At 41.7% G+C, this 72,089-nt stretch overlaps 1 protein-coding gene across 1 annotated transcript; it reads left to right on the top strand.

Moving 5' to 3' along the window:
• The first annotated feature begins 28,603 nt into the window (after positions 1–28,603).
• LOC126251516 (uncharacterized) lies at positions 28,604–53,471 on the top strand. Its single transcript, XM_049951997.1, has 3 exons — positions 28,604–29,005; positions 31,727–31,981; positions 53,296–53,471. The coding sequence occupies exons 1-3, from the start codon at positions 28,658–28,660 to the stop codon at positions 53,308–53,310; spliced, it is 618 nt and encodes a 205-aa protein (XP_049807954.1). The 5' UTR covers positions 28,604–28,657; the 3' UTR covers positions 53,311–53,471.
• The last annotated feature ends 18,618 nt before the right edge of the window (positions 53,472–72,089 follow it).

Raw genomic sequence — 72,089 nt, 5'->3', positions numbered from 1 at the left:
ATGCCATTGCCGGCAACGATAGTTCAGGTATACTTTCCGACATCGAAATGAAGAAAATATTTGAGGCTATTGAACGGATAATTCAGTATGTAAAAGGAGATTAAAATCTAATATCACTGGTGACTTGAATGAGGTTGTTGGGGAAGAAGTAGAAGAAAGTGTTACGGTAGTAAGAGTGAGAGAGGAGGAAGACTAGCTGAGTTCTGCAATAAGTTTCAGCTAGCAGTAGTAAATACTAAGTTGAAAAATCACAAGAGCAGGAGCTATACATGCAAAAGGCCCGGAGACCGGAAACATATCAGCCTGATAACACTATGGTCAGACAGAGATACCGAATTCAGATAAGGAGTGTAAGGCAGACACACGATCAAATATTCATACAGATCACAGTTCAGTAATTATGAGGAATAGACTGAGGTTTAAGAGAATCGTACGGAATAATCAGTGAGGTAAGAAATACTGTCAAGGGAAACTCCCAGTTGCGTCCATTGTAAGATGGCCCAGTAAGTAACCCATCAAGAACTGAACACAGGTCAAGCTTGAAAACAGGAAGAAGGCGTGCTGAACTGTGAAAAAGAAAGCAAAATAGAAACAGTGAACGGTGCAAGAACAAGAAGTGCAATAGAGACCTGTGACATCTTGGTTAACTGGTCACGGTGTTGAACTGTAAAACGATCCACGCGGGATTAGCCGAGCGATCTAAGGGCTGCAGTCATAGACTGTGCGGCTGGTCCCGGCGGAGGTTCGAGTCCTCCCTCGGGCATGGGTGTGTGTGTTTGTCCTTAGGATAATTTAGGTTAAGTAGTGTGTAAGCTTAGGGACTGATGACCTTAGCAGTTAAGTCCTATAAGATTTCACACACATTTGAAAATTTGTAAAACGAATGAGCCGAATTCAAAACTCTCTCGTGCTGTTTATTTTAAATTTTTTCGCAACGTTATGAGCTGTCCGTCCGGTCTTGAAATGTCTGTTTTCTTTCTGTAGTCTTGGCAGTTGTACTATACACTGGTTGTAGAATATGAGTCATGTGATAAGAATACGTCGCAAGTAAACGTGATGAATAGCGAGTTCAGGTGGGATTCCACATAGACGTCTCACAGAAGTGAAAACAACAAATAAACGGGTGTGAACTGTGTTACAATAAAGGAATTTAAGAGTCAAAGTTTCCAAAACAGAACGCAACTTCAAAAACGTTAAAAACGTATGTTTTGTCTGAGCACATAGAATCTGTGTGATTGCGAAACTGTTGCGATCATTTGTTGGAGCTTATGTGATAAACTATTATGTTTTCATCATTTCCTTCGGAGTGATGACATTCACATATGAACACCTAAATCGGGCAAGGGGGCATATCTCACTCACCTAACAGGCGTACAAGACTAGGTGCGTCCGTAAGATATTCCTGTCAGATGACACACGTACAGTCACTAAAGCCATGTATAACACACCAGACGTGTTTCCTGGTGGAGGATTGGCTTGACCTGTCGCCTTGTCACCAAACGTTTGCTCTTCGCATTCGAAAGCCACTTACTATCGGCTGCTAATAGAGCAGTTGCGCGGAATCAACTGTCATGATAAGTCCCCTCCTTACACCTCGCTGTTGCAAACGGACGTTACACCACAACACAGACACAAATTTGAATACAGCGAATAGAGGAAAAAAGGTATTTAGCACTAGAAAAATTTGAACGCAGCGTGCTCACTTCATAGTCCAACACCATGACCACTTACTTACCCACGACGCAGCCGCTCCGTGAGACTACTCTATTTTGCGCTTCCTCTTCTGAGACCGTTCACTGTTTCTATTTAGGCTTTTATTTACAGTTCAGTACACCTTCGTCCTGTTTTTTTTTGTTTTTTTTTTTTTTTTTTTTTTTCATGCTCGATCTGTGGTCAGTTTTTGACGGGCTGTCCACAGGACCATTTTACCATATTACCACTGAGGGGGAGAGGGGGGGAGGGGGTGCGATGAGAAGTTTCCCTTTGGAAGGAATGAAGAATATACTTGAAGCTCTCTGAGGCTATACATACTGCAATAATGAATAGCTCAATAATCAGTTTTTTTTTCAGAGCAATGGGCATATCTAAAAAGGGCAGTCACAGGTGTTGGACAGATAAATTTAGTTAACTGTGAAGAAACCTTGGGTAACAGTCGAAATGCTTCAGTTGATCGACGAAAGAGGGAAGCGCAAAAATGTTCAGGGAATGAAAGGAATACGGGAATATAAATCACTTAGAAATGAAACAAACTGGAAGTATAGCGAAGCGAAGGCGAAAAGTCTGCAGGAGAAATCGAAAAAGAAATTAGTGTCGGAATGACTGACTCAGCACAGAGAAAATCAACTACTTAAACCTAACTAACCTAAGGACATAACACACCTATGCCCGAGGCAGGATTCGGACCTGCGACCGTAGCGGTCACGCGGTTCCAGACTGAAGCACCTACAGCCACTCGGTCACAGCGGCCGGCTTAACAGCTCAAGCATACAAGTAACTAACAAGGATAATATTCAGAAGAATGAGAAAGAAAATTGACGATGACGATCAGTTTATCTTGAGGAAATGCAAATTCACCAGAGAGGCAGTCCTGACGTTGCGTTTGATAATAGAAACAAAACTGAAGCAAAATCAAGAGTCGTTCATAGGATTTGACGAGTTGGAAAAAGCGTTCAACGGTGTAAAACGGTGCAAAATGTGTGAAATTCTAAGAAAGATAAGAGTAGGCTCTAGGGAAAGACACTATGTAAAAGAAATTATAGGAAACGGGAAGATGAAAAGGCCAAGAAAAACATGTCCGGACTGAAAATGGTGGTAGACGGGGATGCAGTGTTTTGCCCCTACTGTTGAGTCTATACATCCAAAAAAGCAATGACAGGAATAAGGGATGGGATAGAAATGCAGGTTTGAAGACTATTAATGATAATATTTGCTGGTGGCATTGTTATCCTTACACACGGGTAAGAAGAACTATTGGATCTGTTGAATGGAATGAACAGTCTAATGAGTGCAGAGTATGGGTTGAGAGTAAACCGAAGAATGACCAAAATTACGAGAAGTAGCAAAAACGAAAATAACAAGTAACTTAAAATGAAAATAGTTGGTCAGGAAGTAGACAAAAATAAGGAGTTCTACTTCCTTTGAACCAAATTGATACATGACGGACTAGGCAAGGAGATCATAAAAAGCATATTACCACAGGCAGAAAAGGCATCCGTGGCCCAAGGAAGTCTACTAGTATGAAACCTAAACCTAAACGTGAGGAAGATATTCATGAGATTGTCCATTTGGAGCACACGATTGTATGGTTGTGAATCATAGACTGTAGGGTAACTGGAACAGTAGAGAATCCAGGTAGTTCAAAACGTGACGCTGCTGAAGAATGTTGAAAATTAGGTGGAATGATAAGGTAACGAACATAGAATTCTCCGCAAAATCGGCAAAGAAAGGAACAAGAGGAAAATACTCACAAGAAGAAGGAACAGGATGATATGGATTATAAGCTATGTGTTAAGACGTAAGGAAATAACTTCCACGGTGCTAGAGAGAACTGTAGAAGGTAGACTCTGTAGAGGAAGACAGAGATTGGAATAGCTTAAGACACCACGGCACTGCCAGTAATGTGTACATCCTTGACTGGCCTGTCTCATACCCTACTTTTTTGCCCATTAGCATGTCTGGCTTACGAGGTGAAGATGTACACATACGAACCTTGTAACATTACGCGTATTTAGGCAAGCTAATAGGCTGCCTAGAATTCCTGTGAGGTAAGCTTTTGTTGAAGTTTCGACAACATACCTTCACCGAGGAGTCAAGCAGTATATTGTTCCCTCCTACGTTTATCTCGCGAAGAGACCATGAGGATAAAATCAGAGAGATTAGAGCCCACACAGAGGCATACTGACAATCCTTCTTTTCACGAACAATACGAGACTGGAATAGAAGGGAGAACCGATAGAGGTACTCAAGGTACCCTCCGCCACATACAGTCAGGTGGCTTGCGGAGTATGGATGTAGATGTAGATGTAGACGTAGATGTAGAATTTGATGCGTGGCTGAACGCTATGGTGGGCCCAGGGCTCAGGAAGCGCCGCGGCCAGCCCCGCTAGTTGAACGAAAACGGTTAAATGCCAGAGCTGGGAATTTCGACGATTGATGCTCGCATTGCTGTTGTGTAGAGTACGCTCCTGGAATCGACGGAGTGTCAGATGACCAAGTTACGGCTCTTCGAGATTCGACAATAATGCACATTAAATATTAATGTAAATTTGAACACATTTGCCCGGAAAAATGAGGCGCTGCCAGAGGCACAATAATAAAAAAATGGCTCTGAGCACTATGGGACTTCACTTCTGAGGTCATCAGTCCCCTAGAACTTAGAACTACTTAAACCTAACTACCCTAAGGCATCACACACATCCATGCCCGAGGCAGGATTCGAACCTGCGACCTTAGCGGTCGAGCAGCTCCAGACTGTAGCGCCTAGAACCGCTCGGCCACTCCGGCCGGCGCACAATAATATCTCAGTATCTTTAGAACTACAGAAGTTAATATCTATATCTCACGGCGAGTAAACACATTCACAATGATCCTCCGAATTAAACTGAAGAGCCATAGAAACGGGTACACTTGCATAATATCGTGTAGGGCCCCTGCGAGCACGCGGAAGTGCCACAACACGACGTGGCATGGACTCCACTAAACTCAGCAGGGCTATCCATAAATCCATTAGAGTACGAAGGGGTGGAGATCGCTTCTGAACAGCACGTTGCAAGGGATCCCAGATATGCTCAATAATGTTCATGTCTGCGGAGTTCGGTGGCTAGCGGAAGTGTTTAAACGGAGAAGGGTGTTCCTGGAGTCACTCTGTAGCATGGGGGTGTGGGGTGTCGCGTTGTCCTGCTGGAATGGCCCAAGTCCGTTGGGATGCACAATGGACATGAATGGGTGCAAGTATTCAGACAGGATGCTTACATACGTGTCACCTATCAGAATATAATATAGGCGTATCACTTCAACTGCACACACCCTGCACACCCCCACACTATTATAGAGCCTCCACCAGTTTGGACTGTCCCCTGTTCACATGCAGCATCCATGGACTGAGGAGTGTGTGTCCATACCCGTACACGACCGCCGCCCGATACAATTTGAAACGAGACTCGTCCGAAAAAAAATGTTCAAATGTGTCTGAAATCTTACGGAACTTAACTGCTAAGGTCAGCTTACACACTACTTAACCTAAATTATCCTAAGGACAAACACACACACCCATGCCCGAGGGAGGACTCGAACCTCCGCCGGGATGAGCCGCACAGTCCATGACTGCAGCACCCCGTCCGCTCTGTTAATCCCGCGCGACTCGTCCGACCAGGCAACATGTTTCCAGTCATCAACAGTCCAGTGTCGGAGATGACGGGCTCAGGCGAGGCGTAAAGCTCGGTGACGAGCATTCATCAAGGGTACGCGAGTGGGCCTTCGGCTCCGAAAACCCGGTTCGCACGCTGACACTTGATGATGGCCCAGCATTGATATCTGCAGCAATTTTCGGAAGGGTTGCACTTCTGTCGCATTAAACGAATCTCTTCAGTCGACGTTCGTCCCGTTCGTACTGGATCTTTATCTGGCCGCAGCGATGTCGGAGAACTGATGATGTACCAGATTCCTAATATTCACGGTACACTCGTGAAATGGTCGTACGGTAAATTCCCCACTTCATCGCTATCTCAGAGATGCTGTGTCCCATCGCTCGTGCGCCGACTATAACACCACGTTCAAACTCACTTAGATCTCGATAACCTGCCCTTGTAGCAACAGTAACCGATAGAACAACTGAGCCAGACACTTGTTGTCTTATATAGGCGTTGCCGACCGCAGCGCTATATTCTGTAATTGGCAACTTGTGGTAAGTTCTGTGGTACCAAACTGCTGAGGTCATTGGGTTCCTAGGCTTACACACTACTTAATTATTAAACTTAAACCAACTTAAGCTAAGGACAGACAATACACACACCCATGCCAAAGGGAGGTCTTGAACCTCCGCTGGGCGGGGGGGTTGAACCACGCGCAAACCGTGCAAGGCGCCCTAAACCGCACGGCACGACCATCCCGCGCGTGGCCGTTTTCTACCTATTTACGTAACTCTGTATTTCAATAGACATTTCAATTCTATAGCATTGTACTATAGTTAAGTGTCATCTCTTTTATTTATAGCTTTACGATGTCCTATACACCTTCTTCATTATGCAAATGTTCCTCAGAACGTCATATTCTCCAAATTTACTCAGCAAATGAATACAGCATGAATATATCATATTTTGTCGAACTTGTGTTTTTATTTAATGAATAGTTTACTATTCTGCCGGTAACGTTATTTAGATGTTGATTACAAGCGCTATTGAAAGCTGTGATCATTTTAATAGTGGTCGATCTCATGTTTTAGGAGACACCAGCATCGGAAAGGGAAACAAAGGACGCTTCTGTCAATAAGGCATTAATGATAGCTTAAAAATATTTAACGACAATCTGTTATCATTTATCGTGAGGGAACTTGCGCAGGAATGCTACCTCATTTATTTATGAACCAACTGATACTGATATTTATTGCAATTGATCCGAATGTAACCGATTGTTTACTCAAACAATCCTGTTGGAAGAACAGCCGCAATTGAGCATTTTAGCAGAGGTTGAAAATACCACTTCTGCCCTCGTAGGCAGCACACCGCGCCTGGTACACGCTGCGCTCGCGGACCACAGGACACCTGAAGATGAGCTTATAACAGTCCGAAACCGGTAGTGTGAAGATAAAGAAATTTACAACTGACGCGGTATTATCAACCTGCGAATATTTATAACATTTCTTTTATTTAAATATTGTTTTAATATTTTAGTTTAGAGCAGGAAAGTGGTCATGTTGAGTGAGATCTCGTCTTTAGAGGTTAAGAACGATCTATTTTTGGTGGGGACCGCCTTCAACCAACGAGAATTGGACAGCGATGGAACACTGCTGTGCTTAAGTGCGGTCTGGGACTTTCCGAGTGAAGCGCTCAAGGCAGTGATTCAGGACACCTGATGTCGATTTCTTGAACAAGGCATAACTGCCTGCAGGAACGCGCGTAATTCGGTTGTATAAGTGACTGATTCTTGGCGGTGAACGGTCGCTATCATACCTTAACTTCTCTAGGGACGTTATATTTCGAGACATCTGAATGTGCTCCAGAGTAGTACTCTAACGCATTCCGTTTGATTTACGGAACTGATAACAGGCAGAGTATCAGTTACTATTTTTATCGCGTGTGTTAATTTGTGAAACATCGTACTGAAGTCTGAACGGTTTTGAGCTAGGGAATCTTTCTTGTACTGTGATCACGAAATGGACTTAGTCTTCGCGAGTCTTCGATGACTATTTAGTTTGGGGATTTTGCTACCATTATCGAATCGCTCTCAGCGTATCTTCACTGAATTTGATGATTGTATTTTTTGTCTGGATTTTTACTGAACAACGTAGGACCACTTCCCGTTTATTTGAGATGTTCTTTCTCGAACAAAAATTATTCAACACATTTCTATGTCGTCTTCGTCAGTTACAGAAGTTGGGGCAGAACGCTCGATATTAAATTAATCATTTAACTTTTACTTTGTATTTCTGTGTATTTTATTATTTCGCAACTCTAGTATTGCATAGACTATTTTACTGCAGGATCACAGCTACAGGTTATAATTTACAGCGAATTAGTTACGTGGCATGAAAGCAGACATGCGTGGCCTGACCCTATGACTACATCGAGCTTTACTTTTTAAACAGAGCAATGCCTAGCACAGGTGCCTAAGGCACGAGCAATATAAGGCAAAGCCGCAACTGCTTTGCTCGTAGGACTCTTGTTTAAAAGAACAACTCTGCAGTAACCGTTAGGTACCATTGCAACCTGCAGCCTAACATGAACTGACACAGAAAGTGTTTCGGGCACGGCAAGAAACTCCTCAAAATGGCTTACGGACTTTGTCTGCTCGCATGTCGCATCGAATATACGTGTTCGTGGCTGTGGCGCTCACACCTCATACTGGCGTTCGTGATGGGCATCAGTTCGAAACGCAATGAAAGCGTATTTATTTGATACATGTTATACGACGAATATCTCCACAAAGCTTGATAACTAGCTCTTCACGGGTTAGCACTTTCCGTACTCGTAAATTTATAGACATCTTTGTTCTTGAAGCACTTAACATGCGACTACTGAATAAATATACAGGGTTGTCAGAAACAGTGCGGGTGTTTCAGGGTGAGTTGTGCTGAAAAATAACAGTTAAGAAAAAAATTCCATACGTTTCCCCGTTTCCGAGTTAATTAGCGTTGAAGTTAGCCCATTAGCGCAAGTTCAAGCGGCCCGCCTGATATAGTTACTGTCAGTTGTCCTCATACGACAGATGATAGCGCACTAGACTGCTCAGAGTTTGGCTGGGGTTCGATCCTTACTATCTTCCCGTCTCTAATTTTTGAACTGCTCTCTTGTTCGTTTTTAGGAAAGAAAACGAACAACATGTTTGGCGACGCTCTCTCTGGCGAACTAATTGAATTTGCGCGTGCAACGACCTCATTGAACAACTTTAATGCTAATTCACACGTAAACAGCGTAATGTATCGACTTTTTTTTTCTGAACAATTATTTCAAAGAAAAACCTACCCTGCAACGCTCTGTTTCCGATTACTCTGTATAGCAACTGAACAAGGTGATCTGATGTAGCGATTGTGAACTTTTTGTCTGCCAAATCAGCAACGAGGGAATACACGTTCCGATCGATATTAACTTCTGTCTCTAGCGAATTAGTTGTTGAAGAACAGGAAAGTGGTTGTTCCCTGCCATTACTAATGCATCGCGCTGGTGAAAATGTTCTCCATCTGAACATTCTCTGTAGATGATCTTCGTTTGAGATGTTAGCTGGACTCCAGTACCAATAATTCATAAGTTGGGCATGGAAATGAGCTTATCTCAACACTGTGGTAACTCGTAAAATGATTAGTTTTAACGCCCCTCAATACTGACTGATTTTGAAGTAAGGGTGGAGCTTAATTTCTGTCTTTATCTTTATTCTTAGGAACGGGGCAATAAGTTTTTCTGATCAATAATGGTGAACAGAGATTGTGGTGCAAATATTGAAGAAAACGGTTTTCATCGGGGATGATTTGTCTGATTCACCTAAAACGTGTGTAGGCTATAGTACAGTGTCCGGATTGATATTTTACTGTCGCCTCTCTTGAATGAAATTTTGTATTTTACATAGTATTCCATCTATCATAGTATACATTAATGTTAGATGATATGGGATTTGAAAGATTACAGTACTGGCCACGGTAGAGAGCTTATAAAATCGTGCACGTTAGCACAATAGCACCTCGATCCAACGTAGGTGTTACGAAACGCGTGAGGAAACCGGTACGGCGGTAATGGTTGACGGAGGTAATTTCGGAATCTCACGGTCAGTCCGTGCGAGACAGTCATGGCGAGCAGTCGCTGTCTGCTGGTCGTCAGCCTCGCAATAGTCGCTGTCATATTCTGTTTATGTCAGACCACAGCTGAAATACCACCCGATACGACGCCTGGATCCTCCTCCATTGATTTGCCGGAACGCTGTAGGGATGGCTGGACGTTGGTCAATAATGTTTGTTCACCGGTGCTCAACGTAACTGGTAAGTGATATACTTCAATAGGTAACGATGATTAAAACAAACCCCATAACAATTGACTATGTTGTTTTCTGTTCGCTTGCCAACTACGTTACGTATTTTTGTTTAACTACTGCTTCCAATAACGACTAACGTTTTAATCATAAATTCATATCTACACCTTTTCTGCTATTATTTCTACCCACTTTCCCTTCAAATAAAGTTTTCAGCAACGACTCATATCGTAACACGTTTATGTTTCCAAAAATTGTATCTATTTCTTTGAGGAGTCTTAATTCCTTACTCAACAAATTCATCTGATCTTCAATAGCCCCATGTAACGCCACATTTCAGATACTTCGAAATCTTACATTTATGTCTCTCCCATCGTTCACGTTCTGCATCCAAGCTAACCTGTACCCCATGAGTAGCTTTATTGAGTCGTTTTTCTTGTCCCGCGGTTTATCATTTTAGACACTTGAAGGTGTCTCTTATAATAAAAAGTGCAATTATCATGTTTTCCTTCTGCCTTCCTTCTGTACCAACCTTAGTCTGAAATAGAAAATCATCCACATCTTCAGCGGTTTCTTGTCTAAATTGAACATTTTGCAATTGAACATTTGCACTTGTTACGTATACCATTATCCTACTAAATGTTATAAACATCAATCAGAAGGTTCAATTTCATTAAGCAGTGACCACTGACAAGTTATCATGGATGCGTACAGTGCTGGTTTCCCGGTAAATAACAAATTGAACTGCATCTTTAACACTTTAACACCATGTTGTTGAAAAATCGACGTGATGAGAACGTGAATTCGTGAAAATACAGGTTGATTCTTACATTACACTGCATACAGGAAACAGCTAATTCTACTTTTTATTAAGAACATATACTTCCATTACAGCCTTCGAGCGCGTTAACCATCAAACAGCTATTAACTGTGTAAAGTACAGTATTGCTCAAAAGTATTCCAACGACCTGAATTGCATTTCGCCTGATACGCATGCAACCCAGATAACGCAGCTGTCTAGCACGTCCTCTAATCGCTCCTTGGTACAGTCGTTTGACTATTGAAAATGGTTCCAACAAGTCACCGCTAGAAAACTCTGCTCTGTATCGCAATAACTCAAGATGTAGAGTAATACCACGATACTACAAATATCAGGGAACACCTTATCACAGATAAGACTATCCTTCAGGCTTGTAAGCTCACATTTATTGTAGTAAATGACATACCTGAAATGTTACCACTCTCATTAAGTTCGTCGTATTCATGATTTCCTCTTCAAAGTAACATACCGTACTTGTTATTTAACACAAAATAACATTAAAAATTTAAGTTATTCACGAGCAGCTAGTTGAGAAGATGTATGAACTTCAAATGTCACAACGAACCGTCTCGTTCTGCATATGGATTCAAACCCAGGTCATGCAGACTAAGATTTCGTGACTGACGGAAACTAACAGTCATTCCTGACTAGGCATACAGAGAGTGCTATAGTGCTATACCTCGATTTTAGACAGTACCAGCGAATATCAACTTTAAATTACATAACGTAAACATTTTTAACGGACGCGAATTCCTACCCAGCATCTATTGTCTCTGTTAACGAACTATGAGAGATATTAAATATTGCTTCTTCACAAGCAACTTACTTGAAATGCCGTGAGGTAAAGCTTTGTGTTGGACAGGGATTCGAACCCAGAACCTAATCGGATTGTTATCGAAGCATAATCAACTGTGACATATCGGACTTTCTCGGCAGTAGCTAGATGTTTTAACTGAAATGACGAGACTAAACATTAATTTTTTCCTTCCCACGACTCCAACCCGGCAACTATCGCTCTTATATTCTAGAGAAAACGAACGTTAAATATGGGTTTGCTACACCAGCAGCGACATGTGAGCATGTTTAAACTACAAATAATATGACGACAGTTCAGTGCTGACTGGGTTGACATGGTTGAAATGGCTCTGAGCACTATGCGACTCAACTTCTAAGGTCATCAGTCGCCTAGAACTTAGAACTAATTAAACCTAACTAACCTATGGACATCATACACATCCATGCCCGAGGCGGGATTCGAACCTGCTGACTGGGAACCGAACCCCACACATATCGTTGATGAGTACACACAAAGAGACGTCAGCTACCAAATTTTTCTCCACCAGGAGCTCGGAATAACATCCTTGAACTTACAGTGATCTCTCAAATAGTTCTGTGTTTCACTGGGAGTCAAAAACATCAGATATCGTTAGTGTTGACAACGAATGAAAATGCATTAAAGATCAAAATTATTATCCACCAGCAGATAGGTGCTCTCATGCTAGAGCCTGATGATACATAATGAAAACTTTAGTGCCGGGCCAGGATTCGAACTCATTCAGCGCAATATGTGGACATGTTGAGGAATCTGCAGTTTTGAACAAACAACGAACTGTAGTCGAGCTCTATTGTAGCGAAGGGATCAAATTCCGCGTTAAGGGCGGTCTGAGTTGCATTCCAAGCTCTGAACCAATTTTATCGACATACAGAAGCTCAAATAAAAGGTGGAATAAGTGTCCTGTGACCCTACATAGCGTTTGTTTCGTCACTACAAATAAATAACTAATATAAGAAAGGATACTTGTGATAGAGTTGCCACATTTCGCCACTCCTGACTGTATTGTGGTTCAGCGAACGTCTACTTGGTAGAGAAGGAACATCATGTTTAATGTGAGTTTCATACCACAATGCCATTATACTTCCTTCACTTGACGTAGCCAGAAGAGAAAATAATCTGTCTCTCCCTATTAAAAATCAGCGGCAGAAGCTGGACTCGAACCCAGACCACCATCATAGGAGCCTATCACCAATCCAACAGACCACCAAATGTTGTTCTCTCAGACGCATTTTTCTATCATAACACGGTTGTGGCACACTCGATGAGAATTCTGACACACAGGCTCCCCGTGGTGGTTTGCAGCATGTTCAGTATATTCATTTACTCGGTTGACCGAATCGCCATGAACTAGCTGATCCGGCGACCCAGTGCATACATTCGACTCTATTTTGTAATCACCGAAATAAAATCACGTAACTGCCACCTACACAGAACTGCCAACAGTTTAGAATGCAGAAATTTAAGTAGGAAGAGTTCCTTTCCATTTGTTGGAAACGTCGTGCAGTGCAAAAGAAAAGCTGTAACTGACTGTCTCTCAGAAGTCTACATCCGGCCATATGCATTATCTCACAGCGCTGTGGAATGCAGAAGTTCTGGAGGAAATGTTCTTGACTTCTGGATACGCTGTAGCTACATGACAGGTACTAACGTAACGGTAAGAGTCGCGCACTGTAGATAAGACTTCGCGAGTTTTATTACATTCGCTGCTACATTTTTAAAACGCAATTCTGCTGTCTTCTGAAGTTATCAATTTAATGGAACTTTGAACATAATTCCCTTCACTTCTCAACCCAAAATAGCCGCATGAGGAAAGAGGGCTAACGTCTGCAACATTTTGTTCTTTTCAGGTTTAATAGACGGCCAGGTAGCAGATGCATCTCGAAGATTTTGTATTATCTATGGGGCGAGCGCATAGTGCCAAAATAGTCAGAAAAGTATTTTCTAAATTAGCTGTCGTCTGGTAGTGGCATTTTATTCTTCTTCAAACCTTGTTTGACTGCTTTAACTCAGAACAAGTTTGCTACATGCATGTAATCAATAACCTGCATGTGCATTGTCAGACTGTTATAGATAACATCAGAGAATTCGCATATATCGTTGATAATTAATTTCCCTCTCATGTTTAGTATTGTTTTAACAACACTAAAAGAAGCCTTACAAAAATTGTGCACTTTATTATAAGAAATGAAATGAAACTACCCACGATAACCTTACGACGAAAGTCTTTCTTTAATAAAACTGAGTATCTGTACACAAGCGTGCTTCTAGCGGCACGAATTTGTAAACTACTTCTCACTTAGATTTCGATTGGGTCTGTGTTTAATTGGTATGCTGCGTCATACTCAACAGGTATGCAAATGTGGCATTTCATAAATAAAGTTATGTATTCCTAGAAATCCAAAACTTGCTTGTCAGCAGCGGAAAGAAGCGTTACCTGTTGTGCAGCACTGTAAGTTTTTCACCATTGCACTATGAGCTGAAATTATTTTCTTGCGATTTCCTTATCGATGTTTGATCTGACTTCATATAGCTCTTTCACAGAAGGGATAAAAAAGTGATAGTCAGCGAGACTGGAACCGCGAACCATAACAGATGCTATTTCACAGGTCAGCACGTCCCCAGAGACCTAGCGAAGAGGTCTGCGTTCTGCCTTCCTCTTTCAAGGCCAATAGTGACTAGAACTCGTAAACCGCTGTTTAAAGAACGAATTGGTTGCCATTTCCACGTGCAACGGCTTTCCTGGTCTGAAAACCGTAAATTTACAATCTTTTGTTACACCTCAAGCGACAATAACTCAGATTATTCAATGGATATGACAGGAAAAATCAAGTGAACTTTGAGGCTTAATTCCGTGCACACGAGGAAGTAACCTGTCGATCACAGTGTTGCCAAACATACCTTGCGTTGTTGCCAAATCTCAGTTACAGTACCAGCAGGAAGAAGACTAACTGATGTGATCCTACAGCGGGCTGGGAATCACTTCCCAGCCCATAGCTGGCGTCTCAAAGACGCGGCTGCCACGGCCTGGAATACGTAATGCGTCTGATTCGCATTTCTGTAACTAGGCTTAGCGACTGGAGCGTAGTTACTAATAATACTCAGAACTAACTGCAAACTAAGCATCATAAATCAGTAGCTCTCGTAGTTGTTTTTATATTTCTTTCGTAGCTGTACTCAATACTAAGAAACTCATTCACGGATGTTTTCGTGCCTCGCTGATATTCGAGCACACCAAACAAATAAAAATAAAAAAAGAAAGTGTGTGCGTGCGCGTGTGTGTGTGTGTGTGTGTGTGTGTGTGTGTGTGAGAGAGAGAGAGAGAGAGAGAGAAAGAGAGAGAGAGAGAGAAGAGAGAGAGAGAGAAAGGGAGAGAGATAAAAATAAAAAAGAGTGAGTGACAGAGAGAGAGAGGAAAATTGTAAAGAAATTGAATACCGGTATGTAAGCTAATCTTTCATTAAAATGACACATTCCACATTATTACGAAATGTCGTGTTCATGATATATGTAACAAGTATTAATCTAATCTAATCATATTGCTGACTAGCTGTGAAGAGTCATGAATTACCGAAATTTTCGCCAATGTCAGTAACCAAATCTAAACTTGAAAATAAAAGACGACAGTTTTTGTAATAAACCGGGACTCCTATCAAGACCCTTTCATCACTGTTAACTAACTACGAAAGATGTCTGATATACCTCCATTCACCAGTAACAAAGTGTGTATGCATTTAAAGATGAAGTGAATGATGTGAAGTATTGTGACGGAAATACGAACCCAACACGTAATCGTTAACTAAGTAAAATCAAATGTTACGTATCGGTTTTTCTTACCAGCTGCTAGGTGTTTGAATCTAAAATAAGGATACAAATTTTTGTACCTGAGCGACAATCCTACAGCACTCCTATCGTTCTTCTTTATCGTCCACGAATATAGCTTAAGTATCAGTTGTTTACCCACCAACAGTAAGATGTATGCGTGTTTGAGAAGAAATTGTTTCAACACATGAACAGACATTAAAAATGCACGTTAATTTTCACTAGCAGGCCGGTGTGCACGTGATAGGGCTTGAAATGAAATTATGAAATTTTTTTTACTGGAAGAGGAATCGGACCCACATACTTACCTTTGGAGGAGACCTAGAGAATATTGCAGTCTTGGAAAAACGAACGAAATGATCGAACTACACTGTTCCGAGGGATTCAGATCCTTGAAAGGGAAGATTCGAATTCGAATCACATTCCAGCACCAAATTTTTCAACGTCTCTAGTTCAATCAAGTACAAGTAAAATAAGAGCCCTGTTCCTTTAAATGGCTATCGGTTCATCAAATAAAATAAAATTTATTAATGTAAGTAAGTTTACTGGCGACAGTATTTCTGTTTACCATGACCTCCACCTGTCATTTCGCAATGTAAACCGGCTCTGCCCAGTTGGGAATGAAGGAACGTGATGTTTAATGCGGATTCTGGATTATAACATCTTTCTCTTGAGGTTACGAGAGGTAAAGTAAATCTGTTTCTGCCTCTGAAAAGTAAATGTCTGAATCCACGCGTTGCACTTGTGATAGTTCGTTCCACAAGACAATTGTGGCCACATTTCCCAGCCCCAGTAGTGTGCTGTAACAAATGACGTGCTTAGCTTACAAAATTAGTCACGGTGGAAAAAATGCGGGTCTATTAAATGGTTAAGAAGAAGCAAGCTTCTGAAGCGGAGATTATGCTATTCTCATGTCAGCAGGATGTAAAGACTCTTCTAGGCAACGTAGCTTCGATGTGAAGACATTTTGAAATTTTCACTAATTCAGGAAATTCCTTAGTTCTAGAAAATCCACTGTAAAGTATAAAGTTACCGGATAATTCGATTATTACTATCATTTCCTTCATACCGCTGCTGCAACACATGTGCTTGAAGATCATTTAAGGCCTGTTGGGCATTATAGAAGTAGCTGCCCACAAAAAGGTTCTTTCCCTGTCTACAGACTCCTTTTCATGTTAATATCAAACATCAGCAATTACTCGTAGATTACATTAAAACTAAAGTAATTGATGAAGAAGTTACTTGATAACAAAAACGCGCTGTCTTTCTTCATTTACTTGCGCCTAGAAATGGCTGTCGAAAATTGCAAAACCAAAAGCCAAGGGATCCTATTGCCTTCTGATATACGTCGCTGTCAGTTCTTCCATATGATTTGGTCGACGTGACCTGTTACAAGTTGAGTATGACAGAGAATGTTTTAGAAAATCAATTGTTTTCCTTTGCAATGGACAGAAAGATTTTCATTCTAAGCTACCCAAATTCAAAATTTTCGGAATATTAGTTCAAATTTAATATTCGCTTATGTTGTTGTTTTTGTTGTGGTCTTCAGTCCTGAGACTGGTTTGATGCAGCTCTCCATGTTACTCTATCCTGTGCAAGCTTCTTCATCTCCCAGAACCTACTGCAACCTACATCCTTTTGAATCTGCTTAGTGTATTCATCTCTTGGTCTCCCTCTACGATTTTTACCCTCCACGCTGCCCTCCAATACTAAACTGGTGATCCCTTGATGACTCAGAACATGTCGTACCAACCGATCTCTTCTTATGGTCAAGTTGTGCCACAAACTTCTCTTCTCCCCAATCCTATTCAATACGTCCTCATTAGTTATGTGATCTATCCATCTAATCTTCAGCATTCTTCTGTAGAACCACATTTCAAAGGCTTCTATTCTCTTCTTGTCCAAACTATTTATTGTCCATGTTTCACTTCCATACATGGCTACACTCCATACAAATACTTTCAGAAATGACTTCCTGACACTTAAATCTATACTCGATGTTAACAAATTTCTCTTCTTCAGAAACGCTTTCCTTGCCATTGCCAGTCTACATTTTATATCCTCTCTACTTCGACCATCATCAGTTATTTTGCTCCCCAAATAGCAAAACTCCTTTACTACTTTAAGTGTCTCATTTCCTAATCTAATTCCCTCAGCATCACCCGACTTATTTCGACTACATTCCATTATCCTCGTTTTGCTTTTGTTGATGTTCATCTTATATCCTCCTTTCAAGACACTGTCCATTCCATTCAACTGCTCTTCCAAGTCCTTTGCTGTCTCCGACATAATTACAATGTCATCGGCGAACCTCAAAGTTTTTATATCTTCTCCATGGATTTTAATACCTACTCCGAATTTTTCTTTTGTTTCCTTCACTGCTTGCTCAATATACAGATTGAATAACACCGGGGAGAGACTATAACCCTGTCTCACTCCCCTCCAAACCACTGCTTCCCTTTCATGCCCCTCCACTCTTATAACTGCCATCTGGTTTCTGTACAAATTGTAGATAGCCTTTCGCTCGCTGTATTTTACCCCTGCCACCTTCAGAATTTGAAAGAGCTTATTCCAGTCAACATTGTAAAAAGCTTTCTATAAGCCTACAAATGATAGAAACGTTGGTTTGCCTTTCCTTAATCTAGCTTCTAAGATAAGTCGTAGGGTCAGTATTGCCTCACGTGTCTCAACATTTCTATGGAATCCAAACTGATCCTCCCCGAGGTCGGCTTCTACTAGTTTTTCCATTCGTCTGTAAAGAATCCGCGTTAGTATTCTACAGCCGTGACTTATTAAACTGATAGTTCGGTAATTTTCACATTTTTCAACACCTGCTTTCTTTGGGATTGGAATTATTATATTCTTCTTGAAGTCTCAGGGTATTTTGCCTGTTTCGTACATCCTGCTCACCAGAAGGTAGAGTTTCGTCAGGACTGGCTCTCCCAGGGCTGTCAGTAGTTCTAATGGAATGTTGTCTACTCCTGGGGCCTTGTTAGACTCAGGTCTAATTTTCCTGTAGGCTGTATCTATCTTACCCCTAGTGAGATAAGCCTCTACATCCTTACATTTGTCCTCTAGCCAACCCTGCTTAGCCATTTTGCACTTCCTGTCGATCTCATTTCTGAGACGTTTGTATTCCTTTTTGCCTGCTTCATTTACTGGATTTTTATATTTTCTCCTTTCATCAATTAAATTCAGTATTTCTTCTGTCACCCAGGGATTTCTACTAGCCCTCGTCTTTTTACCAACGTGATCCTCTGCTGCCTTCACTACTTCATCCCTCAAAGCTACCCATTCTTCTTCTACTGTATTTCTTTCCCCCATTCCTGTCAATTGTTCCCTTATGCTCTCCCTGAAACTCTGTACAACCTCTGGTTTAGTCAGTTTATCCAGGTCCCATCTCCTTAAATTCCCACCTTTTTGCAGTTTCTTCAGTTTTAATCTACAGGTCATAACCAATAGATTGAGGTCAGAATCCACATCTGCCCCTGGAAGTGTCTTACAATTTAAAACCTGGTTCCTAAGTCTCTGTCTTATCATTATATAATCTATCTGAAACCTGTCAGTATCTCCAGGCTTCTTCCATGTATACAACCTTCTTTCATGATTCTTGAACCAAATGTTAGCTATGATTAAGTTGTGCTCTGTGCAAAATTCTACCAGGCGGCTTCCTCTTTCATTTCTTACCCCCAATCCATATTCACCTACTGTGTTTCCTTCTCTCCCTTTTCCTACTGCCGAATTCCAGTCACCCATGACTATTAAATTTTCTTCTCCCTTCACTATCTGAATAATTTCTTTTATTTCATCATACATTTCTTCAATTTCTTCGTCATCTGCAAAGCAAGTTGGCTTATAAACTTGTACTACTGTAGTAGGTGTCATCTTCGTATCTATCTTGGCCACAATAATGCGTTCACTATGCTGATTGTAGTAGCTTACCCGCATTCCTATTTTCCTATTCATTATTAAACCTACTCCTGCATTACCCCTATTTGATTTTGTGTTTATGACCCTGTAGTCACCTGACCAGAAGTCTTGTTCCTCCTTCCACTTCACTAATTCCCTCTATATCTATCTTTGACTTACCCATTTCCCTTTTTAAATTCTCTAACCTACCTGCCCGATTAAGGGATTTGACATTCCATGCTCCGATCCGTAGAACGCCAGCTTTCTTTCTCCGGATAACGACATCCTCTTGAGTAGGCCCCGCCCGGAGATCCGAATGGGGGACTATTTTACCTCCAGAATATTTTACCCAAGAGGACGCCATCATCATTTAACCATACAGTAAAGCTGCATGCCCTCGGGAAAAAATTACGGCCGTAGTTTCACCTTGCTTTCAGCCATTCGCAGTACCTGCACAGCAAGACCGTTTTGGTTAGTGTTACAAGGCCAGATCAGTCAACCATCCAGACTGTTGCCCCTGCAACTACTGAAAAGGCTGCTGCCCCTCTTCAGGAAGCACACGATTGTCTGGCCTCCTAACAGATACCCCTTCGTTGTGGTTGCACCTGCGGTACGGCCACCTGTATCGCTGAGGCACGCAAGCCTCCCCACCAACGGCAATTTCTTTGTGAACTATGTTACAACAAAGAAATTGAAGAGTCAAAACTCCCAAAACGGAACGCTGACTATCACTTTTTTATCCCTTCTGTGAAAGAGCTATATGAAGTCAGATCAAACATCGATAAGGAAATCGCAAGAAAATAATTTCAGCTCATAGTGCAATGGTGAAAAACTTACAGTGCTGCACAACAGGTAACGCTTCTTTCCGCTGCTGACAAGCAAGTTTTGGATTTCTAGGAATACATAACTTTATTTATGAAATGCCACATTTGCATACCTGTTGAGTATGACGCAGCATACCAATTAAACACAGACCCAATCGAAATCTAAGTGAGAAGTAGTTTACAAATTCGTGCCGCTAGAAGCACGCTTGTGTACAGATACTCAGTTTTATTAAAGAAAGACTTTCGTCGTAAGGTTATCGTGGGTAGTTTCATTTCATTTCTTATAATAAAGTGCACAATTTTTGTAAGGCTTCTTTTAGTGTTGTTAAAACAATACTAAACATGAGAGGGAAATTAATTATCAACGATATATGCGAATTCTCTGATGTTATCTATAACAGTCTGACAATGCACATGCAGGTTATTGATTACATGCATGTAGCAAACTTGTTCTGAGTTAAAGCAGTCAAACAAGGTTTGAAGAAGAATAAAATGCCACTACCAGACGACAGCTAATTTAGAAAATACTTTTCTGACTATTTTGGCACTATGCGCTCGCCCCATAGATAATACAAAATCTTCGAGATGCATCTGCTACCTGGCCGTCTATTAAACCTGAAAAGAACAAAATGTTGCAGACGTTAGCCCTCTTTCCTCATGCGGCTATTTTGGGTTGAGAAGTGAAGGGAATTATGTTCAAAGTTCCATTAAATTGATAACTTCAGAAGACAGCAGAATTGCGTTTTAAAAATGTAGCAGCGAATGTAATAAAACTCGCGAAGTCTTATCTACAGTGCGCGACTCTTACCGTTACGTTAGTACCTGTCATGTAGCTACAGCGTATCCAGAAGTCAAGAACATTTCCTCCAGAACTTCTGCATTCCACAGCGCTTTGAGATAATGCATATGGCCGGATGTAGACTTCTGAGAGACAGTCAGTTACAGCTTTTCTTTTGCACTGCACGACGTTTCCAACAAATGGAAAGGAACTCTTCCTACTTAAATTTCTGCATTCTAAACTGTTGGCAGTTCTGTGTAGGTGGCAGTTACGTGATTTTATTTCGGTGATTACAAAATAGAGTCGAATGTATGCACAGGGTCGCCGGGGCAGCTAGTTCATGGCGATTCGGTCAACCAAGTAAATGAATGTACTGAACATGCTGCAAACCACCACGGGGAGCCTGTGTGTCAGAATTCTCATTGAGTGTGCCACAACGGTGTTATGATAGAAAATAAGTCTGAGAGAACAACATTTGGTTGTCTGTTGGATTGATGATAGGCTCCTATGATGGTGGTCTGTGCTCGATTCCAGCTTCTGCCGATTATTCTTAATAGGGAGAGACAGATTAATTTCTCTTCTGGCTACGCCAAGTGATGAAAGTATAATGGCATTGTGGGATGAAATTCACATTAAACATGATATTCTTTCTCTACCAAGCAGACGTTACGCTGAACCACAATACAGTCAGGAGTGGCGAAATGTGGGGTCTCTATCACAAGTATCCTTTCTTATACCAGTTATTTATTTGTAGTGACGAAACAAACACTATGTAGGGTCACAGGACACTTATTCCATCTTTTATTTGGGCTTCTGTATGTTGATAAAATTGTTTCTGAGCTTGGAATGCAACTCAGACCGCCCTTAACGCGGAATTTGATCCCTTCGCTGCAATAGAGATCAACTACAATTTGTTGTTTGTTGAAAACTGCAGATTCCTCAACATGTCCACATATTGCGCTGAATAGGTTCGAATCCTGGCCTGGCACTGGAGTTTTCATTATGTATCATCAGGCTCTAGCATGAGAGCACCTATCTGCTGGTGGATAATAATTTTGATCTTTAATGCATTTTCATTCGTTGTCAACACTAACGATATCTGACGTTTTTGACTCCCAGTGAGACACAGAACTATTTGAGAGATCACTGTAAGTTCAAGGATGTTATTCCGAGCTCCTGGTGGAGAAAAATTCGGTAGCTGACGTCTTTTTGTGTGTAGTCAACAACGATATGTGTGGGGTTCGATTCCCAGTCAGCACTGAACTCTTCGTCATATTGTTTCTAGTTTAAACATGCTCACATGTCGCTGCTGGTGTAGCAAACCCATATTTAACGTTCGTTTTCTCTAGAATATAACAGCGATAGGTGCCGGTTGGAGTCGTGGGAAGGAAAAAATTTGTGTTTCGTCTCGTCATTTCAGTTAAAACATCTAGCTACTGCCGAGAAAATCCGATATGTCACAGTTGATTATGCTTCTATAAAAATTCGATTAGGTTCTGGGTTCGAATCCCTGTCCAACAGAAAGCTTTACCTCACGGCATTTCAAGTAAGTTACTTGTGAAGAAGCATCAGAGCAGAGTTTTCTAGCGGTGACTTGTTGGAACCATTTTCAATGGTCAAACGATTGTACCAAGGAGCGATTAGAGGACGTGCTAGACAGCTGCGTAGTGTGGGATGCATGCGAAGCAGGCGAAGTGAAATTCACGTCTTTCGGATACTTTTGAGCACGGCTGTACATATAGCTTGTGTTATGCGTGTTATATTGGCAGATGGTTCTTGTGACTGGTGTTCTTTGTGGAAGTGCTGTCCTACTACAAAAGATGCCGGAAGTAGACGTACTTCACGGCAACTGTACGTAACAACAAATTACAACTGAGTAGGAAACACTGTAAGATACGAAATGTATCAATTTTATCTTACTTACGCGGAGAAAAGGCGTGCACATCTTAGAAAGTTGTTTGCGTTTTCGGATATATACTTAGATCCAATTATAGCACTCCACTGCCTAAGGAATTTTCGCCACAACGAAAATCAGCCGTTATCACATGTGTTCGCACAGCATAAGCTTTATGTAATTTTAAGCATTAACAGCCGTCTGATGAGCTTGTCGGCTTAAAACAGGTAATGTCGCTATTTAGAGTAGAACAGAATGGAATTACTGAGACGCCTGGCTGCTGATTTTATTTATTGGAAGACTTAATATTGTAAGTCTTATTGTAAGACTTTTATTTATTGTAAGGCCTGTGCACCTTTAACACCTATATACTTATCTTTCCATTGCGGTTAACAGCGTATGCCCACCTATGCTCACTGGACTGGTATTTCATATGCTCCAGCAGCTCATCCCGTGGGTTTCACTGGTGAATTAGTTACTGTGGTCCATCACTTCAGCCTAAAATCGTTATAGCGATCGAAACAGATGGTGGAAGTCAGTGGTATCGAATAATAAAGAAAAGAAAAGAAAGAAAAACTGAGTAAGAGGCAGAAAGTGAAAGGCGGAGAGGGCACGACGAAGTTAAAATTTTTAAAAGTTGTAACACAGAGACCTATATCGGACGGCTACTACTCATTATGTATTTACATGGTGATTAAGTGCATGATGTGTACTACACAGAGTCAACGACTCTCACTTTGACTACAGATAATGTGATTTTACGTCCTACATCTTCTGAAGAAGATGGTTTTAAAACCAACGAAACCATGGGCAAGGTTTAAGAAACGTATATTTTCGAAATGCTTGGCTGTTTTTCTAGTGCATTGGAGCTCTTGCATGCATAGAGTTGCTGAAGCGCAGCCAAGTTCTGAAATCTTCAAATTCATTTTTCGGAAAGGTTACACTACTGTTCTCAGCGACCTTAAAATTTTTATTCTTGTTGACTGCCTGGTAAAAGGTAAAACTGTAACAGATTACGTTACGCATGTCTGCAAGCCCAACAGGGTTAATAAATATGCGTCAGCACGCCTGGAATAAAAGAAGGAAAATTAGTTTTCATGTTCAATAAAAGCCTCCTAGGCAATGACCAAACTATGGGACTTGCCGTACTATGTGTCGGAAGATACATCTTATTCGGAAGTTTACGAATCCTATTACTTCCACTATTTCCTCAATCAAGAGAAAATAGTGACTGAAATTTTTTTCGGTCTAATGAAGAAGTCTGTGGCAACCTCGAAACGGATTTTCACTTATCTTTCAGAACTGCATTTCAGTGGTGCAGTGTACTTAGCATACAGACAAACAGCAATAACGTCAAATAATTTCCGTAACAAAAGCTCTCTCAACGAAGTAATACTACCTGTAATTCTGGACGCTCAGTCCTGGCGTGGGACTGAGTTGATAGTTGGAGTGCTGATACATTATCTTTGTATCCAGTAATGCTGGCAATTGATGGGTTATGCATGGGGTTCATAGCAACCTGTACCGCATCAAAACAGCCTAAAGATGACGCAATGAAACGTTGGAACTGATAGCGCCAAAATAAAATAAAATCATAAAGACGGCTAAAAGGTTTTTTTTTGTACGATAGTAAACTACCGTAGTCACAGAGACCTCCTGCTAAAAGGTTGGACATGCAAAAGATTTACGGAGATGGTCAACAAATTAGAATGGCAGAGGATAGAAGAGGGGCGATGTGCATCATACAAAGGTTTGCTGTTTAAATTCCGACATCATACGTCCAATAAAAAGTGGTTTAACATGTTGGCCCTTTCCACATCCGACTCATGACTGGGACGAGCATTAGAGGCCTTAAAGCTAATACGCTGGTTTATGGACAGTTGTAATAGCCTCTCACAGTTTATGAAGAAGACAGGCAAACTATAACAGTACCGGAAGTACTCTCTGTTGCACACCGTAATGTAGATGTGGATGTATATTTCGTAGAGCTTTCTGCTACATGGAGACTCTCGTCTGAAGAAACAAAAAAAGAAAAAGGCGTCACACTTTCAACATCTGTAATAATTCTTATTTAAATTTATTTCATTCTTCGCTCCCGTGGGCATTTGCATGCTTACGTATGTGTGTGTGTGTGTGTGTGTGTGTGTGTGTGTGTATCTGTGCGTGTGAAACATTTAGGAAAGGTATCATAATTATTTTAACAGAAACGTCAGGTTTTGTAACTTTCTTTTCTGGTCATCTGACTGGTTTGATGCGGCCCGCCACGAATTCCTCTCCTGTGCTAACCTGTTCACCTCAGAGTAGGACTTGCTCCCTACGTCCTGAATTATTTGCTGGATGTATTCCAGTCTCTCTCTTCCTCTACAGTTTTTGCCCTCTACAATACCCTCTAGTACCATGGAAATCATTAACTCATGTCCTAACAGATGTCCTACCATCCTGACTCTTCTTCTTATCAGTGTTTTCCACATATTCTTTCCTCACAGATTCTGCACAGAATCTCCTCATTCCTTACCTTATCAGTCCACGTAATTTTCAATATTCGCCTGTAGCACCACATCTCAAATGCTTTGATTCTCTTCTGTTCCGCTGTTCCCACAGTCCATGTTTCACTACCATACAATGCTGGGCCCCAAACGTATATTCTGTGGAATTTCTTCCTTAAATTAAGCACTGTGTTTGGCCAGGAACGCCCTTTCTGCCATTGCTAGTCTGCTTTTGATATCCTCCTTGCTCCGTCCGTCATTGGTTATTTTACTGCCTAGGTAGTAGAATTCCCTCATTACCTTCGTCTTTCGTCGATTTACTCTCAATACATACTCTGTACGCACTAGACTGTTCATTCCGTTCAGCAGATCATGTAATTCTTCTTCACTTTCACTCTGGATAGCAATGTCATCAGCGAATCCTATCATTGATATCCTTTCACCTTGAATTTTACTTTCATTCCCGAATCTTTCTTTTATTTCCATCATTGCTTCCTCGATGTATAGATTGAACAGTAGGGGCGAAAGGCTACATCTTTGTCTTATTCCCTTTTAAATACGAGCACTTAGTTCTTGATCGTCCACTCTTATTATTCCTTCTTGGCTGTCGTACGTATTGTATATGACCCGTCTCTCTCCATAGCTTACCCCTAATTTACTCAGAATTTAGAAAATATTGCACTATTTTACATTGTCGAACGTTTTCTCCAGGTCGACAAATCCTATGAACGTGTCTTGATTTTTCATTAGTCTTGCTTCCATTATTAACCGCTACGTCAGAACTGCCTCTCTCGTGCCTTTACCTTTCCTAAAGCCGAACTGATCGTCATCTAGCGCATCCTCAATTTTCTTTTCCATTCTTCTGTATATTATTCTTGTAAGCAACTAGGATGCATGAGCTGTTAAGCTTATTGTGCGGTAATTTCCGCACTTGTCAGCTCTTGCCGTCTTCGGAACTGTATGGATGATGCTTTTCCGAAAGTCAGATGGTATGTCGCCTGACTCTTACATTCTACCCATCAACGTGAACAGTCGTTTTATTGCCACTTCCCCCAATGGTTTTAGAAATTATGATGAATATTATCCATCCGTTCTGCCTTATTTGATCTTAAGTCCTCCAGATTCTAATACTTGATACCCTATCTCTCATAAAGCGACTCCTGTTTCTTCTTCTATCACATCAGACAAATATTACCCTGACAGAGGCTTTCAATGTATTCTTTCCACCTATCCACTCTCTCCTTTGCATTTAACAGTAGAGTTCCCGTTGCACTCTTAATGTTATCACCCTTGCTTTTAATGTCACCGAAGGTTGTTTTGACTTTCCTGTATGCTGAGTCTGCCCTCCCGACAATCATTTCTTTTTCGATGTCTTAAAATTTTTCCTGCAGCCGTTTCTTCTTAGGCTCCCTGCGCTTCCTATTTACTTCATTCCTCAGCGACTTGTACTTCTGCATTCCTGATCTTCCCGGAACATTTTTGTACTTCCTCCTTTCATCGATCAGTTAAAGTGCTCCTTATTTTACCCATGGTTTATTCGCAGTTACCTTCTTTGTACCTATGTTTTCCTGCCCAACTTCTATGATGGCCCTTTTTAGAGATGTCCATTCCTCTTCAACCACACTGCCTACTGAGCTATTCCTTATTGCTGTATCTACAGCTTTACAGAACTTCAAGCGTATCTCGTCATTCCTTAATACTTCCGTATCCCTATTCCTTACGTATTGCTTCTTCGTGACTAATGTCTTATACTTGAGCCTACTCTTCGTAACTACTATATTGTGATCTGAGTCTATGTATGCCCATGGGTACACCTCACAATCCAGTATCTGATTTCGGAATCTCTGACTGACCATGATGTAATCTAACTGAAATCTTTTCCAAGAATACCTCATCCTTGAAGAGAGTATTCGCTATTACTAGCTGAAACTTGTCACAGAACTCAATTAGTCTCTCTCCCCTCGCATTCCTTGTCCCAAACTCATTTTCTATTGTAACATTTTTTTCTACTCCTTCCCCTACAGATGCATTCCAGTCTCCCATGACCATAAGATTTTCATACCCCTTTACATACTGTATTGCCCTTTCAGTATCCTCATACACTATCTTCAGCCTGCGACGTCGCCATATTTACCGGAACTATCGTTGTTGGTGTAGGTTTGCTGTCGATTATAATAAGGATAAACCTATCACTGAACTGAAACTTTCGGGCAGATTAAAACTGTATGCCGGACCGAGACTCGAACTCGGGACCTTTGCCTTTCGCGGGCAAATGCTCTACCAACTGAGCTACCTAAGCACGACTCACGCCCCGTCCTCACAGCTTCACTTCTGCCAGTATCTCGTCTCCTACCTCCCAAACTTTAGAGAAGCTCTCCTGCGAACCTTGCAGAACTAGCACTCTTGGAAGGAAGGATATGACGGAGACGTGGCTCAGCCACAGCCTGGGGGATGTTTACAGAGTGAGATTTTCACTCTGCAGCGGAGTGTGCGCTGCTACGAAACTTTCTGGCAGATTAAAACTGTGTGACGGACCGAAACTCGAACTCGGGACCTTTGCCTTTCGCGGGCAAGTGCTCTACCAACTGAGCTACCCAAGCACGACTCACGCCCCGTCCTCTCAGCTTCACTTCTGCCAGTATCTCGTCTCCTACCTTCCAAACTTTAGAGAAGCTCTCCTGCGAACCTTGCAGAACTAGCACTCCTGAAAGAAAGGATATTGCGTTGACATGGCTTAGCCACAGCCTGGGGGATGTTTCCAGAATGAGATTTTCACTCTGCCAGAAAGTTTCATATCCACGCAAACCACTTTCACGATGTTTTACGCTTAATATGGCACTTCTGAGATTATATTACTTTATTAACTGTGAAACAGAGTATTGTTTACAATAGTATAATCGATGATGCAAGATGTAGGTGAGACTAGGTGACACGTAATAGCTTAAACCTCTGTGTGTGTGTGTGTGTGTGTGTGTGTGTGTGTGTGAAATATTATGGGACTTAACTGCTAAGGTCATCAGTACCTAAGCTTACACACTACTTAACCTAAATTATCCTAAGGACAGACACACACACCCATGTCCGAGGGAGGACTCGAACCTCCGCCGGGACCAGCCGCACAGTCCAGGACTGCAGCGCCCTAGACCGCTTGGCTAATCCCGCGCGGCATAAACTTCTGAAATGGTCACCAAGTGTAACATTTCCATCTAATCAGGGGCTGATCTCTCTGCCTATAAGTGTCTGGACACTGAATGGAAATTTTATATATTGTTCTGTCATGAACAGGAATCCGGCGTCCACCAAGAATCGAATAGAGTAGGTGTGAATGCAGCACACTGGTACCGAAACGTCTTAGAGATTTCGCTAAGATATTTTCACGTTTCTGTGCTGCAGATGACTGTATCCCGTAGAAGACTACGAAATCGACCGACAGTCAGAGGCTGTATCTGGATGATCGCAATATTTCCTGGAAGTGTTCGTACTCAAGAGGATGTGGCTTTCCTCGTTTCGAGATGTTAGTTTGATGGAGAAATATCATTTTCCGGTTCTTGGATACACGAGGCGAACTCTTAGGCCGATGCCCAGTTCCAGCAGACATCCTCGCACAGTTGACGAGAGCCATGTCACTGCAGGCCTGCCACCTGTTCCTCCTGTTGTCTGTGACAGCAGCAGTGGCACAGACTCAGGAAGAGACAACCACTACCTCAGCCGCTACCACACCAGAGCCAACCGCTACCTTCGTATTCATTCACACAAGATGTCGAGATGGGTACGTTATGGTAGCAGGACGGTGCCGGAGAATGTGGACGCATGGCCAGCAACGTAGGTTTTTGAGAACTACAGCAGAGCCTACCCCGACTTTCGCACCGACAACAACACCTAACCCGGAGCCTACAATATTTTATTCACGCGAGAGATGCCGTGATGGCTTCGTGCGTGTCAGAGGGCGCTGCAGGAAGCTGCTAAAGGTCAGTTGTCGAGAAATAACCACCTAGAGACTAGCTGACTGTTACAAACATTGGTGTGATAATGGTAACACTGTTACCATTAATTTCCTTTCACTTGGATGAAACTAGCTTGAGTGTCCTCGCGATATTAAATTTAAATAAAACCCTTAGACAAAATATTAGTCATTCCCTATAGAAGGACACGCAGGCGCTGTAGGGGGGAGGGGGGTATATAACTGGTACCAGACTGTCATGTAATCACGACTGATGTAAATCATGTCCAGAGCAGTAAGCTCGCTCGATGTAAAGACTTGACAGCATGACAGAAATCAGCTACCGTGTTTGGACGTGCCCATGGTTACACCATGAATGTAGTTTTCTTATTTGTTCGTGTATAACCGCGGGCTGTGCAACATGTCAATAAAGAATTTTGTGCCACGGGTGTGCCACTCGCACCCATGTAATACTGCGTAAGAACAGTGGTCGCACAAAGATCCTCATCGACAGGGCCTGGAGACGAGGATGATGACTTCTGAATGACGGTCGGTTTCACTCCGACAGTGAATTTGGTCTATTTAAACCAGTTTCCAAGGGAACACTGCGAAGGATGTAATAGATATCAAGATTCGGGTACCTCTCGGACAGCCGTTTCTAGCAGCATCACATAAAGATTTGCGTCTTCCACGGGTCAAATAACAAAGACAGTAGCCGACCGGAAGACGTGCATTGTGGCCCAAAGAATTGCCATACATCCTCTTTTCAGATATCGCGGCCCATTGAAGAATTTAACTTGCAGTTTATAGGAGGTCCCTTCAGTACGGAGGCGGTTCTATGATATTTTGGCAGTGTTTTTCGTACTATGACTTTTGCTCATTCGTTTAGGGCGCCCTTAACATGAACCATCCTGACCAAGTGTTGCCTTTTCTTTTACGTCTTCATGACGAATATTCTGCGGAAACCCCCGTTTTCCAAAATGAAAACAGCAGTATTCGCAAGGCTGTTCGATTACGTTCCTACAGCACTTCGAATCACCGCTAAACCACCCGATGTTAATCGATTAGAAATCAGCATATCCGCATATAGTAGCTTTACAAGCTCTAAACATCAGTGAGTCGAGCATGGGACATGAAGTAACATATGAGGTTTACTCCCATTTTTATGTAATTGGAAGGTTGTGTGAGAGCTATAATGGACGCTATAAAAATACTTGGAGGTCACAGGTTGTGTGGGGACCACTTTCTTTAATTATGCATTTCGATTTATCTTGATGGTACAGCATGTGTGGTAGCAACTGATCCCTTCTTTCACTCAAACAGTGGCATACATTTGTTTCTTCTATTATAATTTATTTGACTTACCAGTTAAATCAGCAGCATTGTTCTACAGCACCACATATCAAAAGTAACTACTCTCTTTCTGTATGCGCTGCTGACAGTCCTCATTCCATTACCATACAAGGCTACAATCCAGACAAATATCCTGAGAATTACCTTCCTAAAACTTTAATTTATATTCGATGTTAACAAATTTCACTTTTCTTATGCACTCAGCATTTTCTGTTTTCCCTTCTTTTACCATCCTCCGATTTTTTCTGCCCAGAAAGGAACCTCTACTACTTTTAGTGTCTCAGTTCCTAAAATTCTCCTACAGTATCATCAGATTTACTTTCATTACACTCCATTACGCTTCTATTACTGTTGCTGATATTCAAATTATAATTTTTCTTTTTCTATCTGAACTTTAATTCCATTTCCAAATTTCTCCTTGGTTTCACTAATTGTTTGCCCAGCGTACAGATTGAATAATATAGAATGTATGCTATAAACTTGTCTCAAACCCTTCTCAACAACTGCATGTTTTTCATGTCCTTCGCTCTTATAGCTACAGTTCCTTTTGTATTCTTTACAATGTCCGCCTCGATAGCTGAGTGGTCAGCGTGACGGATTGCTGTCCTACGGGCCCGGGATCGATTCCCGCCTGGCTCGGGGATTTTCTCCGCTCAGGGACTGGGTGTTGTGCTGTCTTCATCCGGCACGGAGGTCGCCCAATGTGGCGTAGAATGTAATAAGACCCGCACCAAGGAGGCCGGACCTGCCACGCAAGGGGCCTCCCGCCCAATGACGCCAAACGCTCATTTACATTTTTTTCCATACAGTTGATATGTGTCATATTTGTTACGTTCATAATTAATTACTTTTTGTATTTTTCTGCTTTGCTATTAGAACTCGTACTAACATTTGACATTTCAGAAACGTTTAATTTCTCCCAAGTTTTTATTATTTTCTGTAACAATTTCGTATTTAATCTGTTACCAATATGTTGGAACTTCAGTACTGTTCAATTTCTTCCAATCTTTGGCTTTTTTGATTAATAGCTTGTCACCGATTTCATTATACCAAAGACAATATTTTTTCTTTCCGGTCAGCAGGATAATTTACTCGTTTCTCATATTGAGAGTGATATTTCTTCTGTCATACCTACTGAGCAATAAGTCTTTTATTCTGTATTTGAGTGCTCTTGTTGCATCGCTGTTCAGTTCTCTTTCTCGCTCTATTTTGATTCATGTCAGATAATGGTGAGAATCTAAGTTGACTACTATAACCATGTACGTGTAAGTGTTTCGAATCACGCTTCATTTACCGTTTCATGTGTACTTACATATACTTACTTATTTCATGTAAATTTATTTCAGTGCATTGCCATAGCTTTCTCAAGATTGTAAACATGTTTTTGAAACTATAGGGAACACGCCCTGGATCAGCTGATTCACAACCCGCACCCATGTCTGAGAAGCTGCTCGAAGAGGCAGTCAACGCTACTAATGGCAGCCAGACCACTCAGCCTATAGGGAAGTCAGCGGAGCGTACAATGTGCCCAGAAGGTTCTAGGTTTAAATTTGGAATGTGTCTGACCCCTCTTTTTGTGAGGCTAGTAACACTGCCAAAACATTGTCCAGCTGGATACGTGCTAATCGAAGACTCCTGTAGGAACATCAAGGTACGATGATGTAATATTTTTAAGTACCATTTTGCAAATTACTTAAATGCTCGTACATTCCGTGTCGCGACACCTATTCTTGTCACTGCACACTTTGTTACCAAAGCATTATTCTAAGATCACTCCATGAATTGAACTTGGCAACTATCCACTGACAAAGTACGCGCTGTAGGTTGACTGTTCAGTTGTAATACCGTAAAGTGGCAGTTAACAATACTAAGATTATTTCTGTGTCGCCGGCGGGGGTGGCCGAGCGGTTCTAGGCGCTACAGTCTGGAACTGCGCGACCGCTGCGGTCGCAGGTTCGAATCCTGCCTCGGGCATGGTTGTGTGTGATGTCCTTAGGTTAGTTAGGTTTGAGAGTTCTAAGTTATAGGGGACTGATGACCTCTGAATTTAAGTCCCATAGTGCTCAGAGACATTTGAACCATTTCTGTGTCCCCAGTGTGTTTCAGAAGGATTGTAAAATTACCCCCTTGAGCAGCTGCAGAAGAGACAGCTAAAGGAGAGATTATGTCAACAAAGCGAATGGAGTGGTTCGGAGTGTCATGTGACTGAGATGACATCAGAATTTGTACTGGTCATTGGTGCAACTCAATAGGGGGAGTATGGCCAGACGGTCAATATAAGCTCGTTTTTTTGGAGGCCGAATCGAAAGCGCTCGAACATAGAATTCCCCATCTAAGTGCTTTTGGAAGCGCTGTGTTTTTAATATACTACTGGGTCAAGAGCGTAGCATGAGGACCACGGTTACCAGGAAACATCCCTCTTCATTTTGGCATAGGCAGTATCGTGAATCCAGTGATACCATTCGACAGCTAGCAGAGCATCATTCAGGCAAGTGGTTCAAATTTCCCGTATGGAGCATATTTACATGGGGTGAAATGGCACCCTTGAGAAGTTCGTCAATGGAGACAGAAACCTTTTTTGCGATCATATGCAGCTCCGCATAAGTGAACTGTCCTTTCAACATCACAGTACATTACCCCATCCAAGGGCATACCCAGTGAGGCACAGAAATCCAGCTACCTCTTTTTCTAGAAAAAAATGTCATCCCAAACTGAATTCGGATAAACCTCATCATACAGACATACGAGTATGTATCTGTTCAGTGCTAGTGTGGAGAAAGAAGAAGTAGTAGGGGGAAGACTGAAACATATTTCTCGTAAAATCTTAAGACTGCTTATATGTTCACTTCTGTACTCTTTACAACTGAGAATGAAAGATAGTTTTAGGTTATAAAAGCTTCCAGTAGAGATTTATGTTCCATTCGCTATGGTAAAGACCAGTGGTAAAACTACTAAAATGTGAATATTAAATATATTCGTATGTAGCTTGTTGTCATTTGACTGACAGCAAATTAGTTTTGCAAATAGAAAACACACATACGTTATTAATGTTGGGTAGGTAATATACTGCCAGAAAAAAAGCACCTGGAAAGACGATGCCGATTTGGTTCCCACGGTAGCAAATGCCACTCAAGGTATAATAGATGTACTGACAAAGGTTTCAACGTTGTTCACCAACAGATAGCGTAGACGCGTAGCTCCCAGAGCCACAAGTCTCAGTATCGTGCAGACATGTGAAGCAAGCGGCCAACCATGCCACGGAGATGCCCACATACTCCCTACCGCCAACTGAGCAAGTTTGAGAGGGGTCAAATTGTGGCCCTCCGAGTGGCGGAGTGGTCATTTCGGAGAAATTCCACACACGCTGGACCTGCTGCGTCAGCTGTGCAACGACGCTCGTATCAGTGATCTTGTGAACAGTCTCACAACCGTAGTCGAGGTTCTTAAAGTCCACGCAGCACAGACGCCCGCCACAATCTTCGTATTGTAAGGGCATCAGTGGCAGATCGCACGGCTATTATAGCATACATAATGGGGGCTGTGAGCTCAGACGTGTCAACACGAAGTTTTGCGAACCGGTTATTAGCAGGGGGACTCTGGGCACGTACACCTCTCGCCCGCCTTCCTCTCATGCCATAGAATCGATGTGTACGGCTCGATTGGGGCTGTCAGAGCATCCACGGAATGGCGCGCCGTGGTCTTCAGCAATGAAAGCAGATTCTGCCTTCATGCAGGCGATGGTCGTTTACGCGTACGACGTAGACCTGGTGAGGACTGTCTCACAGAGCGCATTCGTCCAAGACGCATTGCCCCCCTCCCCCCTCCTCAACAGTCGCTTGAGTCTATTATCACATTTCAAGAAGTTTGTGACTGAAACGATTTTTCTTCCATGTAAGAGGTAACACTATTAGATGGGTATTTTCCAACCATTTCAGAGTCGCCATTTTAAAAGTTGTGAAATGCAAACTGGTCGACACATTAACACCGATGTAAGAGAGAACATTTCCGAGAACGTGGATGCACTTTTTTCTTTTTGGAAAAAAAAAGAAAAGGAAAGGAAAACAGGTTCAGAAATATTATGCTGTTCATCGGTGATCGGGAAGCCATATTGCACGTTGCAAGATCGTCTTCATAGACCGAACTTAGTAAAGTGGTGTAAAATATTGTTTCTCGCAAGTTGGATGAACATAAAAAGCCAGTTCCGCGTCACTGTGGATATTTGCTGTGATTATGTTGCAACTCGTGTTTTAGGTTGGTAGGCAGTGTCCGTTTTCTTCTCCACGAAGTGGAACGACGCCGGAAAGGGTGTCGTATCGCTAGTAGAAAGGCAGTGATAAAGGTTTTTGGAAAGTGCTCGTCAGTTATGAAGGATTTTGACGCCTGTTTCAGAGTACAGGAACAGTTGATACGACGCTGGGGAACGGGCGACAGTAGTAAGTGACCACTAAGTTTATAAAAGCCGAAGCGCTTACTTAAGATAGGAAGAGACGGAGAATGGGTTTAAACGGCACGAAAACGGAACATTGCGAAATCCGATTATCATTTGTGAAATTTTGGTGGTATTTCGCAGTGTTCCACGCCAGGAAGCAACAGATCCAAGATTTCTGGTTAGCGGCATATAATGAAGTATGTGAAGATCTTAATGATATGATGAAGATGTGGAAAAAACGTAAAAGGAAACGCACTTTGGTAATGCGAATGCATGCGCGTGTACAGCAACAACTGTGCCGATACGGCCGTGCCTATGCGGGGGAGGCAACTAGTGCGCAAGCCATCAACACCGAGCCTACAACAATACCGACTTCTGAAGGGTTACAAAAAGCAGTGCCTGTATCACCCCCGGTGAACTATCAGATGCTGAGTGACCACTGTACCATCCACTGAGGTATGGATGGGCATGGGGTCAGCACGCGGCCCTCTGAGTCGTTGCCAGCTTTCCACACCTTGCGGTCACTGCTCGTCGTTTCAGCAGCTCCGCAGTTATGTTCATGAGGCTGAATACTCCTAACAAGGAAGTAAACCCGGAACGTTACAAGTGTCCTCCATGGCAGTTAGATCCACAGACAGCTCAGTTATCCTTTCTTTCGTTTTTTGGTTCCTTCTTTTATCTCTTTCCATAATTTGGTAAACCTCGCCATAAATACGCCCTCGTTTGCTCAAGCATGTTGTTTGAGGTAAATTTTATTTCGGGGAATCTGTCCAAAAGCATCATCCACACTACCTAAGCTACATATTTTGAAAAGAAAACGTTTTCCTGAGAGAAAAAGTAAGTAACGGTGATGATGAATAACTTCCTCTACAAGAAATAAAAACATCTTGGGGAAATATTAACCTGCTCCTTCGACAAGTAATGAAATTCTTCTGGGAAAAACATTTCCTTAAGGCCAACATAGCAATGAAACTTCTTGAAATACAATGAACCTATTCTGAGACTACAATAACGACTGTACATGGACAAGTACTTCTATAAGGACGAATAAATTTCCGCTATGAAGACACTAAAATTCTTCTTGCACAACAATCTAACATTAAGAAACAAAAAAGCTAAATTTGGATATAATGAAGCACTTGCATGATTGAAAGTCTGCTGGCACTATACGGAGAAGGTTCTGGAAACCTGAGTGGTACTTACTGCAGGGTTTATCGTGTATGATCTAGTGTTGTTGACGTATAAAGAGCGTTTGCTTTATCCTGAGACAACAGAAGCGACGCATCGTACGAGAAAAAAATATTTCTACGTCAAAATGTTAATATTAGTAAAGGGGACATCTGTCTGTGCTACAAATCGCTACCTCCTAACCACCATTCCTGCGTGGGTGGGATCAACTTTGTATTTTCGAATGGGAATACTCCCCCCCCCCCCCCGCCCTCCCTTTATTTTATTGCATATTCTGATACTACGTAAACACATACGCACGGTTTACCAAGGCCTTATTTCCTATTCGTGTAGATGGTGCTGCAATCGACAAATATCCCATGCTCATATTTTTTAAGTTAATAACGGACGCATTGGACCTTGCATTTCATTTTCAGTTAAACGTAAACCTTCGTGTTCTAACAGTTGATATTTATGTTCGAAATTTACTTTAATGTTGAAAATTTCATTGTACCGTACAATATGGTCACCTGTTTCAGTGTCTGGTTAGAAACTACATTTAGCATGATCCGGGAACGACGACGTGAACTTAATAATTTACTGTTCCCATCTGGACTCTTGACTTCGGTTAGTCCTCTTGCCTGTCGCTGTTGGGGTACAAGGGTTCAGTAAGTCCCCTTGCCTCTCACCATTGGAATGTCTGTTTCCGGTGAATATGCTCGGCAGGTGCTCCTGTCACTATCACGTCATCGGCATTTCACCTTATTACAACGGTCCTGGTTCGTATTCCGCCGGTTGTTGCGTAGCGGATAGCACAACAGTTAGGGCGGCTGGATCGAATCACTCACCGAACTGGTGCACCCTGGTGACGGGGTTAGAGGGCTGTCATTGAAATGAGGCACGCGATGGTTTGGGAACGCTCCACAGCCAATCCCCTAGGGCAGAAAACTACGTTACCATACTGTAGTTTATTTGTCAGAAATTTCAATGGCTGACCACATTATTTATACTGCATCACCAGCTTTACGGCGCGCAAGTAACGTTTGATTATCAGTATCAACTGCTAAAATTCAAAGTTTTACATTTACATTGTAAATGATACGTTGAATCAATTGTGTAGGTTCCGAATTGGGAAAACAGGCATACTCGATGTCTATCGATTTCTATTGTATCTTCCACCAAAGGGAAAAAAGTGGTTTGGCAACCCGTGCATATTTTTCGGCTTAGAATCGAAACAGGCAATAACAGGATGGGGGAGTTCCCAGTTGAAAATACAAAGTTGACCCCGCCCACTCAGGAGCGGTGGTTTGGGGGTGGCCAGTAGTAGCACAGTCAGACGTCCACTTCATTACTATTAACTTATTAAACTAGAATATTTTTTTCGTACAAGGCGTCGTCTTCGATATATTTAGTTGTGTCAAGTTGAAACAAACAGTCTGTGTAGTCGCTCCATTCACCTATCAAAGTTGATTTTCAGGACTGTAAAAATGATAAGAAATACAACCTTGTAAACGTCTTCTTTCGAAATTATGCACCCACGAATGTTGGGAGCCTTCTATTTATAACGACAAGTCAAAGCGTGGCTTTAAGCCGCCTGGCTCTAACATCTTGAATAATTATCCAGGCATGGTTGTTGCAGTGCCCATTGTGAGTAGGTACGCGTGGCGCAGTGGAGCAGTAAAATGGAATTACGTTGCAGTTTTGGGTTACAGAGACCTAATCCACCATTGCGTAGGAAAAGGGCAATTACAATGAAGGAAAACTTGAAACTGTGGTCTCTTTATTTTTTCCGGCCCGCGTCCTTTAACAATGATTACAGTAAAGCGATGCAGCTAAGGCCGAACATTATTTATTACTTTGCTACAGTCTTTATTGCTAGCGGTTTTCATTAGTCTACGTCCTTGGTTTCGTCGTAATGAAAATTCCTTCCAAGACACAAGCGGAAAGTTAGGTGGATTAGCCAAGATAATGTGGTTGTAACAGGGCGTTATTAACACAACAGTCATACTAACTACAAAAATATGTTTGTGTAATATGACTTTTTTACTTACTAGAAACGAAATACACACATCAGAAAAGGTTTTGCATCACCTCGGTTACGAGAGTTCCGGAACCTGCACAGAAAATTGGAAAAGAGATCAACATAAACATAATTTCCGCCCTTTTTACTGCTCATGAAAACCACATATTGCATGTTTCACTACCATACAGCGAGAATTTCAGAGGTGGTTGTCCAGATTGCTGTACACACCGATACCTATAATACCCAGTAGCACGTCCTCTTGCATCGATGCATGCCTGTATTCGTCGTGGCATACTATCAACCAGTTCATCAGGGCACTGTTGGTCTAGATTGTCCCACTCCTACGGCGCCTCCTATGACCACCAGCGGCGTACGTCTGCCACATAATGCCCCCTTAAAACTGCAGGGAACCTCCACCTTACTGCACTCGCTGAACAGTGTGTCTAAGGCGTTCAGACTGACCGGGATGCCTCCAAACACGTCTCCGACGATTGTCTGGTTGAAGGCATATGCGACACTCATCGGTGAAGAGAAATTGACGCCAATCCTCAGCGGTCCATTCTGCATGTTGTTGGGCCTATCTGTATCGCGCTGCATGGTTCGTGGTTGCAAAGATTGACCTCGCCATGGACGTCGGGAGTGAAGTTGCGCATCATGCAGCCTATTGCGCACAGATTAAGTCGTAACACGACGTCCTATGGCTACCGAAAAGCATTGTTCTACATGGTGGCGTTGCTGTCAGGGTTCCTCCGAGCCATGAACCCGTAGGTAGCGGTCATTCACTGCAGTAGCGGCCTGAGCGAGTCATCTCATCGACAGTTCCTGTCTCTCCGTTATGTCCTCCATGTCCGAACTACATCGCTTTGATTCACTCCGAGACGATTGAATACTTCCCTTGTTGAGAGCCCTTCCGGGCACAAAGTAACAACGCGGAGGCGATCGAATCACGGTATTGACCGTCTAGGCATGGTTGAACTACAGACAACACGAGCCGTGTACCTCCTTCCTGGTGGAGTGACTGGAACTGATCGGCTGTCGGACCCCCTTAGTCTAATAGGCGCTGCTCATGCGTGCTTGTTTACATCCTTGGGCGGGTTTAGAGACATCTGTAAACAGTCAAAGGTACTGTGTCTGTGATAAAATACCCACAGTCATCGTCTATCTTCAGTAGTTCCGGGACCCGGGGTGACGCGAAACTTTCTTGTGTGTTTGCCATCAGGTTCCGAACTGTCACGAGAAGCAGAACGCTCTTATGTACTTAATTGTGAAGCTGCTATCTTCCTGCAGTTTTTATTCTTTTACTGACAGAAAAAAAGTTGTTCACAGCAAGAAGTTGACCCGAACATAAATGATGTCGGCCGCATGTATGGGCAGCTTGGGAGTTTTTTATATGTGTACATTACATAACTATCGAATAAGCATGCTGCTGTAAACCTGTGCCTTATCACAGATCGCATATTTGTATATTATTAACTTCCTATTACATTTCCAAAAATACAGCATGAAGTGCAACTGAAACCATGTGCTAAATAATTGCAGTTCATTATCTATTCTACTGAAGTCGTGAAATCTTGCGCCGGCCGGGGTGGCCGAGCGGTTCTAGGCGCTGCAGTCTGGAACCGCGCGACCACTACGGTCGCAGTTTCGAATCCTGCCTCGGACATGGGTGTGTGTGATGTCCTTAGGTTAGTTAGGTTTAAGTAGTTCCAAGTCCTAGGGGACTGATGACCTCAGAAGTTAAGTCCCATAGTCCTCAGAGCCATTTGAACCATTTGAAATCTTGTCACGAAACTCTCATGAAGTTGAACGATGTTCACAGTCGTTTCATCGTTACCCAGAAATATGTGCTGTTATACCCTTGAACATGGCGATTTCCTTCGAATGACAAAGAATACGCAGAGCCACTCGTTATGACGCGCAATGGTGAGGTATGTCACTGAAGTCTGGTTCTGTTAACCGACAGCCTTTAAGACAAAATTCATAAAAGGCCACATGACCTTCACGGAATTCCAGACGCCAAATATTTTACACAAAGGGCTTCCTTCCGGCTGCAACCTGGCACGTCGTTCCCAAATTTAATCTTGAGTTTGTGCCCACATGAGACACAATACCCTGCTGAGTCGCAGCTAACTACGGTGCACCGTCTGCCGCCACACGAAGAAGCCGTTCACAAAACAAACACTGTGATTGTCTAGTTTTTAGGAAGCACATATAGAAGTTCCTGGAAAATTTGCACTTCGAAATCAATACCTGGCATAAATATTGAAAAATGTTCGCAGTCTGTTACACCTGTAGTTTTGCCAATTTCTAGTCAGTAAATAACATACACTGAGGTGACAAAAGTCATGGGATAGATACTCATTTCGTTTCGGACCTCATCTTGCCCTGCTTAGGACAGCAACTCGACGTACCATGGAATCAGTAAGTCGTTGAAAGAAACCTGCAGAAACATTGAGCCACGCTGCCTCTACAGCCGTCTGTAGTTATGAAAGCGTTGCTGGTGCAGCATTTTCACCACGAACTAACCTCACGATTATGTCCCATAAATGTTCGATGTTATTCATGTCGGGCGATATGAGTGGCACTGTCATCCATAAAAATTCCAACTTACTTTGGGAACACGAAGTCCATGAACGGCTCCAAGTAGCAGAAAATAACGATTTCCAGTTAGTAATCAGTTCAGCTGGACGAGAGGACCCAGTTCATCCCATGCAAATACAGCCCACATCATTTTATGGAGCCACCACCAGATTTCTCAGTACCATGTTCACAAATTGGATTTATAAATTCGTGGGGTCTGCCCCATTCTCGAGCGCTACCGTCAGCTCTTACCAAATGAAATCGGTAGTGGTCTAACCATGCCACGGATTTCCATTCATCCAGGGTCCAACCATTACGGTCACGCGCCAAAGGGAGGCGCTGCAGGTGACGTGGTGTTGTTTGTTATCAATAGCACTCGCGTCCGTAGTCTGCTGCCACAGCCCATTAACGCCAAATTCCGCCGCACTGTCCTGACGGAAACGTTCGTCGTACTTCCCACACAGATATCTGGGTTATTTCACGCGATGCTGTTTATCTGGTAGCACTGACAACTATACCCAAACGCCGGCTACTCTCGGGTGTTAAGCAAAGGTCGTTGGCTGTTGCATTGTCTATGGTTAGAGGTAGTGCCTGAAATTTGGAATTCTCGGCGCACTCTTGACACTTGGTATCTCTGAATATTTAATTCCTTAACGGTTTCCGATATGGAATGTCCTATGCGTCTAGATCCAACTACCACTCCGCGTTCAGAGTCTGTTAACTCCAATCGTGCTGCCGCAATCATGTCGGTAATCTTTAGACACGAATCACCAGATTACAAACGATAGCTCCGCCAATGCACTGCCCTTTTGTGCCTTGTTTATGCTATACTATCGCTATCTGTAGATGTGCGTATCGCTATCCCATGACTTTGTCACCTCAGTGTACACTGATCAGCCAAAATATTACGTCATCCCATCGCGAAATCACTGCCGCCTGGCCGCATTGCGAGCATGTGATGCGGTAAGGGAAGTACATACATAAGTGGAGCAGAGACAAGCAGGGAAGTACTGTAGTGACGATAGAAGGAAATCCACAGCCATATGCCACTAAGACAGAGGACATACTGTTTTGGACAGCATAATAAACAAATGAAATCACAACGGTAGATGCATCTACTACCAAAAGCCTCCACCATTTACTCACTACTGCTATAGTCAACAGCACCAAGCTACCTCCTTAGAATAGATAATGCTGCGTGTTCCAGTTGCAAAACATTTCTGCCCATCGTTTCATTGGTCTTCCAGTATATTTTCTTACCTTATGCCAATAGAACAACACCCTTCCTCGGATCCTCTCCTTTGGTATTCTGTAATCATTTGTATAGTGTATAATTTTTTCTTGCCAGAAGAATTTGTTCTTAGTTCTTATTTTGTTTTCCAGTCGCAGTTCTGCATGGAAGGATAACACTCTTATACTGCTCTTATGAATCTCATTTCGGCAGCCTATATCTTGTTTTCAACAGCTTTTGTCAACGTTCATGTTTCATATCCGTAGAGAAAAGCAGGCACAGATATTACTTTGTAGAAATTCATTTGCTTTCCTTTGCTAGATTTAGTTTCCAGGCTTCTATTTACTGCACCGTATATTTGGCGGAACATTGGTAATTTGTTTTTAAAATCTATTTCATATTCATAATTTATGTACGTTCCGTAGTAATTAAAACTCGTTACTTGTTCTAACATAATATGACTGATTAAAAGTTTGGTTCCAACGGTATATTTAGCATTGAAGGCCATTGTCTCTGTATTATTCGTGAAAATTTTAAAATTATAAATCTCACACAGCTTTTGTAACACATAGACTGCCCTTTGCGGCTCTTCTACAGTTTTACTTATAATAATCTGATCATCAGCAAATATAATCGTATTAAGAATAAAATTTGGTGCGATGCAATGACGTCGCTAATTTTATACATTCACCCTCTAATCATATCGTCTATATAAAGTATAAACAAAACTGGAGACAAGCTACAACCCTGCCTTATACCTTGGTTCGCATGTATCCATTTTACTATATATTACTTTCATTCGTGTATCTTTATATACATGCCTTTTAGTGCTTAGTTAGTTAGTTTGTTTTGTTTTAGGGCACAAAAAAAACTGAGGTCATACGAGCCCATTTTAGTGCTTTAATTTGGTGATTCAGATATTCTTTTTGTGTCATGGTTTCCCTTAAATTTTTCCTACTTGCTCCGTCAAGTGTGTTTGCATGATCAAAGAAAGCGATATGAGCTTCACGGTTATATACCCTCTTTTTTCTGTTATCTGTTTAACTGTGAAAGTAGCATTTGTACAGAATCGTATCTTTCTAAACCGTTTTGTTCTCCTAGTAATAAAACGTCAGCAATGGATCATACTCTTTTACATAACATTCTTGCATGTATTTTATATCCTGTACTCAAAACACTTATTCTCCCATAATCTTCATACATGTTTGTATCCCCTTTTTATATACTGACTAACTTGGCCATGTGACCTGGATCTTGGAATTTGATATCAATTGTAATATCTATTAATTAGATTCAGAAATATCTGATTTAGTATTTGGATCCCATTTCTCCATAACCCTGCATTTATTCCATGTTCCCGTGTAGTGTTCCAGTCCCTTAGTTTTAGTGTTATTTATAAAGATAGTTTCATCATTTTCTTCTTTTCTTTCAGGGAGTTAGTGTACCACGAAGTTCTATAACTTTACATCAGCTGTTCCTCTTCAATACATTTATATTTGCTGTATCTCTCTCGTCACTGTCTAGATACGTAAGCTCTTCATAGGCCATCGTTTGTCTCCAATGTATATCAGCTTCATAGGTGCTTAGAAAATTGTCCCAAGACTCGTGGTGAGCTTACCTCACGGTATTTTTTGATTCGTTTAGTTTTTTCTCTCTTGCTTCATTCGTTTACTGTCGTAACGCTTGCAGGTGAGCTCCTTTCTTTTCTCTTACTGTGTTTACAATTTCTTCATGCCATATCGTTAACCACTTTTTTCTCAGGGTACTTTCTTTCTTTACCTACCATTTTCTTAGCTACTGTTGTCACAGCTTGTATTATATGATTCAGTCCCTCATATTTTGGCTACTTTATTGTTTTTGTAGGTAAGCAGACAACCTTCATTGAAATAAAGCTCTTTCACGCATATCATTCTCTTCCACCTTGATAGAAGAGGTATTTTTGATATCAGCAAATAGTGATTTCATGATATATCACTTCCCCGAAAGACTCTCACATCTTGTACTTGTGATGACCTTTTTTTATTCATGAGAAGAGAAATTTGTTAACATCAAGTATAGATTTAAGTGTCAGGAAGTCGTTTCTGAAAGTATTTGTATGGAGTGTAGCCATGTACGGAAGTGAAGAGAATAAAAGCTTTCGAAATGTGGTGCTACAGAAGAATGCTGAAGATTACATGGATAGATCACATAACTAATGAGGAGGTACTGAATAGAATTGGGGAGAAGAGGAATTTCTGGCAGAACTTGACTAGAAGAAGGGATCGGTTGGTAGGACATGTTCTGAGGCATCAAGGGAGGACCTATTTAGTACTGGAGGGCAGAGTGGAGGGTAAAAATCGGAGACCAAGAGATGAATACACTAAGCAGATTCAGAAGGATGTAGGCTGCAGTACGTACTGGGAGATGAAGAAGCTTGCACAGGATAGAGTAGCATGGAGAGCTGCATCAAATCAGTCTCAGGACTGAAGACCACAACAACAACAACAACAAGGACATAGTCATTAGGGATTTATTTCGCCTTCCATACCAAGTAAATTTATGGATGTCTTTTTTTCTTCACCGAAAGTATGCTAACAGAAAAGATCGCACAAGCCAAAAATAACTGCTATAGAATAATGAAATTTCGGGAGTAGATTTTTCTAGGTAACACATTTAAGTGATTTACATTGGAAGATCATAGGTTAATGGAACCGTGAGATAAGACTTTGAAAATGTGAAATGTCGGTACGTTAATAACCGGTGTAACAGCCAGAATGGTGAATGCATGCATGCAGACGTGCATTCATTCCGTTGTACAGGTGCCGGTTGTCAGTTTGTGGGATGGAGTTCCATGCCCATGGCACTTGGTCTGGCAATACAGAAATGGTTTTTGTTGTTTTGGATGTGGCTGGAGTTGTCGTTTGATGGTGCCCCGCATGTGCTCAATTGGAGACAGATCTGATGGTCGAGCAGGCCAAGGCAATATGTCCAAACCCTGTAGAACATGTCGGGTTACAACAGCGGTGTGTGGCGAGCATCATCCTGTTTTAAACACCCTCTGAAATGCTGATCATGAATGGCAGCACAGGAGATCGAATAACTGGATTGGCGTACAAATTTGCAGCCATTGTGCGAGGGATAGTCACCATAATGTTCCTGCACCCCTCAGCCATAACCCCAAGAGTAGGTCCAGCGCGTCTTCTAAGGAGACTTGTTATTTGCAGGCATTTCAACTAGCCTCCTTCTAACCAAAACACGACCGTCACTGGCACCGAAGCAGAACCAGCTTTCGTCAGAAAATACAACAGACGTCCACCTTGCCCTCCAATGAGCACTCGCTTGACCCCACTGAAGCCGCAAATGGCGGTGGTTTGATGTCAGTGGAATGCACGCTACAAGGCATGTGGCTCTGAGCTGACCTTGAAGTAACCGTTTTTAACAGTTCGTTGTTTCACTGCGGTGCGAACTGCTGCTCAGATTGCTGCTGCAGATGCAGTACGATGCGCCAGAGCTATAGCCGAACACGATGGTCTTCAGTCTCGGTCGTGCCACTTGCCTCCCTGTGCCTGATCTTCTTGCGACCGTACATTCCCATGACCACCGCTGCCAACAATCATGTACAGTTGCTACACTCCTATCTGCAGTGTCGCGGAAAGAACATCCAGCCTCTCGTAGCCTTAATACATAACCTTGTTAGAATTCAGTGAGGTGCTGATAATGTCGTCTTTGCTGCCTGAAAGGCATTCTTGACTAACATCAACTCGCCGCGTCCAATCTCAAAGACAACTAACTTTCACTACCTCTACAGCGTGTACTTAAACCATCCTCATAGTGCACTACTAGCGCCACTCTTATCCAACTGCCGCGAATTATATATCTTTCAGATATATTAACACTCCTATAACTTTCGTTTACGTCGCACACCTCATTCTTGGTGATGCGATTTCTTCCCGACATTGTATTTCTAATTCTGAGATTCTTAAATACTGCAAACCGTCGCAGCTTCTCTCCATTGTCGTCCAAAATATCGTAACCAAATTTATCTACAACATCTTTAATCGGTATGGACCCACTCGGGATTCCAAATCTCCTGTTAATCTAGGGCAATCTCTGTTAACGTTTATTTATTTCTCTATTTAGTTCTTCATAGATCTTTCTCTACCTTCCTTTCAGCCTTCTCCAGGGGTTCATACTCCTATTACGGCCAAGTGACCTCTAAACATTATAAATCTAAAAGCATCTTCTCATTTGCAAGATCTTACTAGCCTACTTATTATCAATACTTACTACAGCTGTACTAACTGCTCTTTGTTGTTTACTAAATCCATTAGAAATCTACATGCAGTCTCCTATACACTGAATTCCTTTGAGTTTCTTTTTGTCTTCGGTTCGAACCAATGTATTAGATTTTCTTTCCTCTAATTCTTTATTACGTTCTATTTCGTTATTAACTAGACCACTAACATTACATGGTCCCACGAGTAGTTTTTCCCATATTCCAAAGTCTTAATCTTTTATTTTGCCTAACCGTCCTGCTTTTTGTCGATCTGGCTTCAATTTTATAAAGCTTTTTCTTAAGAAAATTCTGCTTCATAGAGTTACAGGCCCCATCAAGGACAGTCTAATGGTGGGGCTGTCACCTTACTACCTCCACTCGTGCAAGACTTTTAATTGAAGTTTCTTCCGCTAGAGCAGTTTCTTTCACTCAGCTGTCGAACGTATTTTTTCGTTTGGAGTAGGAAAAGAAGAAAGCAAAAAACAGAAAAATGTTCAAATGTGTGTGAAATCTTATGGGACTTAACTGTTAAGGTCATCAGTCCCTAAGCTTACATACTACTGAACCTAAATTATCCTAAGGACAAACACACACACCATGCCCGACGGAGGACTCTAACCTCCACCGGGACCAGCCGCACAGTTCCGAGACCGCTCGGCTAATCCCGCGCGGCGGCAAAAAACACCATCGGGTCACGACACCCGATACAGTCTGGATTGAAAAACTAAGAGTTAGTCAAGACAGGCTCTTAGGAAAGCATACTACAGAACCCAGACGCATGTATGTGGAACTAATGTCAGACTTAGCTAATGGCCCATATTGTTATCACCCATATACTCCCAAGATGGGAGCCCCCAGGGTTTTGTTGTCATCTGAAGTAAGGAAAACTCAGGACTAGTTAAAGGGAAAGATGGGAAATTGTGAGACACCCTTTGTATGACTCCTAGGCAAGAGGCCTGCCAGCCATGGGAGACCTTGCCAGTAGTTCCGCTACCTTCGGTTCCCCATTTCGAATGAGTAGCTGCCTATTACTTAATCGATCTGCCCATCTAATCTTCAGCATTCTTCTACTGCATCACACTTCAGTAGCTTCTGTTCTCTTCTTGCCTGACTGTTTATCGTACATGTCTCACTTCTGTACAAGGTACACTCCAGACAAATAGCTTCAGAAAAGACCTGCTAACACAATTCCTTTTTTTCAGAAATGCTTTTCTACCACTTGCAGTCAGCAATTTACATCCTCTCTACTATGGTCCGCCTGAGCTATTTTATTGCACAAGTGGCAAAACTCAGCTACTTGTAAAAGTATATCATTTCCTAATCTAATCCCCTCAGCATTGCCTGCTTTAATTCTACAACATTACATTAACGTTATCTTACTGTTATGGATGTTCATATTACAATCTATTCTAGACACCATCCATTCCGTTCAGCAGGTGTTCCTACTTCTTAACCACATCTGACAGACTAACAAAGTCATCAACAAAACTCATTTTCTTTTGTCTTGTCCCTGAACTTCAGTTCCCTCACGAATTTTCTCCTTGGATTCGTTTACTGCCTACTGAATGTACAGACTGAGTAATATTGGGGATAGGTGCAGCCCTGTTTCGTCCCCTTCTCTACTACTGCTTCTCTTTCATGTCCATCAACTACTACAATTGCAATCTAGTTTCTGTAAATTGGTAAATGTCCTTTCGCTTCCTGTATTTCATCCCTGTTATCTTCAACATTTCAAACAGCATCGTCCTGTCAAAACTGTGAAAACTAATCTCAAAATTTACAAATACTGTAAATTTTGGTTTACCTTTCTACACCCTGTCTTCTGGGATGAGATATGAGGTCAGTATTACCTCACGTGTTCCTGCATTTCTGTGACACCCAAAATGATCGGTTTCTACCAGTTTTTGCGTTGTTCTACACATGATTCGTGTCAGTATTTTGCAACCGTGAACTATTAAAGTGGTGATCGGTAGTATTCACACCTGTCAACCCCTGCCTTCTTCACAAATGGTATTATTACGTTCTTCCTAGCATCTGAGAGTATTTTCCCTGTCTCATACATCTCTCAAATGTTTTGTCATTGCTGACTTTCGGAAATATCTCAGTAATCTAACGGAATGTTGTCTGTCCCATGAAGCTTGTTTCCCTGAACCTCTTTCATGGCTCTGTCCTATTCATCTTACTATGTCTTATCTCCCATCACAGCTTCACTTACTTCCACTTCTCTTTCTATAGTAATGTCCTGAAATTTATTACACCTTTCAGATATTCCTTCTTTGGTGTGTACTGACGTGCTTTCCGACTTATTGATGTTCATACGTCTTCTTCTCTTTACGTATGGGTTATATTTTTCTTCATCCCTAGTCATGTATGTTTCTACAGTCTTCCACTTGTCATCCGGTTTAACAATACTGATTTTAGGTCAGCTTTATTTTTTACACGTCTGTATTCCCTTTTGCGTACCCATTGTACACCGAGCGATGTGGTGCAGTGATTGGCGCAATGGACTCGGATTCGAGAGGGCAACGGTTGAAACCCGCGTCTGACCACCCTGATTTAGGTTTCCATGATTTCTCTAAATCACTTCAGGCAAATGCTGGGATGGTTCCTTTGCGAGGGCACGATCAACTTCTTTCTCCGTCCTTCCTTAATCCGATGTGACTGATGAACTCTATGTCTGGTCCCCTTTCCTCAACCAATCAACCAGCCAAATTAACGTACTGCTTTATTATACAGATGAGACATCATGATTAATTCTTACTAACATGAAATAGTAGTAATAATATATCAAGCATTAATTTATATTTAGAAACGTGTCCACATTGTAAATGTGCTTAGTCAGGAACAAAGGTCTCCAGTTAATGTCAAACGTTACTTCCTTAGCAACCGCACTTGTGTTGTTGTTAGATTTCGAAAATTACGTCATATGTAATGCATCAGTATAAGAGACTTCTACCTACACATACACGGTTACTATTATCAATACTATTTCTTTAACTTATAAATATAATTAGGAAATAACTAGACGGAGGTAGAACAGTTGGTATCAACAACTCTCTGAACAATTATATTTAGAGTGTTTTCGAATTCGTCCAATATTCACAAATGCTTTTGACTTACATATTTCACGTATAACAATGTCTGACCGAAATTTTTCCACAGAATGGTATACGAAAGGATAATTTAAAATCATGAAACAGGAGATTGAGAAGGTTCATGGATACATTCGTAATGGGTGACATGATACTGGTATAAAATGAAATGCTTGAACTTGCTTCTTAGAAATATTCGACATCTTCGATTGGCTAAGGCAATTCATAGGATACTTCCCAATAGACATTGGCTAAGGTAGTTAATAGGATACTTCCTAATAAACCTAAAAGTAAATGGTGATATCTTCAAATTTTCAGTAACTGAACAACAATCTTAGACTATTGGTTTACCCCGAAAACTTTACTTTGCCCAAGTGGCAAATAATCTGAAACAGACAGTGTAAAAAATCAAGACCAGCAAAAGGCCAGATTATTGAATCTCATATGTACACACTGTCGACTACTGATGGATGGCTTATTCACCAGCTGTTCTACTGAGACCAAGGTTGTCAGTAGAACAAAATATACCACTCTCCATGACGATTACAAGAATATTTCTCTTCTTTTATGCCTATCTTTATACAGGGTGAGTCAGCGTTATCTGACTAGTATCAGATGGGTCAGCACAGAGGAGGGCTGGGCTTTGGCTCATTGTTTTCCCCTGGAGCAACAGTTTATTTACAATGGACAGGTGGGCTGTGCAACACAGCGAAACATAGCGCATTCGTCGTAGAGACGTTCTTTAAGCATGTAAAGAAATGTGACCACCATGCAAAGGAGGTTCCGTCTCGAATTCAGCTTTCCAGTTAATGATGCAATTCCAATCCACAATACCATTCTGATATCGGTTAAGAACTAATGGGAATGGTTCTGCATTGAAGAAAAAAGTGAGAGGTGGTTCTAAGACCTCCATTTCACCTGAAAACATGGAAGCTGTGTGTCTTGCAATTCAAAAGATTCCCAAATGATCGGTAAGCCGACACACACAGTTTCTTGGGTTATCAACTTCATAAGCTCGACTCATTTTACACCATCTAAATTTTCATCACTACAAAACTGATATTGTTCATGAGTTGAAGCCTCAATATTTTGTGAGAAAGAGAAGCTTTGCTGAAACAATGAAAGAGATGCTGACGAAACAATCTGGAATTGAGATTTTAATGACAGACAAGGCTCATATTTACCTAAACGGCAGTGTTAATAAACAGAACTTTCGTTGTTAGTCTCCAAGTAACACTCAGCAACTACGCCAGTGACCACTACATTTTGACAGGGTTGTAGTGTGGGCTGGGTTAGGTAAATTTGGTGTCATAGAGCCTTATTTCTTCCAAGAAAATGGGAGAGATGTAGCTGTGAACTCTGAGCGTTGTTTGATCATGTTACGTGAATTTCCCGTCACAGAACGTCGTCGCCTTGGCAGAAATCGTGGAAATGTTTGGCTTCAGCATGACGATGCGAAAGCTCGTATTTCCAATTTGTGTGTATTTGAAGAAAGGAAATTGTTTCTGGGAAAAGTGATACTTAATAGGGGAGTTGTTGACTCGCAGCCCTGGCATCAGACCTTACTCCTTGTGGCTTTTTCTTGTGAGGCTTCCTCAAGAACAAAAATAAACATCAGCACGTCACTTATTGTGCTTCAGTTAAGAGGTAACTTTGAGCGAGAGATTCATGCTGCACCGCATAACATGTTAGAGAGAGTGGCGACAAACTTCGCGGAGAGGGTCTGTGAGTGTCCTGAAAAAGAGGGCTTATACTTAAAGGGCATTGTCTTTCAGAACTAATCAGTTACTGTAAAAAAATGGGTCTAAGCACTATGGGATTTAACATCTGAGGTCATCAGTCCCCTAGACTTCGAAATAGTTAAACCTAACCTAAGGACATCACACACATCCATGCCCAAGGCAGGATTCGAACCTACAACTAGAGCAACAGCGCAGTTCCAGACTAAAGCGCCTAGAACCGCTCGGCCACAGTGACTGGCAGTTACTGTCAAAATCAACATACAAGATGAGACTGTTATTCTTTGTATATCTTTTGAAATAAAATAAATTGCTCTATCTTAAAATGTCATTGTGTACTATAAATTCAGAAGCCATCAGAGAGTGCTGACTCACCCTGTATTTTTGTTGTCATTCATTTATATTTTCAGTTCCCATCTTTTATAATCTTTTACATCTTGTAACATTTTGACTTGTCTGCTTCTTCTTTCATTCTTAATTATCTTTCGACTGTCATTTCATCCTACACTGCATATTTATTATTAGTATACTTTTATTATTTGTTGTTCAGGTATATTAAAGCTATTGTTTGATTAATCTTAGCAGCTAAATAGTTCTGGTTTGTTCGGATGCAATTTTTGTACTTTTAGTGAACCATTTTGTATCACGTCAACAGTCATTAGTGAGATTCGTCTTCCGAGATAAAATTAACTCGTAATTAATAAAATTAATAGCACAATTCTCCTTAGGTCTACTGTTGTGTACTATGGCACTCTTTTATTATGTTTATTATGTAGATAAGAAAAAAATGTTACCTTTATTTTGCAAAGGGCGTGTAGTTTGTTGTTAACCAAATATTTTCCTGTTCACATCAAGCATAATCAATGGTCTCTGAATACAATAAAATAATTCATTTATCAATATCTTGCTATGATACATGTAGTTTTGTCTAACTGTTTACAAACATAAAGCTGCAATTTATCATTTAAGTCTCTTCTTCCTATTTTTCCATGTGACAGTTGGTTCTCCTGTTGGTACTAGATGCACATACTCCAATAGGCGTTGATAATATATCACAATCATGTATTGCTCCATACATAACATTTCTAGCAGCACACTGCCCAAGACCATGATCACTTTGTCGGGTTGACAAGGGGATTATGGAAGTTGTGCAGGGTGAGTGGGTAAAACAGATGGTGCGTAGTGTGGTAGTGGGGACACCCTACAAAAAATGGTTCAAATGGCTCTGAGCACTATGGGACTCAACTGCTGAGGTCATTAGTCCCCTAGAACTTAGAACTAGTTAAACCTAACTAACCTAAGGACATCACAAACATCCATGCCCGAGGCAGGATTCGAACCTGCGACCGTAGCGGTCTTGCGGTTCCAGACTGCAGCGCCTTTAACCGCACGGCCACTTCGGCCGGCGGACACCCTACACCACCATACATTGTAAGAAATGCACAGAGTAATGACATTTAGTTTCATTTCACTTGATGAAATTAGTGCAGAGCATGCAGTCACACCTTTAATTCAAACTAGGATTTCACAGAACAAACTTATCATAATCGCAAATAAAACAATGACAGTATCACACCATAAATGTAACAATAGTAATAATAGTGAATGAAGTGTACTCAGTTACTGAAGTCCAAGAAAGAGACAGGCATAAATAAAATGCTTCAGCTGTGAGAATTATAATTTGGGAAATGTCCGCTGAAAAATTGGGACAGTAAGTTGAAATAAGGTAAATCCTGTGATCAAATTGATGGAAAAACATTACTGATGTAATAGGAAATAGATGATTGGGTGTTTTAAAATTAAATATTGGAATTTGTCCCTTTATATGAGGCCGAACATTGTTCCAAAGCAAGATTTCTACTACTAGAAAGTATTTACAAGAAACACCAGTATGATGGAGTGGAAAATAAAACGTTTTATTTTTGATGAGTTTTTGGCGCTAGACTTTATACTGGACTGGAGGATGGCGCTTGATACTACCTTCCTCTATTGGGTCCTTATAACTAACATACATCACAAATTGATGGCGACACATCACATATCTGCGAAATCATTACGCTACACTCAAAGAAATATATATACTGTTAAACTTAACAAGTTGTAAATCAAAGTGAGTAGTGCTGCAGTACTTTCCGAAATCCAAAAAGCATATAAAATTCATTATTGTTATCAAGACAGTGCTTACCTTCATGTAACTTGTTTTATTTCTATGCCTGTTACTTTCATTATTCTAGATGACAGATTTACGAGTTTTGATGGTGCGCAAAATACGCTTTAAAGTAACCAATTAGCTGGTAGTGAAACATATATATTGTAACCCTTTTGGATAGAACCGGAAAAGTTTCACATCTTGATTAATATGTGTTTAGTATTGTTGACAGTAGTGGAATTATACTAGTTACTATACAATGTCTCAACATGAATTAATTTATGGTTTTACCTTTCACAGGGTACAAGACAGTGAAGAAGAGTTAATGACACACACCTGTTCTATACCTGATGAGGTCCATCTTGGTCCAATGTCTACATACTGTCTCACCACTTACCAATATGCGCACAAAGAAAAAAGTAGAAAATAAAGTTTTACATATTATGCTGTCAAAACAATAAATGATATTTGAAGTATGTTCTCTGTTTGTTTCATTGACGGGGATGGTGAAATAAGAAGAAGTAAATTTAAATTTAGTGAAAGTCACTGTTTAACCATATCAACAGGATATAAACTTAATTTATTATTCACAATGGTTATTACTGAATGTGTAGTGATATTAGACTACATACGGTGATAACGATGAGATTTGGTAGAGTAACATCGAAATATCATGATGATACTAATAATAGATTTGAGTTTTATTTTTTCTGTGCTAGTTTTTGTGGGATCTTTTCCAGACACTGAGTAATTTAGGTGGATGTAAAGCTCCAAAAAAAAAAAAAAAAAAGACACCAATTGAGTTCTGAACCAAATATGAAAAAATATTTCCAGTCTGCCTGGACTTGTTAGACAGCTCACATTAACCGAGATACCTATTAAAATGTTATGTAACAAATACGCTAATTATTTTAACGAAATTAATTATTTAAATGATATCATGATGATCACAAGTACCAGGATTACAGTGTCAGTACCTCTAAATTTAAAATACCTACATCTACATGACTACTCTGCAATTCACATTTAAGTGTCAGAGGGTTCATCGAACCACAATCATACTATCTCTCTACCATTCCACTCCCGAACAGCGCGCGGGAAAAACGAACACCTAAACCTTTCTGTTCGAGCACTGATTTCTCTTATTTTATTTTGATGATCATTCCTACCTATGTAGGTTGGGCTCATCAAAATATTTTCGCATTCAGAAGAGAAAGTTGGTGACTGAAATTTCGTAAAGAGATCTCGCCGCGACGAAAAACGTCTTTGCTTTAATGACTTGCATCCCAACTCGCGTATCATATCTGCCACACTCTCTCCTCTATTACGTGATAATACAAAACGAGCTACCCTTTTTTGCACCCTTTCGATGTCCTCCGTTAATCCCACCTGGTAAGGATCCCACACCGCGCAGCAATATTCTAACAGAGGACGAACGAGTGTAGTGTAAGCTGTCTCTTTAGTGGACTTGTTGCATCTTCTAAGTGTCCTGCAATGAAACGCAACCTTTGGCTCGCCTTCTCCACAATATTATCTATGTGGTCTTTCCAACTGAAGTTGTTCGTAATTTGAACACCCAGGTACTTGGTTGAATTGACAGCCTTGAGAATTGTACTATTTATCGAGTAATCGAATTCCAACGGATTTCTTTTGGAACTCATGTGCATCACCTCACACTTTTCGTTATTTAGCGTCAACTGCCACCTGCCACACCATACAACAATCTTTTATAGATCGCTTTGCAACTGATACTGGTCTTCGGATGACCTTACTAGACGGTAAATTACAGCATGATCTGCGAACAACCTAAGAGAACTGCTCAGATTGTCACCCAGGTTATTTATATAGATCAGGAACAGCAGAGGTAGAGGTCCCAGGACGCTTCCCTGGGGAACACCTGATATCACTTCAGGTTTACTCGATGTTTTGCCGTCTATTACTACGAACTGCGACCTTCCTGGCAGGAAATCATGAATCCAGTCGCATAACTGAGACGATACCCCATAGGCTCGCAGCTTGATTAGATTTCGCTTGTGAGGAACGGTGTCAAAAGCTTTCCGGAAATCTAGAAATACGGAATCAACTTGAGAGCCCCTGTCGATAGCGGCCATTACTTCGTGCGAATAAAGAGCTAGCTGCGTTGCACAAGATCGATGTTTTCTGAAACTATGCTGATTACGTATCAATAGATCGTTCCCTTCGAGGTGATTCATAATGTTTGAATACAGTATATGCTCCAAAACCCTACTGCAAACCGACGTCAATGATATAGGTCAGTAGTTCGATGGATTACTCCTACTACCTTTCTTAAACACTGGTGCGACCTGCGCAATTATCCAATGTTAGGTACAGATCTATCGGTGAGCGAACGGTTGTTCACGAGAAATAGGAAATAAATTCTAAATAGATAAGTTAAATTCCATGTCCAGTGAAATTTCTACATTTATTTACTCAGTATGTGTTCACATAAGATCAGCAAGGTACAATAAATTTAACATCACAAAACCTAACGCAGTAATGAGATTACGCAACATGCAAACATTGATACAGTATACTAGTACAACATAAGGATGGCAAGACTGTGCTGTTAATGGGCGAGCAAACCGATAATTCGTAATGGATTTAAAATACAACCAAAGAATTTACCGTTAGCTTCAAGTTGGTTGAGTGGTTACATAAATGTGACCGCAGTGTTAAACATAGTCCCACACACCATACTTTGCCCGATTGGTCGGGGACACGAACATTGATATGTATAGAATGACGATTCCAGATCGAATACAACTATTAGTCTCCTAGTCTCCTCAGACTCTTTAAACTCTGCGTCGCAGATGCATCTTAGCAATCGTGTGTCGGCAGCTGTAGCTGAAGACATGCAACCAGGTGAGCTCCAAACATGCTGTTCTATGCCCATATGCCCCTCGTCCCCAACGTCATTTTGTCCCTGGAATCGATCAGTAGAAAAACTTTTTTAAGTCCAGAGTGAGTGCAATAAGGGTGTAATGAAGGCCAAGACCTATTCCAGCCTCAGTCCAAGAGTGCCTTCCAACTCCAATCTGAGGTTCCTCCGCCTCTATGCTCCAGAGTTCGTTGTTATAATTTCATGCAGTTTTCTCCACCAAACTGGCTCCAGAGCTTCTCTCCAGTGGAAAATTAAGTAGCAGATCTACATCTCCCACCTACAGAAATGTTTGGAATACGCAAACGGCACATGGAGAAATGGGCGATCAAAATTTTCCCTCACTTGCTGCCAGACCTTTGTGTCCTGCCCCCCACAAAACAGAAAACTAAGTATAACCCGAAGTGCCGACTGCTTCTCATGCTACATAGAGAGATGCTATATCTACGAAAACACTTCGAGCCAACACTCCAGGAATGTTCTATTTTAGCGAAATAACTGTTTTCGTGTTTTCTACGTCTAGATAGCACCCTCTAAAAACATTATACCGCCAATTACCAGCACAGTCTTGCCATCCTAATGTTGTACTGATAAACTGTGTCAATATTTGTATGTTCTGTATTCTCATTACTACATTAGGTTTCGTGATACTAAATTTATTGTAACTTGCTGATCTTATGTGAACACAAGCTGAGTAACTAAATGTCAAAATTTCACAGGGCGCATAAAACCCCAACATTGCCTCTGCATTTTTTGAGGCAGCCTGATATCCACAGGCTCTGTTCCCTATTAGATCACTGCCAGGCTCATCCCGGAACCAGCTAATGCACTGCATGGCCACGGTAGTTCAGTCCAGGTCAGCAAACCTCTAATGCAATTGGAATCTCCCTTTCTGCACAGCTAGGAGGTATACTGTAACCAGCATCTCTCTTCCAGTCGTTCCCAAGGCTCACACACAACACGAAGCTAGCACGCAGTTGACATGACTGAAAACATGCTTTATATGCACCTGAATGTAAAAAAAAAATAAGCAGGAAGAGATGAAGTGAAACTGCAGATGGATGACGAAGCCACTCATCTCTCTCAGGAAATCTGCTTAACATCACAAACATGATTTAATTAGTTATAGGAGCTGTAAAAATCAAGAAACAAATCACGAATTAGAGGAGGTAGCCCACCCTCAGGTTGACACCCCTTTTTAACTCCAGAGTTGCGATAATAATTTATGCAGAGGATGCCACATGAAACAAGGCATACTGTGACATCACTAAATCAATTTTTTTTCAGCTCTTAACTTCACTGAAATAAATGATCAGGAGAAGGAGATGGGAAGTTACCTAGCCAATATCTAAAAGAGTCATTCATACCATAATCACGACTCAAGAGACATAAATTTCTTGATATGTAATACCGGTCAATCTCAGTTTCATTGTTTTTAGAGTATTAAAAATACTGGCCAACTTGACTTGATTTGCTCATACTTGATACACTTCACAACAGCAGCATTACTAAACACACATCCATACAAATTTACTTTATAAATTCTGAATTGTATGGTTCTCTGTCTGGTTCTAGTAACATTCACACCTCGATTCTACTGGTGCACCCCTCAATTACGAGATTCAAGTAAATTACTTATTAACAGAACAGCAATAAACGCTTTCATACGTTACTTTAATAGAACTCAATTGCTTCTGCTAAACATACATTCTAATAGTCACACATACTTGCAAACATAAGGTACACACTACATGAGTGCCTATCATACCTATTCAAATTTAAAACTCTAGAATGAATAAGATGTAAACTAATGTATAGTAAATGAAAATGGATCAAAAGGTAGTTTCTGCCATAAATAAGGAAGTACAGTAAATAATTATACAAATGAGTTCCTAGAATGTACATCCTAAACTCTCTTAACCAACAGACATTACATGGAATACCACGTGTTAACTGTGTAAAATAAAACTCTAGTTATCAATGCGATAACGAAAATCTTACATGTGTATCTCTCTTGGACTCAGCAGAATCTTTATTTAGATTCACATGAATCAGAAAATATTTTAAACTGTCTCCAAGCGAATCAGTAACACTATGAGTACCATTACATCGCTGTAGAAGCAACAAGAAGTCGAGTAACCATGAGTCACACTATTAACATGGAACTTACAAATATGAATTGAAACGAAAAACGTGGACTTCACATTTTCCTTTTTACTAAAAACTTCTTAATGTCTAGCTGTAAGAGAACAAACAGAATACAAATCCTAGCACTGTCATCTTGTGTTTTGCTGCCGAACCTCACTGCTGCTCCATCCCTACTGAACTGCCCGACACACTCCCTTCCCGGAAAACATTTGAAGTTCCTCCAAAGATAGTACCACCGTACTAGATATCGATAACTGCTGCTAATCGCAGACAGACAACGCTAGCAACTGTAGTGGCGCCAGTACACACAAGAAGAAAACGAGATGCCACTATCCCTATTACACGATGCCAACCTACCAACGGCACCAACGAGAGCAACAACATGGCTTAATACTACATATAGTTCGTTCTCCACCACAAATTCTCCCCGAAGTCAACAACGTCCCCCTTTAGACTCACCCCATTCAGCGCTCTTCGTCCCATGAATACATTTACTACTTATCGTACATTTCCCAACCCTCTCTTCATTGCTGCCCCGGTGGTACTCATGTCGCTAATTATTTCCACAATGGTCCTGCTCTATTTCCCGTGATCACGGATTATAATGAGAAGTACAACAGTACCATTTCCTTACAAGTAGAGGGCACATATCCTCCTACCAGCCATGTAATTCTCTTAGGTGATACATTTTTTACTATTGACCAATTGAGGCCCATCTATACTTCATGGTTAACTTAGTACAACGCAATGATATGATCTCAATCAGAATAAATGGCTCATCGACATAAACTGCAACCTACGTCCTTAATTCCAAGACAAAAAGAAATCATTCCAACGGTAAGGAAATAGGTAGATGTGAGATATATGCAAAGAAAAAGCATTAAAATTTCAGAAAAATAGGATGACTTCTTCAAGAGGCAGAACTGTACAAAATGAGCAAACCAATAACGTGTTGGCCCACCTGTAGCCCTTATGCAAGCAGTTATTCGGCTTGGCATTGATTTATAGAGTTGTTGAGTGTCCTCCTGACGAATATCGCGCCTCAGTCTCTCCAGTTGGCGAGTTAGATCGTCAAAATCCCGATCTGCTTGGAAGGTCCTGCCCATAGTGCTCCGAACGTCCTCAGCTTGGGAGAGAGAGGGCGAGCCTGCTGGACGAGGTAGGGCTTGGAAAGCACGAAGACAAGCAGTAGAAAGTTTCCCATGTGCATCCTTTTGACTGGAGGTCTCGAGAACCACAGCCGTTCACTATAGTAAGAAGATGAAACGACTACATCTATCCTTCTGATCTTATTTATTGTGTAGCTACCAGTTTCGGCGCTTCAGTGCGTCATCTTCAGGGCTTAGTGATGCTGAGAGGGTTTTCACTAAATGCGCTACATCAGTGGGCAACATAACTGGTTTACGCTTGAAGGTCTCTCGGTCATGCAGCCGGGTTGACTGGTCGTTGTAGAACGAATTTTCGACGGCGTAACGTGCCATCATCATCAGGTTACTCCTGTTGACTGACGTCCTAGGCCGGTGGGTGGTGTGGTATATATACCTGTCGCCTCTCCCCTCCTCTGACTCTGCATATGGACCGAGGGATGTGCAGGCCGCGGTGGTGGGGGTAGCTTCCGCTGACGAGATGACTGATAGGTGTCAGTACGCATGCCGCCTTCGGCGGGTGTGGTGCTCCGTTTCCGCTGCTCATGCAGAACTTTAATTACTGGATTCCACGCTTGGCTGAGTTCATATCTGTTGTCCTTGTTAATAAGGTTCTCGTGCAGCCGGATTTCAATCGCTTCCTTGTATACCGAGTCCCAAAAGCGGGATGTGTTGTGCAGGACTTCTGTGTTCTCGTATTTCATACGATGATTTGCCTCGAGCTAATGTTCTGCGATTGCAGATTTTGTAGGCTGTTGGAGATCGGTGTGCCGTTTGCGATCGTGCGAATGGTTTGCCCCACACTCGCACGGTATGAAATAAACTCCAGAATTCCGGAGTCCTAAATCGTCCTTCACTGTCTCTACAAGGGACTTGATCTTTGGCGGCGGGCGGTGACGCATTTGATGTTATGACGTCCTAGAATCCTGCCTATTTTTCCAGATACGTTGCCCGCGTATGGTATGTACGCTGTCGCTTTCGGTGGATCATCATCAGGTGTCGGCTGTGGTGTGGTCTTCTGCTTGAAGGCGCGTCGAATTTGGCGGTCACTATAGCCGTTCTTCTGGAACACATCCTTGAGGTGGTCTAGTTCCGGTTTTAAGTTTTCTTCGTCCGAGATCACACGAGCTCTGTGAACCAATGTATTTAGTACTCCTTCCCTTTGTGACGGGTGATGACAGCTGGAGGCGTGAAGTTACAGATCCGTATTGGTTGTCTTCTGGTAGACGTTGTGTCCCAGTGTTCCATCAGGCTTTTTCCGTACCAGAACATCCAAGAATGGTAGCTGCCCGTTTTTCTCCACCTCCATGGTGAACTAAATTTGGGGGTGGATAGAGTTCCGATGTTGTAAGAACAGTTGGAGCTTCTCTTCCCCGTGAGGCCAAATGACGAATGTGTCGTCCACATAATCTGTAGAAGACTGTTGGTTTAAGTGGTGCTGATTCTAACGCTTTCTCCTCAAATTCTTCCATGTACATGTTGGACACCACAGGTGACAGAGGGCTACCCATAGGTACGCCGTCTGTCTGTTCGTAGTAAAGTCCGTCAAATGAAAATATGTTGACGTGAGCACAAAGTTAAATACTTTCGTGAATGTGGGCCCAAATTTCTTCTCAAAAAGATCCAGCGAATCCTTGAGTGGAACTCTCGTGAACTGGTTTACGCAGCCTGTCTGTAACTGTGATGTCAGCAGTCTAACCATTAACAGTAGTTGATGGTCCAAGGTAAGTGATTCTAGGTCTGTATGTAGATTTTTCTTATTCCTAGTGTTGATACTACGTATTGAGACGTTGGTTGGAAATAGGGAATATTATTTGCAAAAAATATCCTTAAGGAATAGATACTGAGGAGCAGGAGTTAGAATACCCAGATATTTGAAGAGGTTTCTACGTTATGATCTTGAATTTACACCACAAATGGGTCTTATTACATGCATTTGCACTCTGAAAACGTTTTCTCGGTTTGAAGAGTTACCCCACATTATGATAACATGTGACGCAATAGAATGAAAGTAAGCAAATTATGCAGTTTTATTTTATTTGTGTCTCCTACATCTGACATCATTCACATTGGAAATACAGATTTGTCTAGGAACTTCAGCAATTCTATGGTTTCTTCCTCCCAACTGAATTTATTATCCAGTTGTAATCCCAGATATTTAACACAGTCAACCTCTTCTATCTGCATGTCTTCGTATGTCATACACATGTTGGAAGAAAACCTGTTACTGGTTCTGAACTGTATGTTACAGGTCTTTTCGGAGTTTAGCGACAGTGAATTAGTTTTAAACCCTTTATTAATCTCAGTGAAAGTTTGATTAACAGTCATTTCTACATCTGTATGTATTTATTGCAATGTTTTTATCATCAGCAAACAAAACAATTGTATCATCTGACACTGTAACAGACGCAATGTCATTAATGTACACAAGAAAAAGCAATGGAAACAGGATGGAGTCTTGTATAACACTACATGCAATTAATCCCTAATCAGATGAAGACTGATTGCTTACTCCACTGGTATATTGCAATGGCACCCTTTGTTACCATTTTGCAGCACTGACAATGACATCATAATATTGTAATTTATTTAAGCGAATGTTGTGGTTCACACAGTCAAAGGCTTCTGCCAGTAACCTCTAAATTGTTACTTAAAAATGATGAACATTCTTACTGTACACGTAAATAGCCTCCTCTTTATCATACCCATTAAGGAACTCAAACTGTGACTTGAACAATATGAAAATTGCAGGCGTATGTTTCAGAAGATGCTTCAACACAATCTTTTCAAATGTATTTTAAAAATCCAGCAAAAGTGAAAGTTTGACAGTAACCATTTATTCCTCTACTTGTAAATAGGCTTAAATTAACCATATTTTAGCCAATCTGGAAATGTTCTGCTGATAAGAGGCTGGTTAAACAGGATAGAACTCAACTCACAAGAACACTTTTACGATAGCTATGTTAATACATTATCATAAGCGTTAGAATATTTCGATTTTAAGTATTTTATGATGGATGCTACTTGTTTTGGAAAACTGAGTTTCATTTCCATTTTACTGATGTTATTTTTAGAGACTGGTCTCAGATAGTCCTATGTGCTGTTTACTGAACTTGATAAATCAAAGCTGTCAGTAATGAAACAAAGTATTTGTTTAAGAGGTTTGCAACGCTATGTGCACTTGCTGCCAGTGTCTCATTAATTTTTAGAGGTATCTGTTAATCTTCCTTTCTGGTCTCACCTGTCACTGTCTTCACTATAGCCCATATGGTTTTCATTTTGTTGCGTGATGTAATTATCTTTTCCTCATTATAAAGCTACTTAGAGTTTTGGATTACTTGCTTCAGTATTTTACAGCATACCTATTAATGCATTACAATACTAACGTGAGAGTTGTTCCTAAACAGTGGATACAGTTTCTTTTTCATCCCACATGATTCCTCGATTCCTACTGTAATCCGTGGTTCGTGGTTTGATCTGAGTGACCTTTAGGGGAAAACAATTTTCGAACGAGAAAGTAATATTATTAATGAATTTTATGTATTTTACATTTGAGTCAGAAGTATTTAAGTATCTATACAGTTCATACCTCTGAGCAGTATCCTAAAATTTATAATTAATTTCTGATTGATTTGTTTTGTCCCGTTGTAACACGCCCGGGAGTACAAATGGTGGTGGGCCGGGTGGGGGGCGGGGGGGAGGGGGGGCGATCTCTTTAACTGGTTCTCGCTTCGTGTTTCTTGACCGTGCGCCCTGTCCATACCATGTACCTGATAATCCAGCGCCGCTCGTATTGTTCTGCTCCACACTGCTGCTGGCTTGCCTGAAATTATGTATTTAAATATGCAAGCGGTTTTGGGGAGCCACTCAATGTTAAGCACAATACTGTCCTACGTCTGGTATGAACAACTATTTTCTGAGACGATAAGAAATCACAGGTTGCACTGTCTGCATTCCAAGTCATAACTGCATATCCCAATTAACATTCTTGATGATTATCTGTCCACAATACCAATTGGACGAGCGTATGTGTAACCGACGGGACGTGGGTGATTGTTAATGATGCGGAGGCCGAATGATCGCACGAAAGTTCTTACGCTCGTCACGTTTACACAGGTATTTGTTAGCAGTCCTCCTTGACGCTAGTAATGATATAACACTGTTCATAGAGTTAAGTTTTCAGTTCTCAGTTGTCACTTGTACGAGCGTGCGCGTAACCGCCGAGGCGTAGCTGATTGTTGAAGATGAGGAAAGCGATGACCGAACGCACGTTCTCACGCTCACTACATGACACTGGCAGTCGAATGCTCTCTTTCATGGTAAACTATATTGCGGATCGACATTAGTTCATTCTGAGAGGCCGAACACGGCTCAGATAATTGATGTACGGTGCGACACGCAACGGGAGGATACAAAATACGTTATCGGCGGCACTGCGTATTTTTAATTACATCATTAAGCACTTTCCTCTGAATCATTTCCATATTTCATCACTTTACTGCAATAGCACTTGAAGCAATACTTGAACTTCCATAATAACAATGCCTCTCACGTGCAGAGCTACCCACGACACAACATAGGAGTTCCATGCTCGACTCTACAAACGCGCTGCCCGCAAAGATATTCCGCAACCTAGCCAGCAATATGACAATACGCTTACACTGTACTCATATGTACTAGATTTGTATCCTGATGTCTTTCGATACTGAACATTGATACTGGATGTCCTGATCAGGTAGCCCATTTATTATTGGTTATCAGATACAATTTTTTTCCCTAGATTTGTCTACAAAGATATTATCAATAGCTGTCTCAGAACATTTACATACGCTAGATACAAAGTCCATAAACTGAAAGACAAAGTTACTAATTGCAACAATTGTCCACTGACAGAGCTATTTAATAAATCCATATTAAAATCGCAAGTAAACACTATTTCCTTACCTGTTACTGTGAGATTGGACAACAGACTTTCCAGATTTTATATGAAGAGGTAAAGTTTGGTGAAGGTGTTCTCTATATACTTACTATAGTAGAGGGATTAGTTTGAAATAATGTTTCTGTTGCATGAATTCCTAATTGTTACTCTCAGCAAAATTTCTTAATATCAATAGCCTTGAAATTAAAACAGTTTGTGACAAATGTGGCAACTCCTCCTTTCTCCATAATTTCTCAACAGAAGTAAGAGGCTAAATTAAATCCTGTAACATTTAACATATCTATACCAGACTCTATAGATCTCTACACAGCAGTAGAAAGCTTTAAAGATTCACCACACTAAAAGAGTACAATATATTATTATTTGCGATCTAGGTATCTTTCAGTTGTCCAGCTAACGCACTTGTATTTCTAATTATATATTTTTCTCGGAAAATATGTCATTAATAATAGCATAATATATCAATGTAGTGACCTAATTTATTGAAGTTTGGTTGAGACCTCAATGTAGGTGATCATCACAAGAACGTCCTTTTTTAAAAATTCATTTAAAATAAATTGTCCATTACCTGTTATTTCATGTAAGCAAGTTTGTAGAGATACTGTAGGATCAGAAGCTATTTTAATGATATTATTTTACTCAGAAAGTTCAAGTGTTTTCCTAACATAATCTTAGTTATACAGGGTGAGTCACCTAACAATTCCGCTGGATGTATTTCGTAAACCACATCAAATACTGACGAACCGATTCCACAGACCGAACGTGAGGAGAGGGGCTAGTGTAATTGTTTAATACAAACCATATAAAAATTCACGGAAGTATGTTTTTTAACACAAACCTACGTTTTTTTAAATGGAACCACGTTAGTTTTGTTAGCACAACTAAACATATAAACAAATACGTAATCAGTGCCGTTTGTTGCATTGTAAAATGTTAATTACATTCGGAGATATTGTAACCTAAAGTTGACGCTTGAAACCTCCGACGTTCAGTTGCGTGTTGTAACAAACACGGGCCACGGTCGGCGAGCAGCGTCTACAGGGACGTGTTTACGATGACGACCGTGTTTACGAGTGTGGCTGTAGTGCACTGTTGTGGTTTGGTCTAGCTGTCACAGTGTCCGCATGTAGAGCTTGCTGCTATTGTTATTCTGCATTCGTCTCCGCACGCAGACCAACTGTAGTACACCGTGTTACCAGACGTCTGTGATATTGTAGTGTTGTAGGAACTGTGACCATGGTGTATTCGAACTCTGAAAAGGCGGAGATGATACTCATCTATGGCATGTGTCGACGAAATGCGGCTGAAGCCTGCAGGGTGTATGCAGAACGGTACCCGGAAAGAGAGCATCCAACGTGCCGCACATTGCAAAACATCTACCGCCAACTGTATGCAACAGGTATGGTCGTAGCACGCAAACGGGTCCGTAACAGGCCCGTCACAGGAGAAGCGGGTGTAGTTGGTGTGTTAGCTGCTGTTGCCATGAACCCACACATGTGTACACGGGACATTGCGAGAGCCGGTGGACTGAGTCAAAGTAGTGTCATGCGCATACTGCATCGTCACCGCTTTCACCCGTTTCATGTGTCGCTACATCAGCAATTACATGGTGATGAGTTTAATCATCGAGTGCAATTCTGTCAATGGGCATTAACAGAGAATGCGTTGCAGTTCTACCTATTTACCGATGAAGCGGGTTTCACAAACCACGGGGCAGTGAATCTACGGAACATGCATTACTGGTCCGTGGACAATCCTCGCTGGCTCAGACAGGTAGAGCGACAGCGACCGTGGACTGTAAATGTATGGTGCGGAATCATTGGCGACCACCTCATTGGTCCTCACTTCATTGCAGGGGCCCAAACAGCTGCAACATACATCGCGCTTCTACAGAATGATCTGCCAACGTTGCTCGAAAATGTCCCACTGGAAACGCGTCGACGTATGTGGTATCAGCATGATGGTGCACCTGCACATTCCGCAATTAACACTAGGCTGACCCTTGACAGGATGTTCGACGGGCGTTTCATAGGACTTGGAGGACGCATAAATTGGCCAGCCCGTTCTCCTGATCTTACACCTCTGGACTTCTTTCTGTGGGGTATGTTAAAGGAGAACGTGTACCGTAATGTGCCTACAACCCCAGAGGATATGAAACAACGTATTGTGGCAGCCTGCAGCGACATTACGCCAGATGTACTGCGGCGTGTACGATATTCATTACGCCAGAGATTGCAATTGTGTGCAGCAAATGATGGCCACCACATTGAACATCTATTGGCCTGACATGTCGGGACACACTCTATTCCACTCCGTAACTGAAAACGGAAACCACGTGTGTACGTGTACCTCACCCCTCATGGTAATGTACATGTGCGTCAGTGAAAAAGACCAATAAAAAGGTGTTAACATGTGGACGTAATGTGCTGTTCCAGTCTCTTCTGTACCTAAGATCCATCACCGTTCCCTTTGGATCCCTACGTAATTAGGTGCCCTCCGATACACACGATCGAACAGCGGAGGAGTGGTACTCAAGCGTCAACTTTAGGTTACAATATCTCCGGATGTAATTAACATTTTACAATGCAACAAACGGCACTGATTACGTATTTGTTTATATGTTCAGATGTGCTAACAAAACTAACGGGGTTCCATTTAAAAAAGGTAGGTTTGTGTTAAAAAACATATGTCCGTGCATTTTTTTATTGTTTCTATTAACCAATTACACTAGCCCCTCTCCTCACATTCAGTCTGTGGAATCGATTCGTCAGTATTTGATGTGGTTTACGAAATATATCCAGCGGTAATGTTAGGTGACTCACCCTGTATATACCGACCAAAGGAATTACCTGTATCTTCTATCACAGTCAAGACTTTTCGCCCAACGTGTTTAGAATTATTGCTTTTCACCACATGATATTGAAACCAGTCGAATCTGTGTCTTTTACTTTCTTATATGTACTTTTCTTTGTGTGCCAATGAACTCCTACCCTGATCTATTACTGGTTTCGTACTAGCCAATAGCCTTTTAGTACTTTTGTCATTAAATGAAGGATATTAACTGTATTTCATACCATTTAAGAACATTCTAAACTCTTCATTGGAGGGAACTATGTCAAATTCATTACTGTCATAGAATTCAGCTCTTGATGAGATGTTTTTGGTGTAGGAGCAATGACGCAAAACCAAATTGTCCACCTTTTTATTATGTCTCTCACTGATGGATTGTCCTTCCAAGTTAATAAAATCAGCGGAAGCTTCGTACAAATACTCAAAATTGTAGCCCAATTTGCTACATCCTTAGTAAGAAGTTAGCAATATATACCCTCGTATTAAGAGTGGCCTTTCACCTATACTTCTTCTTACTGTCAATCATTTTCATAGTACTCCTTTAGCCTCTTAGTAAATTCATTCCTTACCTGCATTTTTACTTGCGTGAATTTAGGAATAATATTTGACAAAATACACCTCCAGATGAACATGATTCCAGCGCCGCAATTCCTGTCTTCGGTAGTGTGCATCAGCACAATAACATCGTCTGCTGCTTTGGAATTGGCCAGAAGTGAAATTTTTTTTCAGGTGACAGTTTAACACACGTAGGTACTAGGAAAAATTCATGACGCAATGCAGTCTTCTGGTTCAGTCACCGTCTACCCTCACAGTACTGTACAAACAGCTGTACATGGTAACGGGCAAAATGGTAAAGAACTTTTATTGTATTCTACTTCCATCATTTTATCTTCACCTCTGACACTGGTGTGAGCAGTTATGTAAACTACTCCACAGTACTTATGGCTGGCTCTCACGCTTTTACAATGAGCTAGGGACGCCACCACAATATTTCTGAGTGAGAGACGCCAACTTCCTGCAAAAAAACCACCCTTCTTCCATTCCAAGTTAAACAGGATTTTCGTGCTACCACTATCAACCAAATACTGAAAAGGAATCTAATAGCATGTGATATATTGCTATTAGAAATATATATTATGCTCAGATAAGGAGTACATTAAACAATAAAAAAGCCAATGAGAAGAGAGACAAATATGAAATTACTTTGAAAAATATAAATGACAGAAAAGAACTGAAATACAGTGATCAGTCATTTGGTGAGAAATTTTCAAACAATTTCAAACAGCTGTTTAAGAGAAGTAGTATCACTGTGTCATTTCAGGCTGACAGTAGATCGGGAAAAAAACACGGTATCGAGTATGAGGCAATTTATAGCCTATCTGGGATACATAAAATCAGTTTTCTCTTATGTGAAAAAATGCATACTGGTTATAAAAGCAGGAAATTAAGTACTAGATTCAAAGAACATACATACTTTATCAACACATCTGCTTCAGACACACACTTGAACACACAACCATTCCTCAGGCAATACTTCTGACCAAATGAAATAACTACAAACAACAGATAAAGGTGGTATTATGGAACTATTATAGCATACACAAGAACACTCAATTGCCGCGCGGGGTAGTCACGCGGTCTAAGGCGTCTTGTCACAGTCCGCGCGGCTCCCCTCGTCGGAAGGTCGAGTCCTCCCTCGGGAATGGGCGTGTGTGTTGTCCTTAGCGTAAGTCAGTTTAAGTTAGATTAAGTGGTGTGTAAGCTTATGGACCGATGACCGAAGAAGTTTGGTCCCATACATCTTACCTCAGATTTACATTTTACAACATCCAATTCACCATAGCAGTCGAGGTGATTTGAGTGCCCCCCTTTTCTGATGCCCTGGTTAGAAGAGCAGCAAACTGCACTTTGGGCCACAGCATGTACCCGAAGAAGACGCACACCGACCAGTTCAGAAATGGGACTGAGCACTATGGGACTTAACTTATGAGGTCATCGGTCCCCTAGAACTTAGAACTACTTAAACCTAACTAACCTAAGGACATCACACACATCCATGCCCGAGGCAGGATTTGAACCTGCGACCGTAACGGTCGCGCGGTTCAAGACTGTAGCGCCTAGAACCGCTCGGCTACTCCGGCCGGCACGCCGAGCAGTACTTACATGCTGTCAGAGGAATGGCGTGCTCAAAGCATTGATACATAGGACTCGCACTATCTCTGATAATGAAAGTATGAACGAGGAAATCCAACATCTGAGGGAGGTTTTACGGAAGAATGGCTAAATGGAGTGGCAAATTCAGAGAGCCTGCTGTCCTACGCTCTCTGCACAACCGACGGAACCAGAAGCGGATTCTTAGGAGGAGGAGGCGTCTATTGCATTAACACCTTTTTGAGGCGCGCTGTCCAGAAATGTAGTACGAATGCTTCGGAAACAGAAGTGAGGACGGTCTTCAGACCACCAGCCGAAACACAGGCACTACTTTCTAGAATGAAAGATGACTCTGGACTCCTGAAATTCGGTGTCTATGAGATACCTTGTAAATACGGTAAGACTTATGTATGTCAGACGGTGCTTACTGTCGGAGATGGTTGCCGGGAACATCAACGCCATACAAGATTGCAGCAGCCTAATACGTCGGCAGTCGCAGAACATTGCATGGAATGGACTACAACCACACCAGAGGACTGAGGTACTAGACAATGAGCTGACTTAGGGGGCATGCGGTGAAACAGCAGAGGCGCCGCCAGCGCGCGCACCAGCGCCCGAACCTAGGACAGAACACTGGGTCGGCGGAAGCAGTGGGGCTATGGAAGCTTGGCGAGGGCGCCCGATAGAGCGGCTAATCACAGAAAGAATGGGAGAAGATAAAAGCGCGGCGCCGGCTCCCGATCAGTGAGTTCGTCAGCCCACCTGATGGTGGCAACGTGGTCTTTTGCCGAAGTATTGTGCCCGTCGGACACCGACATACGGCAGTTCACCGTGAACTATTTCGACATGAAGTATGCCTGGAGAAACCGAAGAATCATGTTTCCTATGCTTATCCCACCGGACTTCCTTCACTCCTTCACAGTAACATGATTTCACTAAACCATCATATCAGGCTAGAGCAATAGCATCGACAAATTCTCTCTTCTCGATCAGTTTCTCAGCGGTTACTCAATGGTAAACAGTCCTCAATTATGTCTCATGCTTAACATTTCTTCTCATCAGACGTCTTCGTAACTAATTCTTACTCAGCTAAACTGTATTCACTGAAGCGTCACACTAGAAGAAACAGAAAAAAACTAAAAATAATAGTACCAAAATCTTTTCCTCTAAACAAATCATCACTAGCAATTAATATTTATCAGTAAATGGTCTTCCTCCAGTGATCTCTTATGGTCGGCATTTGTTTTCGTCTACCCAGTGCATTTTTCACTCGCTGTTGTGACACATCGTACGGATTCAAAAATGGCTCTGAGCACTATTGGACTCAACATCTCAGGTCATCAGTCCCCTAGAACTTAGAACTACTTAAACCTAACTAACCTAAGGACATCACACACATCCATGCCCGAGGCAGGATTTGAACCTGCGACCGTAGCAGTCACGCGGTTCCGGACTGAAGTGCCTAGAACCGCACGGCCACCGCGGCCGGCCAATGTACGGAGCTTTGTCTTTCAAACAACAGTTGCACTCACGGTTCCTCAGGAAACACTTTCTTAATACTGTGCCTAAATAAAAACGACATTCGTTGTTTTAACGTAACAGTACAATGGTCGGTAGTCCGATTTGTTCCCTCCAGTTTAACGCTAATTACTTATTGACTACTTCTATCAATGCCATTCCTTCTTGAAACATTTATTGCCAAAACTAACTTTATTATATCGTGTCAATTAAATCTTCATGATGCTGCACACAATTTAGAGGATCCTACCTTAATGTTCGTAGAAGCTTGTTCCTACGTGACATCTGCAGCGGTCTCCTTCGGTAGAAGCAATGTCTCCTCAAGTTTGACTGTGAACTGTCCGAGAACAATTTCACAGATTTTCTCTTACCCTCAGTGTCTATAACATAGCACGTATCGTCAGTTCTCTAAGCCTTCAGATCCTCAGGCACACCTTGTTGACCCGATCATTAACACAAACACTATGTGATCAAGAGTATCCGGGCACCTGGCTGAAAATGACTTACAAGTTCGTGGCGCCCTCCGTCGGTAATGTTGGAATTCAATATGATGTTGGCCCACGCTTCGCCTTGGCGACAGCTTCAACTTGCAGGCATACGTTCAAACAGGTGATGGAACGTTTCTTGGAAAATGACAGCCCATCCACCACGGAGTGCTGCACTGAGGAGAGGTATCGATGTCGGTCGGTGAGGCCTGGCACGAAGTCGACGTTCTAAAACATTGCTAAAGTTATTTATAGGATTCAGGTCAGGACTCTGTGCAGCCCAATCCATTACACGGATGTTATTGTCGTGTAGCTACTCCGCCACAGGCCATGCATTATGAACAGGTGCTCGATCGTGTTGGAAGATGCAGTAGCCATCCCCGAATTGCTCTTCAACAGTGGAAAGCAAGAAGGCGCTTAAAACATCAATGTAGGCCTTTGCTGTCATAGTGCGGCGCAAAACAACAAGAGTAGCAAGCCCCCTCGGTGAAAACCAAGAGCACACCATAACACCACCACCTCCGAATTTTACTGTCGGCACTACACACGCTGGCCGATGACGTTCACTGGGCATTCGCCACAGCCACACCTCGCCGTCGAACCGCCACGTTGTGTACCGTGATTCATCACTCCACACAATCTTTCACAGTTCAATCGTCCAATGTTTACGTTCATTACTCCAAGCGAGGCATCGTTTGGCATTTACCGGCGTGATGTGTGGTTTGTGAGCAGCCGCTCGACCATGAAATCCAAGTTTTCCGACCTCCCGCCTAACAGTCATAGTACTTGCAGTGGATCCTGACGCAGTTTGGAATTCCAGTGTTATTGTCTGGATAGATGTCTGCCCATTACACATTACGACCCTCCTCAACTGTCGGCGGTGACTGTCAGTCAAGAGACGAGGTCGGCCTGCACGCTTTTATGCTGTACGTGTCCCTTCTCGTTTCCGTTTCACTATG

The sequence above is a fragment of the Schistocerca nitens genome, chromosome 4, assembly GCF_023898315.1.
Source record: "Schistocerca nitens isolate TAMUIC-IGC-003100 chromosome 4, iqSchNite1.1, whole genome shotgun sequence".
NCBI lineage: Eukaryota > Metazoa > Arthropoda > Insecta > Orthoptera > Acrididae > Schistocerca > Schistocerca nitens.
The sequence above is the reverse complement of the archived record's forward strand: the minus strand, read 5'-3'. Positions and strand labels throughout refer to the sequence as shown.

What these genes read in the sequence shown, in the direction of transcription:
- LOC126251516 (XM_049951997.1), top strand. Translation starts at nt 28,658, where the DNA reads ATGTCACTGCAGGCCTGCCACCTGTTCCTCCTGTTGTCTGTGACAGCA. An exon ending in GCTGCAGGAAGCTGCTAAAG is followed by an intron (nt 29,006 to 31,726) that starts GTCAGTTGTCGA and finishes TTGAAACTATAG; the next exon opens with GGAACACGCCCTGGATCAGC.